This window comes from Schistocerca gregaria, chromosome 5, assembly GCF_023897955.1.
Source record: "Schistocerca gregaria isolate iqSchGreg1 chromosome 5, iqSchGreg1.2, whole genome shotgun sequence".
Lineage (NCBI taxonomy): Eukaryota > Metazoa > Arthropoda > Insecta > Orthoptera > Acrididae > Schistocerca > Schistocerca gregaria.
In genome coordinates this window covers 636,096,084-636,168,172 of record NC_064924.1, presented here as the reverse complement: position 1 = coordinate 636,168,172, position 72,089 = coordinate 636,096,084, and the positions used below count along the sequence as shown (strand labels likewise).

The 72,089-nt window shown below is 38.3% G+C and overlaps 1 protein-coding gene across 2 annotated transcripts; it reads left to right on the top strand.

The window, feature by feature from the left end:
* The first annotated feature begins 15,283 nt into the window (after positions 1-15,283).
* LOC126271979 (lamin Dm0-like) lies at positions 15,284-46,887 on the top strand. Of its 2 annotated transcripts, XM_049974445.1 has the most exons (11): positions 15,284-17,619; positions 17,704-18,316; positions 31,667-31,799; positions 31,879-32,016; positions 33,159-33,341; positions 33,635-33,775; positions 33,855-34,060; positions 34,195-34,426; positions 43,964-44,185; positions 44,267-44,389; positions 45,660-46,887. In XM_049974445.1, exons 2-11 carry the CDS (start codon positions 17,904-17,906, stop codon positions 45,696-45,698), a joined length of 1,830 nt encoding a protein of 609 aa, XP_049830402.1. In that variant the 5' UTR covers positions 15,284-17,619; positions 17,704-17,903; the 3' UTR covers positions 45,699-46,887. The 2 variants fall into 2 exon arrangements, with proteins under 2 accessions (XP_049830402.1, XP_049830401.1); XM_049974444.1 differs by having other exon boundaries at positions 15,542-18,316.
* Positions 46,888-72,089: the final 25,202 nt, after the last annotated feature.

Below are 72,089 nucleotides of genomic sequence, written 5' to 3'. Positions count from 1 at the left end.
AAATATCTACCAGTGAACCTCTCCCTTAAAACCCACATCCTTTCGTCTTTCCCTCTCCTTCCTGAAGAAGCAACCATCGGTTGCGAAAGCTAGTAATTCTGTGTGTGTGTTTGTGTGTTTTGTTCATTGTGCCTATCTGCCGGCGCTTTCCCGCTTGGTAAGTCTTTGAATCTTTGTTTTAACAGACAGAACATGAGTAACAGACAATAGTTGAATTACCTTACTAAGTAGAAATATCTACAAGTGAATAGACAGCTTATTACAAGTGATTAAAATATTGTGGTACATAGTTCACATAGCAGGATACATAGTTCTATATGAGATACAGACAGAATATAGATAAGATACAATAATTAAATTATCTTACTAAGTAGAAACATCTACAACTTTATTTAGCCAGTGCTCCGTAAAGCATAAAACAGAAATATCAATCATATCATTTAACAAGATTTGTATTTCATTCAGTTTATTGGAAAGAGACTGAACATTCTGATGGAACAATTTAAAGTATGAAGCAGAGACTATATTGTGTCTTGCTTGACCACTTACCTCTTTTTTTACATCTAGTATTGTTAGCTGTAAAAAATCCTCCTTAATTTGAGGTGCGGCTGGTGTCCTCTTGCTAGCTGGTACCCTGGATTTTGGGCCCTGCCTTTCGTGTGCTGTGGTGATTCTAATGATAATCCAATTGTCAAGTAGCATTTGCTTCATTTTAGGCACTTGTATTGCACTGGTTTTCACATTGTATTTATTTTGGTGAAGCACTGGTTTCTTCAGGTAGATCGATTCAGAGATACATGCATCTGGTTTGTACGATTGTTAATTTTAATTAACAAAGACAGTCTGTTGCATACTTGCTCCTTCCCCTGTCTGTTCAAGTGGAATCCATGATGTGTGAATTTATCACAAGACAGTCTTTCCATTTCAAAGTTTATAGATATTCTACTTTTGTTGCAAGACTTTGAAAAGTTCACTGTTTTGCACTAAATGATGATTAACTGTGTTAATTTTTTGGTTTATATATTTTTTGTCAAATCTTTTGGAGAACTGGATGCGAAATGATATTTGTCTTGTTGCTGAGTTGGAGAACACTTGGTGACACGTTGTCAATGCTTTCCACAATGTTGTTGTACGAGTATTCAGTATCGTTCGACCCAGCCATTAAGATAAGAGTTTCATTCGCGTTCAAGTCTTCTGCTAATTTGTGACTACTTCCTGAAAGGCTGTCAAGCACAGAGCAAAAGTGTACCTCATGTTCTGTGAGAGTAGGTAAAGAAAACAAAATCTCATCAAGGTATAAATAACGAAAAAGAGAATGCCTTAAAATTTTATCAGCAAAATGTTGCCAAATCTGCAAGAATTTCATAGGCTATAAGGCATGAAAAAGAACTCATACAACCCAAATAGAGTAATAACAGTTGTCTTTGGCATGTCTTCCTGAGCCATGGATTTCTGGAGATATGCCTTTTGGCAATCGACTGTACTGTAAACAGATCCCAATGCTAAAGCACGAAGAAAGTCCAGAAGTTTGTAATGGTGTGCCTGTCTGGTACCATTCATGCATTTAGTGAATGACAGTCCCCACACATTCTATGAGACCCATTCTTCTTTGAGACCAAATGTATTGGTAAAGCTCAGCACTGACTGATGGTCTCATAATCGCAGCATTGAGTAACTCATCTGTAATATGCATTGCTAAACATAGTTTTTCTGGTACCATATGCCAAGACTTATAATGGACTCATGTCATATCATAATGATAAAATGCACTGTCTCATCATTCACATTGTGTCTGGCCAACTGTATGCACTGCTGAGTAGTGTCACTCATCACTCACATAGAGATGGAATGTACATTTATAACAACATGTGCTGGACTAACCTTGGCCACCTATTCTGCATCTGATACCCATGTAAGCAGTGACATCTCATGGTATAGGCACCGTGTACACTGCTGCTGCAGATTAGATTAGGTTAATACTAGTTCCATGGATCATGAATACGATATTTCGTAATGATGTGGAATGAGTCAAATTTTCCACTACATGACATAATTAAGTTAATTTAACAACATACTTAAGTTAATATAACAACTTCTTTTATTTTTTGTGTTTTTTTTCTTTTTTTCTTAATTTATATCTAAAAATTTCTCTATGGAGTAGAAGGAGTAGAAGTGGTTGCTGTTGAGATGTTGCTGTTGTCGCTGACACTGTTGTGAGAGGGCAATGCTGTTGCAGGCATCGCTCAAGTCCTCTCATTATGAGAGTAGTTTCTTTTTCAGTTCTACATTTTCTGTACACAAATTCAGATGTTCCTAAATAGTATCCTTGAATTACTTTGCCCTGCTGCAGAGACCTTGTGGTAGAGTTCTGCTCCTGACAAAGAGGTAATGGAACCAGAGGTGTCCCAAAGCATCTGTAAACTCTCTCTCCACTTCACACCTGTTGGAGTAAACCTGCTGCCAAATCAGTTGCAAGATTGAAAAAACTTAGGAAATTGGCTCCCGCCTGGATGGCTGACTAGTGGGATATGGATATCATGTAGAACAAAGTGGGAATCATATCAAAACATTAGAAGTAGTCACAATTAAGCTGCAGTAGCCCATTACAAACAGTATTTTAAGGTGCTTAAAAATGCTATTAGGAAGGCAAGAGTATGTGGTACGCAAATAGAGTAGCTAATTCACAGGGTAGAATTAAAACCATACGGTCAGTTGTGAAGGAAGTGTCTGGTCAGCAGTACAAGGTCGACGATATAAAGTCAGTTTGTAGAAAAAATATTTCTGTTACTGATAAGTCAGATATATGTACAGTATTTAACAATCATTTTCTGAGCCTTGCTGGTGAATTAAATAAAACTTTACTTTCCACAGGGAATCATATAACTCTTATGTCTGAAATACTCCTCTGTGATACTGACAAGGGGGAGATTGAGTCAATAATTAAAACACTGAAGACTTCGGACTCTCATAGATATGATGGAGTACCTAGCAGAATATTAAGGTACTGTTCTGTACATGTTATCTTTTTACTTAGCCAAATTTGTAATTTTTCTTTTAAGAATGGTCAGTTTCGTGAAGAATTAAAGTACACAGTTGTAAAGCCACTTTATAAAAGGAGAAAGGGATAATGTAGACAACTTTAGACCTATTTCTATGCCATCAGTGTTTGCAAAAGTTATTGAAAAGGCTGTGTATGTAAGGATAATTGATCATTTTATACCATATAATTTGCTATCAAATGTACAGTCTTTTAACAGCTGAAAATGCTACATTCTCTCTGCTCAGTGAGGTACTGGATGGATTAAACAAAAGGGTTCAAATGCTAGGCATATTTTTTGATTCAACTGAGGCATTTGATTGTGTTGATCACAAAATATTGCTCCAGAAGTTGAACCATTACAGAATATGGGGAGTAACTCAAATTGGTTCACCTCTTACTTTAACAACAGACAGCAAGAGGTCATTAGTCACAGCGTTGAGAATAACTGTGATGTGGGGCCTGAGTGGGGTATGGTCAAGTGGGGGGGGGAGGGGGGGGGTGCCCCAGGGATCTGTGTTGGGGCCACTCTTGTTCCTTATTTATATAAATGATACGCGCTCTTGTATTTTGGGTAATTCTACATTTTTTCTGTTTCCTGGTGACATTTGGCTGATAGTAAAGGATGTTGTGTGCAACACTGGCCTGGTTTCAAATAATGCAGTTCATGACGTAAGTTCATGGCTTGTAGAAAATAAACTGATGCTAAATCACAGTAAGAGTTAGTTTTTACAGTTTTAACACATAATTCAACAAAACCTGACATTTTAATTGAACAGAACGGTCATATGATCAGTGAAACTGAATAGTTCAGATTTCTAGGTGTTCAGATAGATAGTAAACTGTCACAGAAATCCCAAGTTCAGGATTTTCTTCAAAGACTTCATGCAGCAATTTTTACTATTTGAACAGTACCTGAAGTAAGTGATTGTTCGACACAAAAATTAGTCCTCTTTGCTTATTTTCATTTGCTTATGTTTTATGGTATTATACTCTGGGGTAACACTTCCCCGGGCAGCTCGGGGAATAACTGGTGTACGTTTGTGAACCTCTATTCACTTGTCTGGGTATTTTGACATTGGGATCTCTTTATACATATTCTTTACTGTCGTTTCTTGTTAACAATATCAGCTTATTCCCAAGAACAAGCAGCTATCACTCAGTTAATATTCGGCAGAAATCCAACTTCCATTTGTATCACACATTCTTAAATCTTGTTCAGAAAGGTGTGCAGTACACTGCTGAATCCATTTGCAATAAGCTGCCATAAGGATTCAAAAATCTTAGCAGTAATCCACATGGTTTCAAATTGAAACTGAAGAGTTTCCTCATGGGCCACTCCTTCCATTCTGTTGAGGAGTACCTTGACAAATTAAGGTGATTGTTGTGTTACATTCTTGATTGCATTTACTGAAACTTATGTCTTGACTTTTATTGGTTCATAACATTTTATTACTTTAATGTTGTAATTTCATGCACTGACACATTCCATGACATTGGAGAATCGCTCCTCAATTTGGTCCTATGGTACTAGATGTGTCATCATCATCATCATCATTTAAGACTGATTATGCCTTTCAGCATTCAGTCTGGAGCATATTCCCCCTTATAAAATTCCTCCATGATCCCCTGTTCAGTGCTAACATTGATGCCTCTTCTGATGTTAAGTCTATTACTTCAAAATCATTCTTAACCGAATCCAGGTATCTTCTCCTTGGTCTAACCTGACTCCTCCTACCCTCTATTGCTGAACCCATGAGTCTCTTGGGTAACCTTGCTTCTCCCATCTAAGCCTGTTCATCCTGACTGCTACATCTATAGAGTACATTCCCAGTTTTTCTTTTATTTCCTCATTGTGGACACCCTCCTGTCATTGTTCCAATCTACTAGTACCTGCAATCATCCTGGCTACTTTCATATCCGTAACCTCAACCTTATTGATAAGGTAACCTAAATCCACCCAGCTTTCGCTCCCATACAACAAAGTTGGTCGAAAGATTGAACGGTGCACAGATAACTTCGTCTTGGTACTGACTTCCATCTTGCAGAAAAGAGTAGAATGTAGCTGAGCGCTCACTGCATTAGCTTTGCTACACCTCGCTTCCAATTCTTTCACTATGTTGCTATCCTGTGAGAATATGCATCCTAAGTACTTGAAACCGTTCACCTGTTCTAATTTGTTTCTCCTATTTGGCACTCGATCCGTTTATATCTCTTTCCCACTGCCATTACTTTCGTTTTGGAGACGTTAATCTTCCTACCATAGTCCTTACATTTCTGATCTAGCTCTTTAGCTTTCAATCGAATCTGCCATCACAACTAAGTCATCTGCATATGCGAGACTGCTTATTTTGTGTTCACATATCTTAATCTCACCCTGCCAGTTTATTGTTTTCAACATATGATCCATAAATAATATGAACAACAGTGGAGACAGGTTGCAGCCTTGTCTTACCCCTGAAACTACTTTGAACCATGAACTCAATTTACCATAAACTCTAACTGCTGCCTAACTACCTATGTAAAGACCTTTAATTACTTGCAAAAGTTTGCCTCCTGTTCCATAATCTCATAGAACAGACAATAACTTCCTTCTAGGAAACCAGTCATATGCCTTTTCTAGATCTATAAAGCATAGATACAATTCCCTGTTCCACTTGTAACACTTCTCTATTATTTGCCTTAAGTTAAAGATCTGGTCCTGAGAACCTCTAAGAGGCCTAAACCCACACTTTTTTCATCCAATTGGTCCTCAACTAATACTCGCACTTTCCTTTCAAGAATACCTGAGAAAATTTTACCCACAACGCTGATTAAAGAGATACCTCTGTAGTTGTTACAATCTTTTCTGTTTCCATGTTTAAAGATTGGCGTGATTACTGCTTTCGTTCAGTCTGGTGGAACCTGTCCTCACTCCCACGCCATTTCAATTATTCTGTGTAGCCATTTAAGACCTGACATTCCACTGTATTTGATGAGTTCCGATTTAATTTCATCCACCCCAGCCACTTTATTGCACTGCAATATATCGACCATTTTCTCCACTTCCTCAAATGTGATGCCCATTTCCATCGTCATTCCTATCCCGTTGTACATCGAAATCTGAAACATTACTCATTGTATTTTCACCTACATTGAGCAACTCTTCAAAATATTCCCTCCATCTGCCAAAGGCATCAACAGGATTCACCAGCAGCTTTCCTGACCTGTCCATAATACTTGTCATTTCCTTCTTACCTCCCTTTCGAAGACTGCTAATTACAGTCCAGAATGGTTTTCCAGCAGCTTGACCCAAAGTCTCCAACCTGTATCCAAAGTCTTCCCAAGATTTCTTCTTGGATGCTGCAATTATCTGTTTGGCTTTGTTTCTTTCTTCAACATACCTTTCTCTGTCTACCTGAGTTCTAGTATGTAGCCATTTTTGATACACCATCTTTTTCCTTTTACAGGCTGCCTTGACTCTGTCATTCCACCAGACTGTTTGCTTCATCCTACCTTTACACACTACTGTTCCAAGACATTCTTTTAGCCACTTCTAGTACTGTGTCCCTGTACCTTGTCCATTCCTTTTCCAATGACTGTAATTGCCTACATTCAACTAACTGGTACCTTTCTGAGATCACTGTTATGTACTTGTGCCTGATTTCCTTATCCTGAAGTTTCTCCACTCTTATCCTCCTACATATGGACCTGACCTGCTGCACTTTTGGCCTCACGGTACCAATTTCACTGCAGATTAAATAGTGATCAGTGTCATCAAAGAATCCCCTGAATAAACATGTGTCCCTCACAGCCTTCCTGAATTCCTGATCTGTTATTATATAGTCAATGACAGATCTGGTTCCCCTGCCTTCCCAAGTATACCGGTGAATGTTCTTATGTTTAAAAAATGAGTTTGCGATTACTAAGCCCATACTGACACAGAAATCCAAGGGTTGTTTCCCGTTCCACTTGGCCTCCATATCCTCTCCAAATTAACCCATAACCTTTTCATACCCTGCTGTTCGATTTCCAATCCTGGCAATAAAATCACCCATGAGCAGAACACTGTCCTTGTCCTTTACTCTAACAACTATACCACTGAGTGTGTCATAAAAACTATCCATCTTATCTTGATCTGTCCCTTCACAATGCGAATATACTGACACAATCCTAATTTTCTTGTTAGACACTGTCAGAGCTATCCACATCAGTCATTCGTTTACATATCTTACTGCAACTACGCTGGATTCCATTTCTTTCCTGATGTAAAGCCCTACACCCCATTGTGCTATTCCTGCTTTGACTCCTGACAGGTAGACCTTGTATTCTCCCACTTCCTCTTCTTTCTCACCCCTTACCCGAATGTCACTCACAGCTAAAACATCCAACCCCATCTTACTTGCAGCCTCTGCCAACTCTACCTTCTTCCCAGAGCAGCCCCCATTGATATTAATAGCTCTCAATCTCGTTACCATTCATTTGCCGAGTCGTATCTTAGGAGTCCCTGGTTTATCAGTTGGAGGTGGGGCTCCATCACCTCCAAAGGTCCGAGGCATTTTGCTCTAATTGTTGTCAGCATCATATTTAAAGCACCAGGGAAGCAGGTTGCTAGCCTTACTTGCCCTGGGTCCCATTGGGTTTTACCCCTAACGGTTGAGGGACTAACTGGTGGATTTGGTAGTCTTTCCCGTCTGAGCACAAAGGTGACCACGACTCAGAATATGTCTGAGATGCCCAGCCTTATTACAAAGTAACTGGTATCCTGACTGTCAGGACCACTTACTTGGCCACTCATACATTGCCCGTGGTTCATGAACTAGGACAGGACAACAGGAACCTACCCCAAAATCAGTTCACTCACTTCTGCAATAAAAAACTACCATGTGCCCTTTTCACTAAGCCTAATGTCTAAGCTTAGTTCTACAATTTCAATGTGCTGTACTATGAGGGGTCTGAAGTACCTCGTAAGATGCTCACTGTGGAGCTTGAGACAATACAACATGTGTCATGGTCAAGAACGCTCCTGAAAGCAGTGTTACACTTCCTTGGATGATAACCTGGCCAATTAGGCAAATTCTTGTTTGAGTGCAGCCTCGTACACCTATCCTCAGCCGTCCCAAAATTCTGAGTAATTATATGGAAATTATCAGTTCTGTGCCTTCTTTCCAAAGAGTGTGTGATATAAACACATTTGTGAGTGCACCGAAGCTATGGCATGTGAAGTGCTGATGTCAGGTGAGAGTGGGGGCAGATATAGGCTGAAGATAAGTGAACTGCCATTGTGTATTGACGGGAGTTCTCAGGACTACTTGGTTGGTGGTGTCTGTGCAGAGCTGTTGCAGCCTCTTCATGTCCATGAGCAACAAGTGCTGAGTATTATGAGAGGCAACTGCAGCTCCATGGCATTCCATGTAACCTGTCAGCCTAACATAACCTGTTCTCCATAGTATGACATTCTTTTACAATTAACACAGACTAAATGAGAAGTGAAAGTTTAAGAATCCAAGTACCCCACAGCACGTTGTATGACGTAATATGCAGCGGGATGGATTCTCATATCAGTCTCCAAAGTTGTGAGGTACCAATTCTTCCTTCAAATACATCTTGTCGAAGTTGTTTTGGTGTCTTTATCAGACATTGTAGGAGTGCTGTCTTCACTACTTCAAATTTTCCAGAGGTGCCTGTAGAATGTGACTGAGAATGTGAGCTTCGCTGGAGAGGTTGAACAGCAAGGTTACAAATTTCCTTGTATCATCCACAATACCATAATAATTCAAAGTTAATTCAACCATTAAAAACCACATCTCTGGGCAATCTGGTTGAAAAATAGTCAGCTTAATCATAGGATTCAGATGGAACATTTCTTCACCAAAACCCTGTCCAAGTGGTGCATGTAAAATCTGTCCAGAAATTGTGCTAGAAAACTCATTGCACCAGCATGGTGTGGAAGGAAGCCTATAGTACATGACACAAGGCTCAACCAGTTGAGCACAGCTTCATGATATGAGCTGGTTTATCTGGAATGACTCCAGTGCAGGAGAACTGAGTACTACACTTACACAGCTGTCATACGGATCAAAGTACAAGGTATGAGCAAAAAAAAGTGGTGAATGAATTTTTTAGCAGTAACTGCTGATGATACAACCATTTGATGTAATTTGTCTAACAACCTGATCCACTAAGACAGACAAGTGGTGGAACCCCAAAATATTATTCTGTATTTTGCAAGGGACTGAAAATAGCCAAAATATCTCATATAAAGATGTGAAACAATTACAGCCCCTCTATCTCTTTGTTAGTAACAGCCAAAATATGCCATTCTGCTCCCAAACATTTGCAATAATTCTAAGAGCAAAACAGGCTGAGTTAAGTTTCTGCACAAGTTTCATTACATGGTCATTAAATTTAAGATTTTCATCTACATGAATCCCCAACAATTTTGTTGATGCCACTCTGTCTATGGCCTTGTCATCCTACAACACATCAAGATTTACATGTTGGCATATTTTCCCAAACTGCATATAATTTGTTTTATTTGCATTTAATATCAACTGGTTTGCAATGAAACAAGTGTGGACATTCTTTATTACTTGATCAGTAGTTTTTGCAGTGTTTGCTTTGGAGCACCTATTATCACACTGGTGTCATCTGTGAATAGTGACCTTTGCTTAATCTGACGTCAGTGCTACAATCTGTGTTCTGTTTTGGAGGTGTGATTCAAACCACTTTTTCCCTGTCCCATGAACACCTAATGCTTCCAGTTTTTCTAAAAGAATGTCATGACTGACAGTGTCAAATGCTTGGAGAGATCTAAATTTATTGCTACTATACAATTGTCTTTTTCTTAGATTTTTGATTATTTGTTCAGTATAACACATACTGCTGTTTCTGTGTTTTTACCGACTTGGAAGCCATACTGATTTCTATTTAGTAACTCATGGTCATTTAGATATTTGTTGATTCCATGCATCATTAATTTTTCTATTATGCTGGAAAGTTCCAGAAGGAGGGATATTGGCCGATAGTTTTCTACCTTATGCTGGTTGCTGTTTTTGAATAATGGCTTCACTTTTGACATTTTTATCCTTTCTGGAAACAGTTCTTCCTAAATGAAAAGTTGGCTATGTATGCCAAGGGCCTTGCAATTTGTGCAGCTATCATTGTTAAGATACAAACAGGCATCTCATCTACTCCTATTGACGGTTTAGGTTTCAAGCTTTTTGTTACTTTAAACACTTCATATTCACTGTTGGATCTATCCTCATGCTATAAGCAGCTTTTGGAAAATCTGGGTTTTCTTGGGTTTTAAATTTTGCACTTAAAATATGCAACATATGTCAACCTAGTGATTTGTCTCTATACAAGATTTTCAATGATTCTAAGTGCAAATGTGGCTGAACTAAGTTGTATTAGGAATTCTAAAATGCATTTTTTCCAATTTAAATACTCATCAATATGGACCTGTAAGAAATTTGAAGTTTCCACCCTGTTTATTAATAACTTAAATTTGAAACTTCCTGGCTGATTAAAACTGTGTGCTGGACATAGACTTGAACTCGGGACCTTTGCCTTTTGTGGGCAAGTGCTCTACCATCTGAGATTCCCAAACACATCTCACACCCCATTCTCACAGCTTTACTTCTGTCAGTACTTCTTCTTCTACCTTCCAAACTTCATATCAGTGCACACTCCAGTGCAGAGTGAAAAGTTCACTCTAGGAACATCTCCCAGGCTGTGGCAAAACCATGTCTCCATAACATCCTTTCTTCCAGGAGTCCTAGTTTTGCAAGTATCACAGAATAGCTTCTGTCTAGTTTGGAAGGTAGGAGACAAGGTACTGGCAAAAATAAAGCTGTGAGGATGGGGCATAAGTTGTGTTTGGGTAACTCAGATGTTAAAGCACTTGACCACGAAAGGCAAAGGTCCTGATTTCGAGTCTCAGTCCAGCACACGGTTCTAATCTTCCAGGAAGTTTCATATCAGCACATACTCCACTGCAGAGTGCAATTTTCACTCTGGAAACTTAATATTTACTTGACTTACTATTTTTCATGCAGCTTTAAACGAACACTGCTACTCCCCATGTAGCTAACAGAAATTCCCCATTCTGATTCTAGGTATTTTGATAATTTGTAGAGTGACTAATGATGCATGTTTTAATTTTCTTTTGAATTGGTATGGATTCCCAATTTCGTACTTTATGATAGACATATGCTCATTGGCTGTCTTACCACCAGAGTATATAACCCCTTCTGAATCCTTGACAACAAAGTAAAGTCTACACGAAAAGTATTTTTATGACTTGTGATGTGAATGTGTATATCACAGTTCAGTTGAAACTGATTTTTACTGTCCACAATAAAATAAATGTATTGGGAAGCAAGTGTGAGATTTCCAAAATCTTTTTCACATAATATTATTACTGTTTGCTTCTGCTGAACAAATACGTTATTTACTTTAGGTGCAGATGGCAGGTAGTGAAAGCATATCAAATAAGCCAACACGCTTGTCTTTAGGCCAATGCAATGGGAACTGCTTCAAATGGCATTACGTGCTAAACTGAGCTTCTTGATCAATTTGCCCATATATTGACTCTATTTCACTTGTTATTTTGGAATTTTACACTATGCTTCATCCAGTTTATGACCATCCGTGTCTACTTCTGTTGCTAACATGTAATTACTGCTAATTTAAAACTGTATAACATGAATCTTTGTTAGATTAAGGTGTTAGCTATGAAGCTCTTGTAGGCCTGTTCAGCTATTATTGGAGCCATTTCTGCTATGGCCCTCGATTAATGAATTTGTTCTATCAGCAAATATTACAGTTTTAAAATGCCATTTAAGTTATTGGAAAATCATTTTTGGCATGTTATGTTCTCTCTTTGTGAGGTTATTTTCATATTCAGGCTATACACTTTTGTGTAAACACTAACTGAGCTTATAATTCTATGAGGAAGACTGCACACATGGGCAGAATATTCAATAATGGTGCAGTACAAACATTCCAGAATTATCTCCAACAAAAATCATGGGAGCTAGTGTATAGTACAGAAAATATTTCTGATAAGCTTCAGATATTCATTAATATATTTAAATTTTATTTTGATCTTGCTTTTCCATTGAAAGCCAAAATGATGAAAACCACTAAATGCAACAAGCAGATTACTAGTGGTATATTATTACTTTATTACTATATCTTTGTCATTTACCAGCCATGGCTGGACAGTCTGCGTCACAAATACAATGTTTATCAACTATTTCCAGAATTTGAAACACGAACAGCTGCTAGCATGAGTTTCTTAGAACTGGATACCTTAGGGGTTGCAAAGCAACTCAAATCGCTTGATACGGCCAAGTCTTCAGGTCCAGATTGTAAACCGATTAGGTTCCTTTCAGATTACGCTGATACAATAGCTCCCTACTTAGCAATCATATAGAACCGCTCACTCACTGATAGATCTGTACCTACAGATTGGAAAACTGCGCAGGTCACACCAGTGTTTAAGAAGGGTAGTAGGAGTAATCCATTGAACTACAGTACTATATCATTGACATAATCAGCATGGTTTCAGAAAACATTGTTCTTATGCAACGCAGCCAGCTCTTTATATATCTAAAAACAAAGCTGATGTGACTTACCAAACAAAAGTGCTGGCAGGTCGATAGATACACAAACATACACACAACATTCAAGCTTTTGCAACCAACGGTTGCGTCTTCAGGAAAGAAGGAAGGAGAGGGAAATACAAAAGGATTATTATTATTATTATTATTATTATTATTACTACTACTTTTTAGTACTTGTTTTGTATTGTGGACATTAAAAAATTGTACCAGCTACAAGACTCTTCAGTGTGTATATTATGAAGTCATACAATCTCACCTCTGGTATGGAATTATGTTCTAAGGAAATTCTGGAAGGACAGATAATCACAAATCATGTTGACCATTACTTATATAAATAAAGAATGACCACACCTTTGCCTTGTGTGTGTGTGTGTGTGTGTGTGTGTGTGTGTGTGTGTGTGTGTGTGTGTACACTTGAAAATATAATGTATTTAAAACAAAACTTAAACACAAAAAGACCACTCATCACTCAAAATCACACAATACAAGGCTATGATACAAGACAAAAACTGGATGTACAAGTTCAAAGCACTAACACAAAGTTATTTCAAAACAGTCATATACATCCTTCTATCAAACTGTACCTTGCATTACCAGATACTATTAAACACATACAGAACATTGGTCACTTCAAATCTAAATTGAGGTTGTACTTGGTTGCCCACTGCTTTTACACAGTAAATGAATATCTACAAAAATAATTATTTCTATGTTAACTCAATGTACTCTCATATAAAAATTTGCATATTATCTCTCTATAATTATAGCATAGCACCATTTAGTTCAGTATTCAACATTGATTGATATAGTAATGTGCTATTTTATGAACAGGAGTATAATTATATATAAAATTGTTAAAATTAACAAAAAAAATCAGCACATTGTGCAGCTGTAGATGAAATGGATCAATAAATAAAAACTAATTCTATACAGTGAATTACATGTTTTCATGTGTACTAAGATACTAAGGGATTGAATAAAAGCAGTTTTGCAGTAGATAGGACATCACAGATTTTGTAAGCAAGTGTAGTTCAGAAAGATATTTTATACATCTAAGTAATCTATTGTATGATTTTGTTTTTGCAAATATGCACCTTTTTGATGTAATATGTCATTGTAATGACTAAGGTGTACGTCACAGTTGGACTTGCATTGAATCACAGACAATATAGTTTTGAGTGTATTTTTTTAACATGCAAAACTATTTAAAATATATAAGTGCAATGAAGGATTAAGATTTTTAGACCTTTGAAGAATGTTTTGCATGGTTTCTGCTTGGTTGTTTCATTATTGTTATTACTGCCTTTTGTTTTCTGAAAACTATGTTTGTCTGTTGTATTTGTCCCCAGAACACGATTTTGTACCGCAGTAATGAATGTACATGAGCAGAGCATGCGGCCCTAACTGTTTCAATACTCTGCTGTTGCAAAGACTTTTACTACACAGACCATGTTTGTTAGTTTTTCGTTTAGGGATGTGGTGTGAGAACTCCATTTAAGATGTTCCTGAATATGCATGCCAACCAATGTTACTTTCAGTAAGAGCGCTGACTTTTTGGTAATGAACACACATTACTTGCTGTGCTGCATTTTTATTCTCATCTGTACGAAAATTCATGAATTCTGATTTCTGGGGGTTTACTTTACTATCATCCTGTTTCCGTTAAACCACTTAGACGCTTCTTTAGTAATTTATTTTGCAAATGTAATAATTTCAACTTTGTCATGTCCGTTGATCAATTGACTGGTGTCATTTACAAACAGTATTGACTCTGAATCCCCAACACGTACCCCAAAAATAGAAATGAATATAAAACTAAGCCTTGTGGAACACCTTGACTGATTACGCATAGCTCTAAAAGGTATACCTGAGCTTAATTTCCTTCGATGTAATTTGTTTCTGTAGCCTAAGAGCGACTTTCTAAATATGATTTAATCTATATCGTTCAAGCTTACCCAGGAACAAAGAATGATCAGTCTATTAAATTCTTTTCTTAGGTCTAAGAATAATTCGATTTTTTGTGTGATTGTCTACTGCATATAGGGCATAGTTAATCGGGTTGAAATTAGCTGTTTCAGTTGAATTTTGTGGATACACTGCTACCATGTTGGCATTCAAAGACAATTTTACTTTTGTCAAAGATCGCAGTCACTCTTGAATGGTACATTTTTCGATAATCATCGAAAATTCGAACTAAGTAAGGTTTCCACATGCATAAAAATATAACAGTCAATCTTGAATGGAACATTTTTCAATAATTATTGAAAATCATGACTATTTAGGGTTTCCACTGGTATTACATGATTATTCCCCCACCACCACTTGCACAGGTCCACTTACATCTGGAAACACCCTACTTGCGCATAATCATGCCAACTTACACATAAGTTACGAAAGATGAAAGGCACTGTACTTTTTTGAATGACTTCACCTCTTGCACCATTGCCCATAGAATTCAGCAATTTCCGATAGCTGGATCTGCATACATTCTACTCTGGATTGTGGATCGTTCGACGCCACAGAACTAGAATCGTTGGTTGATGCAGGTGCTAAGTTAATGTCGTGCCAGAGTAATCGGCTCAGTAGTCATCTACTTAAATAAATGCATACTAAAGTGGTCAAATGTTTTTAAACAGTGCAATAGGTATACCACTCTAACATTCAGCAACACAAGAAGATCACTTACTGCAGGCCTGGGAAAGTGTGGCTGATGTGATATCCCCCCCCCCTCTTCATCTGTGAGCTCTTCGCCCCTCAACTTTACTCGTGTGTTTTCGTCACGTTTGGTTTGCTTATAAGCAGGCAAGTGGGGCAGTGTCTCTTCGACTTTCTTTTCGAAATGTTCTCTGTGTCTTGACAATTTCTGCAATTCGATTGCAATCTGCCCTACAGAGAAACGATTTGATTCCGAGCGACTCGTTCTACACAGAATTACGTTGAGTAGGTTTAATGTACCAGTACTTCATTGAAGTAAATGTACTTTCGGGAACTTACGTTGACTAGAAGAAAGATGCTAAGAGCGAAGTCTGGAATTTTTGGATATCGAAATTGTGACACAATTAAAAAATTTCGGTGTATGTTTCTGTAACCTGCAAACTTCCTCTTGAATATATTTTTAACGTTTTCAAGAATAATTTTCGTTGGATTATAAAACAAAATTATGTCCAACTCTATACACTTATAGACTTTGAAAAGGCTGTGAAACTCATCAGACTTCGCCAATAATGGAAAACTGAATCGTTCAGCTCATCTTCAATTGCCTTATTATCCTATTTTACTTCTATAGTAAAAAATTTGAAACGTTATATTCTATGTGAAAAAAAAAAACGAATTAGCATTTTCCTCCACACAACCTCCGCGTTTCATAATGTAAAAGTAGTTCCCATATTCTACATCAACTTCTTCAAAATGTTGTTTAAATTTTCGATGTGATAGCTATTTCCTCAGTGTATTATATTCGCAATTTTCGTTAGATCTTTCATTCCAGACAACAACCTGATTTTTCCCACATGGTGCTTCCTGATGAATAACGCAAAAAAATTAAACTATTCAATCTTTTCTTAACTGGCCGACGAAACCGTTCTCACTACCAACCACATCATGTTTGTGTACCATCGGCAAAGATTGCAGGGCACTTTTTAACACCTTTAGTTTGAAAAAAAAAATAGTAGTTTACTAAGATCTGTTCGATCAGTTATCTCGCCCACACACAAAAAAATAACACCAGCGGTTGAAATTAAATTGTTATTTTTTTTATGCTATGTCGCATATGAACTCACAATGTTATATGGCAATGGCAAAGCAGCTGTTTTAAAATGTATAGGAGCATCATCGAAAATAATCGGTTTTTCCATTTTTATTGCAGATTGGTTCACAACTAGGCCATCGTTGAAGAGTTTCTCATTTTTTGTTAATTTTAAGCATGTGATGCAGCTTAACTCTTTCCTTTAAGATTTAATGGTCCAGAAAACTTTTGTACCTCTTTCTGTAAGTTATCGCCATGAGAGTAACGCCTGTGTATTGCTTCAAGGAGCGAAGAGAAATGGTAAGCAAGACTACTACCTTTGTTTTGACTCAAGCATTTTGTACATATTAAACACTGAGGTTTTGCATCGGAATTGTGTACAGAAAAGTACTTAATCTCCAACTCCTTCTGAAAAACAGCCTTTTCAGTTTCTTTCTTTTCACTTTTTAAGGAGCTGTAATAGAAAAATAGCCATAGAAATAACTACAGTCAAAACTAGAATGATAGCCACAGTAATAAACACAATGATAACTTGAACGCCCGAGAAAGTTGGAGAAAGAAGAGCTCACTGGTGTTAGGGGGCGGGTATATCACGTGAGCCACACTTTGCCAGAGGATGTCACCAGAGAACTAACCACAGTACAGCCGGCTATGAAACATTTGAAGTTCAAATGGACATTACTATTTTCGTAAATCTGTTGCTCTGGAAAGAACATTTTGGATGAAGGCAACGTACTCCTATAAAGCATAGCAGATTTCACATCCAATGGTCTGGATTGCGTCGAAGTTTTCTATACATTTGCTATGCGACAATATATTTTGAACTGGAAATGACTCAATTCCTTTTAATTATGCTTCGTAGCGTGGAACGTTATAACACATCTTTTGTCAGTGAAGAAAACTCGTTTTGTGACTGCGCCATTCCTTGATAAGGGAGATTAATCATTAGAGACAGTGATGAAAGCGCGTGAATTACGCACCTAGATAGCGAATCCTTCAGAACTTTAATTGATGTGACATTCCTGGCTGCTGTAAGATTCAGATATTTCCTATTCTTATTTATTATTTGGTTGTAGTCGGCGTTGTTTTCAGCCTTCACAGATTAAAAATAGTGAAAAATTGGAAAAGGTAATTTTCGACCTTCGTGGAGAGCATACATTTGTAAATTTCTCTTCAGATTTGAATTGGTACACGTATTCAATTGGATTACGACATACAATTGAAAGGTAACTGCTTGTTTGTATGAAAACAGGTAATTCATTTCTCCAACAACAAGTCTTTGATGTTGACGGTAAACATCTGTGGCATAGGTCTATCATCTTCGCCAACGCAAACGAAATTCAAACAGAGGAGAGCGTCTGTGACGTCACAGGTCACGTGTTCCGTACGGAGTGATAAGTTCGGTACCAGTGAGCTTGTACTCCTTTGCTTGGTGTGGCCATATTAGCGTGGCGTAGTTGGGCGTTGCTGTCGGTGTACTTTGTGTTTTTAGTTGTTGATCCGCTTAAACATGGCTACGAAGTCTGTAAAGCGGACCACTATAACTTCTACTGCATCTTCTTCGATCTCATCACCTCAACCTGGCACTTCTACTCCTACACCGGGGTCGGGCAGGCCGGGTAGTCCCTTAAGCCCGACCCGGTACAGCCGTTTGCAGGAAAAGGCAGATCTCCAAAATCTCAATGATCGGCTGGCAACTTACATTGATCGCGTGCGGCAGCTAGAGCAAGAAAATAGCCTACTAACACGAGAGATACAGAGTAGTCAGGAAACTGTCACAAGAGAAGTTAAGAACTTAAAATCAATCTATGAGCAAGAGTTGGCCGAAGCCAGGAAGATGCTGGATGAAACTGCAAGAGACAGGGCAAGACTCGAGATAGAAGTAAAACGGCTGAAGGATGACAACGATGGCTTGAAAACCCAGTAAGTACAATTATTTTTGTCCAAGTATTGTAAATGTTTGTACTTAACAATGCAACGTTTGTTGACAGGCTTGCAGCTAGTAAAGCTGCGTTTCAAAACTGTCATTAATTTTGGTGGGAATATGATCATCCTTCGAATCTGTGTTGACATATAGCAGTACGCGATTGTATGTGCTCAGATTTTTTTTCTATATTATAATTACTTGAATTTCGTACACTAATTGGAACGTAATTTATCTTTTCGTGCAGTAACAAGCAGCGGTGTGTGTGTGTGTGTGTGTGTGTGTGTGTGTGTGTGTGTGTGTGTGTTGGAATTACATGTTTCTGGTTTGAATAAAATAGGGTGCAAGAATTAGGTTAGCAGAGCATTACACAATAGGAACTGTACTTTTTGTCTTGGTATTTGATAAAATTTGCAAACTGAGAGTAGGTTGTGACGGAGCTAGTTTTCACGTAATAGTTGAACTTTATTCTAAGCAGATTTATCGAAGTGCTTTTATTTGCGTTTGTCACTATATTTATTGCATTGTGTGTTAAGTTTGTGCCACAGGAAAATTGTTGTGCTCTCTAAATTGTGGTTACGAAATTATAGCTTCTTGTCAGTAGCATCTTTCATCTTGGTGGAAAGAAATGTTCTGTGCTTTTTTACGGAAATCTGTTGAGTAATTTTTCTGTGCATAATTTGGTCAGTTGCTTCCGAGTTAGGTTTGCAGTGATTTGCGGACATTATGCAACAATTGATAATTTCCTTTAAAACGTACTTTTGTTTACTCTTGTAAGACCTATGTACCATTGTTTGGCTGTAGATCTACATTAATCTCGGAACAGATATGCATGTTTCTCGTTAGTGTCATTGAGAAGTGGGGTAAATGATTTTAGTTCTTAAATTGCTGTTACGTGTATTGCTAAGATTGACCTTGAGTTTCATTGCAGAAGTTGCACAGCTTAACAGATAAAACAACTAAAATGAAGTTGATAACGATATTAAAGCATAGTTCACTGTTCGATAATATTGCTAACGTAAACAAACGGTATGTTTATGTGCATAGTTCTTCCATCGGTTGTTTAGGTTATACTAAATTTAAATTGAGGGAAAACAATAAGTGGAAGAGCATGTATTTTACCACTAGGTAACGTGACTTTTATATAACCGTTTAAATTTAATTCCTTTCCTGGGCGTTTTTGCTTTCGCCCGTCGAACTTTGCAAATCATACGGATCAGTTTGACATTAATTTTGTCATTTTGATTTGCAAGGATTGGTAACGACTAGTGTTGGAAGACTGACAAGCCTTCAGTAATGCTTAAGGATATGTAAATAAAAACATAGCCAACAATTTGGAGTGCGTTCCAACAGCATATTACACATGTTTGTATAATTAGAACCAGCTAGAGTTTCGCTGCAGGTTTGCACTGGCATCTTGGTTCAAGAGAATTGGCACGTGCTAAGTGTGTGAATTCTTACTGTAACAGAATTTCCGAAACTTGGAAATACTAAGTTCGGTGACTGTGCAGGGAATTTGAAGAGAAACTCTACGGGGTGCTTAGAGCATTGTTTTTATTCATGGCTATATCAATTCTTGTATGTATAGTTAATGTGTATCTGAATGGCGGCCCATTGGAACTGTTCGGACACGAGAGAAAATTTGCGTATATGATATGATAGCTAAATGTAATTGGGAACATAAAAGCAACATAGCCACTGTGATGGGAGTACGTTAATGTCGGTGACGTATTGGACTGACCTTGGCCGACTTACGCCCTGTTATTTTTGGTGCCTTCAGTGATACTGTTTACTGACAGGTTTTTGTCGACGATAGTTTATTCGAAAAACCCAGTATGGGTTGCGCTGATATAAAATTTTCCCAGGAAATGTAGCTTTAAAATCTTGGGGCATGTTTTGCTACTTGTTATACCTTTTTTGTTCGTGGCAGTTTTCTTATGTTCATTTTAATTTTTTAAACGTTTGCAGAATCATTTTGTCAATCGTTGGGAGGCGGGGACTCGGGACTGCAAGTAGGGACACGGGCTGAGGAGTGTTGTTAATGTCTTGGAATAAATTTGCGGAAAATGAACAAGCGGATCATAAAGTGGCTTCGAAGTGGTACTGCATTTGTTTTGTCGCAGGGATATTCTATCCGCCAGAAAAATTTATTCGGTTGTTATAGTTGACAAGAGTTCACCAACCCTGTATTTGTGAATGTTTTACAGACACCTCCAACGAGCCCGCTCACTGTTAATTCTTTTTCCTTTTCTACTTTTACTGATTATAGATGAAGAGCTGATTGGTGTACACTGTGAGGAAGTAGCGACTTTGTTTTGTTTGAGGTATCGCCCAATTTCGGCCCAACCTCAAAACCCGCGACCTTATAGTCCCTGACCTACTTAATTGCACAACTCCACGATCGAGAGAAAGTGCACATCTGAAGCGACAGTACGGTTATCCTTTATCTAAGAGTTTGCCCTCCCGTTGAAGATGACCCAGAATCCTTTTATGCTTACCTTGAAGTTTACTTAACTGAGCAACGAATTGGTGTGCTCCTTCCCATTCCATTCGCGTACGAAGCGCGGGAGGAATGACTGTATAAATGACTTTTCGCGAGCCAGTGTTTACAATCTTGTCTTTGCAGTCATTGCGGAAGTAATGCAGAGAGGGCTAGAACTTGTATACATAGATTCCCAGTTTCAATACTTTTTCTTGTATCTGTGTAAGTAGACGTCTGGTCAATAGTCGTCGCTTTTTTTAAAGCATCCGCTGGCGTCGTTTAGCATTTAATATCATTGTCTATCGTGAGTCAAAATTTGAGATCATTCGTGCTGCCTTTTGCATTCTGTATCACATGTTAGTGCTAATTGGTATGGATCCTATACGCGTGAGCTATATCCCTTAGTTTCCCAAGTATCTACCAACTAACCTTACGGTAACCTGGGTTGCATGACCATTTAAAGCGGTTTTGTGGTTCGCATATCTATTGAATGCCTTAGTTCCAGGATCCTCTTATCACCAATGCCCACCCTTACTGTGTAGTAGGTACTAAAGATTCGAAGTACGTGGGTGCGACGCTCGTTCAAACCCAGTAACGTAGTTTGTTTATATCGAAACCAAAGTGTACGCATGAACACTGGCGGAATGGCAAGGATCCTGCGGGTCTTTGAGGGCGCGGTCTTTCTGTCCTGTCCAAGTGATGACGTTCCCCTCAACGACGCTACCCGCCCTTACACTAAAACCGGATAGCGTTTGCGCTGGCAGAGGTGAATGGCGTCAGGATGATGTCATCGCGTCGACGGAAGCGTTACGCGGCGCGGCGCGTGTCAGACTGGTTCTCCGAAAAATCTCACACGCTACGTATGCAGAACGTTGTTCATCGGCCAGGCATTCGAATAAATGAACAAAAAAGATTTTTCTTACAGCGGTCTTGTAAAAGTAAAGCATACTCTATAATTGGACAGGAACTCATCGTACGGCGGTAGTGTTTCTGTAACCATATATACCAAATAGTTGAAGAAATTGTAGTAGTAGCGAATGCAAATTGTTGTATTAGTATTCTTTTCGAGAACATTTCTCACGGCACAGTTGCCAGGTTGGTGATCGCTATTTCTTCAAAACCTGATATCTCTCTCTCTCTCTCTTTCTCTCTCTCTCTCTCTCTCTCTCTCTCTCCCCTGTGTGTGTGTGTGTGTGTGTGTGTGTGTGTGTGTGTGTGTGTGTGAGTTTTGCGGGACTAAAAAATAAGACGACGAAGTGGTTTGCATTAGCATTGCAGAGCTGATACCATGTATTCAGTACAGAAATTCGAAGCAGGTGCTCATACTAAAGGTGCCTGGTGGTGGGTATTGCGGTCAAGGATTTAACAGCGGCAAATGTAAATTGTGTAGAAGGTTGTAAACACTTCCAGCTTCTCAAATGTCCGCCATCTATTTCCATGTGCCTTCTTATATGGGGGACACTGAAAAAAGCGTCGTAGTCCTTAATAGCGCAAATGCTAAGGCACAGGTGCAGGTGGAATCTGTTGCTAATTTCCCATTATGATGTCTAGCTTCTAAATTTTACTTTAACTAAGGAGCCTCAGTTGTCATAGAAACTGGGACAGGCTACGTGAATTAAACTGAGAGGCTTAAATTGTGTGAGGAAAATATCGCTAATCAGGAAGTGGGTTTCCTGCCTGATAGCGCATTCAGCATTAAACGCCTTGTTTTGACAAAGCACACGTGCTTCTTACACGCACGTGCTACACTTATTTCAAATTTGCTAGCGTTCGCTATATAACTAGGCACACTTTCTTGAAGTCTCGCCTTTGAATTTAAATTTCTCATGTGACACCAGATTGATGAATTGCGGGTTCTTGTTTGGTATCTCATGACTTACATTAAGAAATATATCGCTGTTTCGTTCAGGTTCATTTGGCGAAAATATACCAAACGCACCATCACTTAACTTTTGGAAGTTATGTGGTTTGTTTTTAAAAACTGAGCACGTATCATTGGAAGATTGTGCTGGTATCTCGTAACAGTTGATTGCCGTGCACATTTCTGTTAATTGAGCACCAGCCCTTCGTTTAGGTGGTTAGACGAGAAAGTTTCCGTGGCAGAAACGAGAAATCACGTCATGATCAGGAGACGGATAAAATTAATTTCGCGGACTCTTCACATTCCTGAATATTTTTTACAATTGCTGACTAAAACGTCGAATGTGACCTGCGTATCGAGTCTAGTTGATTTGGGCTATTGATCCAGGCTGTAGCGCAATGTTCTGCCATTGGGTAAAACAATCCAATAGCAGAAGTTCATAAGGCCCAAACTGATGAACCCAATATTGTACCACAGTTTCTGCAAGATGTTTCCTGCTTCCCTATTGGTTTTGAGTAAGGGCTCTTAGCTGTGTTGTCAGGTGACCTCTAGACAAAGTGGAGTTCTGTTATGCCTCAGCTGTTTATCTTCAAAATGTACCTGTTTCTCCTTTGGCGAGCCTGTTGTTACGGTGGAAACTGGCTACTTCTGTCTTGGCGACACACTTATAATATCCATGTTTGGAAGTGGAAAAAAAATTGTCTTCGGTCAAGACAAGCACTAACGTCCAGGCCTTGGTGGCTCGCACCAAGAACCCTATTGTCAGAATATCTTTATATCCCTGCTGATTTACCCGTCCGGCCATCCTGATTTAGGTTTTCCGTGATTTCCCTAAATCACTACAGGCAAATGCTGGGCTGGTTCCTTTAGGGCACGGCCGACTTCCTTCCTTGCCCTTCCCTAATCCCGATGAGACCGATGAACTCGCAGTTTGGTCTCTTCTCCCAAACAAGCCAACCCTCCCTGCTGATTTAGGCGCGTGTGCTACTTACAGGGAAAGCATAAGACAAACTTGTGGAACATTACCCAGACTTTTGACACTGATGTCACTGTTGCTGGTGGACGGTTGCTGCATTGCAACTTGCGCACCATGTGATTCCATCCTTCATTTTTGGTAAATAAAGTCGTGTTATTTGAATCGTCGTAACCTGTTTTAAAAATTGGAAAAGAAATTTTATGAGATACTGAAATTAGCATATATAGTCAGTTTTACTAAACAATGATTAAATTGTATAAAAATGTAAACGCTGTTACGCACATAATTTGACAGCATGATATCCTTTTGAAACATTCAGGTATACAAAGAGATAGAGCAATTGGGACACCACCAGGACGTTTCTTTTCAGCCCGTTGTTCCGTTTTGGTCCTTTGGCAGGAGGAGGTATGGATGCAACAGAGCAGCAACATAAAGGGCTGTTTATTGAGGTACAGATAGGTATCATAATGCAGTTACTCTTCCCTTTGCTGTATACATCGGTAGTGAAGGGAACGCAGTGACAGCTACGAAGTTTACACACTACCTGAGCAAGATACGAGCGCCGTCCCCCTCACTGTCGTTGCGCTAGCCCTACTCAGGTTTAGCGTCATTACAGGATGGTTCTTAATAAGTAACAGCACTGGCGCCGGACACGTCTAGTGACCTGCCATGTCACATCATACACAAATTTGTCAGCCTCTTGAAATAGGACAGGTAAAAACCTGTGCCAATCTTAGAGTAGAACCACATCCGATGCCCCTCAATTATTTTTCGTTCGTTATTCCTCCCTCCGCCAGTTTTTGTACTCTGAATTGCCCGGTACCGTCTGGTGTGAGTTTCCACCTATTCCTTTTCTCACTGATCTTATGTAGAATCTGATTTGTTAACCCACTTTTTCCAGCATTTTATAAGACATTGCTACAGTCCGAGAAGCACTTGTAAGTACTCTTTTCCTTCCATGCGATACTACCAAAATGCCACTTTTTTTGAGTGTTCGCATTCGGGGAAGCCCAAGAAGTTGCTGCGAACCTGTTACAGCTGTTTTCTGGCTGAACCTCTTTAATCTAAGACTCCCAACATATGTATACGGGAAGCCTCAACTCAAAATTATTTTCGAGGAAACAAGTTTGAAAATTTTACATGGAGATAAATTGTATAAATGGTCACTAGTGTTGAAGGAAACCACAACCGAGCGAGTGCGTGCTTAGTTCCATAAGAGCGAGGTCTCGGGCTCGAATCCCGGTGTCGGCGCTTTTTCCATTTCACGTAATTGATTTTTCTGGCTGCGCAAATTGCCTAATGAAGTTATTTTCGTAATGTTTAGCCTGGAAAATCAAATTTTTCCGTAAAATTTTGGTGTAGTTTCTCATTACAACCGTACGTTCCAACTCATCATGGGCCCAGTTTTCCCGGTATCTGCGCAGGTACGTTTCCACCCATCGCATGCACACTTTCCCGGTATTCATGCAGATAGTTTTGACCCACCAGTAACAACTGCATATGCACAAATGACTTCAGGTTGGTGAAAGGAGAAAGAGCAGCTTTCAGAAACCTGCAGAAAACTTCATTCTTATTCCCCGTGGTATTCACCTACGCTCCAGGATGTCAGATTTTTACGAGTATGTGTAGTGCTATGCCTGGTACGAAGCATCAGGAGAATGTGAACCCGAAACGATTTACAATGTAGTTTCAAATGTGCTATGAAAACTGCACCTGCGTGTAGTGAACAACTTTCTCCAGAACACACATTGCGTCGATTCCTTATGTAGTAATGACAGAATAATACATGGAAATTGTAGAACAAATATTTCAGAACATTTTGAAATGTTAGCGGAGAAACGACTCGTAGTACAAAACGAAATATTTCCCACCGAGAAATCGAAGGTGATCTGTTACTAGGCACCAAGTAGAAGCGTCCCGAAAAAATTGGACAGCAATTGTGTTCCACTGGATTACATGATACGGTCGTCATTCTAGATAGAGCATCGAGGATGGAATTCGGTCACTCTCCACAATAAATGAATCATAAAGAATTGATAATCCGTACAGTCATAACAAATGGAAATGGGAGTGAAAAATAAAACTACCGGCAGCTAGATTCTACCCAAAGACCTCTCACGTTTGAGATTAAGCGCTTACTCGCATGACATGTTTACGCATATTGTAATCAGTATTGCCATGAGTCAAATCGGTGAGAGGAAGTTCGTACGTTCTCCTTATTAGCATGCGTATTTTGACGGAAATTTCTTGCAACTATAAAATCCATTTAAATACGAAAGTGAAGCCAACTGAGAAAGTGCGGCTTGCGTATCTAAAACTTTATGGGGTAGTAAGAGCTGTCGTCCTAGGCTTAGAATATATTAATTCCCACAGTTTTGTTCCCATTAGCGCGACATTTCTGTGATCGTTTTTGTCCTCGCTTCGTTCTGAGCCACGATCAGACATTCGGGAGTGTTATAAAATTGCTGGGGCCACACAAACTTAGTTAAGTAGCCGTTATTTTTTACATGACTAGATCGTATCTTATTGAAGAAGATATCAGCATTATATCTTTATGTAGAAATGCCATTTGTGGCAGCGGTTAAAGCTTTATAAGTGAAAGTGTAAACCATACTGCTAAATTCTTGTAAGAGATACGTTCGAAACTAGCCATTATTTTTATTTGGAAAATGAAAATTTAAAATACTAAATTCAACGAGCTACTCGAACTCCATTTCCAGGTAGAGTAATTCGCATTTTGCGTGTTCACGGGATATGGGCCCAGGCTATTGATCCCTTAACCTGCCTCTGCCGCTGTTCGTGCTGGGCGTTGCCCCACTTTCCCGTTACCAGCATTTATTCGGTGTTCCAAACTGTTAGTTGCTACTACTAAAGCTCAGCTCTCCCACTGTGAATCCACCGCGGCTTGCTTCTTCACGTAGGAGGGGGTGGAAGTGTTTGCGAATAGCGAGAGAGATATATATATATCTCTTTCCGGGGGATATACGGTGTGCTTACAGCTGCACGCGCAGAGAACGGCGTCGCCGCGTCCCCATGTTGCCACACCGACCCATTTCCCTATCCCTTCCACGTTACCATTCGTGCTATAGGGAACTTAATATAGCAATACAAGTAATGAAGTCACAACAAAATGATAGCATGGTGTCATAGCTGAAGGTGGTGTTGACACACAAAATCAACAATGATCACCGTGAGATGTGATGTGAGCTGGCAGAACTATGAACTCATGCATACGTACTGTTAGACTAATTGTGCTCCTACGCGATAGCGGAAGGAATTTGCATGTCGGGCGCGAACGAGTTGCCAGGCAACCGTTGAAACTACGGTGACGTCACGGATTACCTAAGAGAAAGCGCCGCCGGTGGCGGCGTTCTTTACTTAGCGATGATGTCACGACCCGCATTGGTTTGGTGACGTGAGCGTCGCTTTACTTTGTGGCTCGCTTCACCTTCACCTCCCCTTACATTCCTCTTGGAAATAGTATGACACAAATATTTTTAGACATAGGGTAATACTCTTTTAACTCTATCAAATTACAAAAACACCGTAACTGACCTTTAAACTAACATTAGAAATTCATCGAATCAGTTAAGCATCAGGAAATAGGAATGAGATTTAACAGCATCAGAAAAGGAGATAAGGCCATGTTTACAGTGAAGTAATCATTTGGCATGTGGACCACAGTGACATTTGCAGCAGGGTTAGGATTAGGGTTTATCTAGTGTGTCTGTGGTTGCAAACTTCGGACAGCTGTATCTAGATTAGGAAAATATTGCAGCACCCCAGAAAGGCCCAGGAATGGCGGTTGCTAATTGAAAGTTCTTTTGACATGAAATTATTTCATGTAAGTAAACTGTGGGTGGGGGTGGCAGAGATACCATGCAGGTATTCATTTGAATGAATTTGTTGTGATAAAATTAAGGGATTGGCATGTCATGGTTTTTGAGGCAGTATTAAGCTATAAGCAATTTTCCATGTGGGTTTCAGTGACACTGATTGAAAACAGTAGTTGATGACCCTGCTGGAGAAGTCATCTGGTTCACCTCATAAGTTGAACAATGTTGTTGAAAGTTTATACTGGAAGGTGATTCCTCAACTGCTATTAAGGAATTGATCAGGGAAATAATTAAGACACTATTGTCATGAAGCTGTTTGCAAAACTATCCAGTCCATTGAAGAATTTTCCAACTGTTAGTGATAATGTTTGTGGAGAGCAATAGAGGAAAGGAATTTGGTGAATTTTTAGTGTCAAAATGTCATTTGACAAAGTTAATATATATTGTAATTTTTATCTAACACTGGTCTGTTGATGTGACACAGCAGTGAGTATTTAAATACTTGAGCTGCGGGGCCCTGCCTGCACAAAATACAAAGTTCATAATGCTTGAAAATCAGTACTTTGATGTGTGAGGGTCTAAATAAATTAAAGTTGTTAGCTGTGACAGTGATGTTGAAATTCAATAATCCAAACCAGTTAGTTACCAGACTGATTGGTTTTTACATGGAGCTTAAGTAGTGTTAAAAAGATGTTATAGTTACTGCTTTGATTGTTTCAATGAAGTATAATTAATTTTTTTCCTTCGGTGTGACGCTCAGGACTTCGAAGTGTTCACAACAGGGAAATAGCGAAGAATGGGATACGACCTGTCAGTTTTGATCAATGTCACAGGTTACCACAGATTATGCATTGCAGATTTAAAAGCATAGATGAATGTTGAGAAACAAAGAAATAGTAATACAGAGAAAACAGATTGTGGACATACATAACATACATCCAGTTTTCAAATGTATGTTACGTATATTGCTTTTTGCAGTCCCAGTGCCGTATTAAGTTAACCTATATAGGTTGTTGTTGTTGTCTTCAGTCCAGAGACTGGTTTGATGCAGCTCTCCATGCTACTCTATCCTGTGCAAGCTTCATCTCCCAGTACCTACTGCAACCTACATCCTTCTAAATCTGCTTGGTGTATTCATCTCTTCGTCTCCCTCTATGATTTTTACCTTCCACGCTGCCCTCCAATGCTAAATTTGTGATCCCTTGATGCCTCAAAACATGTCCTACCAACCGGTCCCTTCTTTTTGTCAAGTTGTCACAAACTTCTCTTCTCCCCAATTCTATTCAATATCGCCTCATTAGTTATGTGATCTACCCATCTAATATTCAGAATTCTTCTGTAGCACCACATTTCGAAAGCTTCAATTCTCTTCTTGTCCAAACTATTTATCATCCATATTTCACTTCCATACATGGCTACACTCCATACAAATACTTTCAGAAACGACTTCCTGACACTTAAATCTATACTCGATGTTAACAAATTTCTCTTCTTCAGAAATGATTTCCTTGCCATTGCCAGTCTACATTTTATATCCTCTCTACTTCGACTATCATCAGTTATTTTACTCCCTAAATAGCAAAACTCCTTTACTACTTTAAGTGTCTCATTTCCTAATCTAATTCCCTCAGCATCACCCGACTTAATTCTACTACATTCCATTATCCTCGTTTTGCTTATGTTGTTCATCTTATATACTCCTCAAGACACTATACATTCCATTCAACTGCTCTTCCAAGTCCTTTGCTGTCTCTGACAGAATTGCAATGTCATCAGCGAACCTCAGTTTTTATTTCTTCTCCATGAATTTTAATACCTACTCCAAATTTTTGTTTTGTTTCCTTTACTGCTTGCTCAATATACAGATTGAATAACATCGGGGAGAGGCTACAACCCTGTCTCACTCCTTTCCCAACTACTGCTTCCCTTTCATGCCCCACGACTCTTATGACTGCCATCTGGTTTCTGTACAAATTGTAAATAGCCTTTCGCTCCCTGGATTTTACCCCTGCCACCTTTAGAATTTGAAAGAGAGTATTCCAGTCAACATTGTCAAAAGCTTTCTCTATGTCTACAAATGCTAGAAACGTAGGTTTGCCTTTTCTTAATCTTTCTTCTAAGATAAGTCTTAGGGCCAGTATTGTCTCACGTGTTCCAGTATTTCTATGGAATCCAAACGGATCTTCCCTGAGGTTGGCTTCTACTAGTTTTTCCATTCGTCTGTAAAGAATTCGTGTTAGTATTTTGCAGATGTGGCTTATTAAACTGATTGTTCGGTAATTTTCACATCTGTCAACACCTATTTCTTTGGGACTGGAATTATTATATTCTTCTTGAAGTCTGTGGGTATTTTGCCTTTCTCATATATCTTGCTCACCAGATGGTAGAGTTTTGTCAGGAGTGGCTCTCCCAAGGCCGTCAGTAGTGCTAATGGAATGTTGTCTACGCCCTGGGTCTTGTTTCGACTTAGGTCTTTCAGTGCTCTGTCAAACTCTTCACGCAGTATTGTATCTCCCATTTCAGCTTCATCTACATTCTCTTCCATTTCCATAATATTGTCCTCAAGTATGTCGCCCTTGTATAGACCCTCTATATACTCCTTCCACCTTTCTGATTTCCCTTCTTTGCTTAGAACTGGATTTCCATCTGAGCTCTTGATATTCATACAAGTGGTTCTCTTTTCTCCAAAGGTCTCTTAATTTTCCTGTAGGCAGTATCCTTCTTACCCCTAGTGAGATAAGCCTCTACATCCTTACATTTGTCCTCTAGCCATGCCTGCTTAGCCATTTTGCACTTCCTGTCGATCTCATTTTTGCCTGCTTCATTTACTGTGTTTTTATATTTTCTCCTTTCATCAATTAAATTCTGTATTTCTTCTGTTTCCCAAGGATTTCTACTAGCCCAGGTCTTTTTACTTACTTCATCCTCTGCTCCCTTCACTACTCCATTCCCCAGAGCTACCCATTCTTCTTCTACTTTATTTCTTTCCCCCATTTGTGACAATTGTTCCCTTATGCTTTCCCTGAAACTCTGTACAACCTCTGGTTTAATCAGTTTGTCCAGATCCCATCTCCTTAAATTCCCAACTTTTTGCAGTTTCATCAGTTTTAATCTACAGGTCATAACCAATAGATTGTGGTCAGAGTCCACATTTGCCCCTGTAAATGTCTTACAATTTTAAACCTGGTTCCTAAATCTGTCTTACCATTATATAATCTATCTGATACCTTTTAGTATCTACAGGGTTCTTTCATATATACAACCTTCTTACTTGATTCTTAAACCAAGTGTTAGCTATGATTAAGTTGTGCTCTGTGCAAAATTCTACCAAGCGGCTTCCTCTTTCATTTCTTAGCCCCAATCCATATCCACCTACTAAGTTTCCTTCTCTCCCTTTTCCTACACTAAGATTCCAGTCATGCATGACTATTAAATTTTCATCTCCCTTCACTATCTGAATAATTTCTTTTATTTCATCATACATTTCCTCAATTTCTTCATCTGCAGAGCTAGTTGGCATATAAACTTGTACTACTGTAGTAGGTGTGGGCTTCGTATCTATCTTGGCCACAATAATGTGTACCTATATAGGTAAGCTGAAGAATAAGATACTAGTTGTAGTGAAATCAAGAAAGGGACATACTTAACATTGCCATGGAGAACCTCAGTTGACCGGTATATGTTGCATCCCGCACTTGAGTTGATGACAAACACAATCAGCCATAATCCCACCCAGCTGTAAGAAACGAATCATAGAAGACATATCTACACAAAGGGCCTCATTAGTCATCCATGTACATTGGAATATATAAATCCATACCTAGAAAGGAACAGCAAAAGGTAAAAATTATCCTGAATCAAAAAATTCCTCAAATCTCAAACCCCTAAGAATGAAAATAAGTACCTAATACATTGGAACACGAATGATTTAAATTACAGCAAGTGACAAAATGTGTGCATCATACCTAGCCCTGTCTTTTAACAACATATTTATTTCAATATTTACTTGATTTATTATCATTTGCTTAAAATAGAGTATTAACTGACTAAATTATGGCGATAGTGATTAAAGCTGATGGGTATACGCCACAACAGTGCTGTTATTCAGTTGGCTAACAGAGTTGAACTGTAGAAATAAATATCTTTTAGACTTGCTAATGGATATTATGGTGATATTAATCTGTTTGTACCTAGGTTAGATCGCAAGTCGAAAGCATTGGCGGCTGCTGAGAAGAATCTACAACTCAATGATATGAGACTTAATGACTTGTCCAACAAGTACAAGCAGGCCGAAAATGAACGGCTGAAAGCTGTTGAAGAACTGAGGGTTTGTATCACAGTATTTGTAATTTCCTATTTTGTGTGGTGCTGATGATCACTAATTAAAAGATTTTTCCTTTGTGCAGGAACTACAGAAAGAATGTGAAGCTCTCCGTAAGCAAATTGAAGAACACCGCAAACATCTGGCGGATGAAACATTACTAAGAGTTGATGCCGAGAATGCATTGCAAACATTGAAGGAACAACTTCAGTTCAAGGAGCAGGTTAGTTTGCTCCTACCATTTGCCATGTTCAATAAAATAATTTTGCACAAATGAAATTTAAATTAAGCAGATGGAGAAAATTGTAATCTGTATCATGGTTTCTATTTGTTTTATAGTAAAACTTTGGGAATACACTTCTCATGGGTTTGTGTGTTCAGTGGGAAAATATTCTAAATTTAGACATAACTTCAGACCTCACTATGTCATCCTTTTGCAATATAGACTATAAAACATAGGGCATTATAGAATTTACAATAACTAACATTTAGCTAACTCTAGCATTAAATACAAACTGTTTGGGATATGGAACTTGCATGTTTCAGCAGAAACTTGGCAAGTCTGGTGCTTTGTTCCAAAGTGGTGTTGAAGTAGATTTCAGTACTATTGACAGTAGTTGTCAGTGAGATGACACCACAAAAGTGTAATTGCGATGTGTAATGTTTTTAAGGAATGGATAAAAAAATTACGCTTCAGTTGTATTTCATGGCAAGCACAGTTATGTTTATCCAAACCAACCATTTCGTTTTTTTGTGTACTGACTGAAGCACAGCCTTGGCATTTTTTGTTGTTTGATTATCTTTCTTTTACCCACGTGGAAAACTGAAGTTGTTCATCTGGCTAGCAATTATTTTAAGTCTTAATGTTTGCTGGGCCAACTGACATTTTTATTGCGCAAGACTTACTGCAAGACTATGCCAGATGTTCCAAATGTAGGTGTTGAATGTCATTTTGTACTGTGCTATCAGATTTTTAACACAGTCTTTGTTTTAATACCTGCGAAGTAAGATTACATACTGTTTTTATGTTAGAGTAAAAATTATTTTCTTATAGTCACATTTGTATTCCATATTTTAAGTCTTGATTAATTGATGTGGCTTCAGCACTAAACCTTCTGGATCAATACTTACGTTAAGCTTGGACATTTTATTGAGATTAAGCTTAAATTGCTCATACATTTATTAGATTGGTTTCAAAGATTGTGGAGGTGCAGCCTTCTACACAAAGATGTCCTCACAAGGGTTCGCTTTGTCTTCACTAGAAAGGAATTACTACCATTTCACCAAATGAAATCAATTTTTTGCATGTAGTATGTACACAAATAGAAATTAAGTATAGAGAGTTTATAAAAAAATACTGTTTAGGTATTCGATCAAGAATTATCGGAAGTGAGAACACGGCGTCAGATTGAAATAAGTGAAATTGATGGAAGACTCACACAGCAATATGAAGCTAAGCTTCAACAGTCTTTACAAGAACTAAGAGACCAGTATGAGCAACAGATGAAGCAGAATCGTGACGAGATTGAAAGTCTGTATGAGAGCAAGGTATGTGGTACTTTGTGTTAACATTTTAGTCTGTAATATGCATTGTTTATCACACATTGTTTTACTAATCATGGTAATTCTCACTTCATTGCAAGCACTTAATTACTATTATTTTAATAATATGAAAATTTTATACAACAGTGGGATGGGACAATAATAATTACTCATTTGCAGTCAGTCTGGTGCTGTTGAGTTGTACCAACAAAGCAAAAACACTCATTTACTACAGCTTTTTCTGTAAAATTACTGTATGTGGTTTGTAATTTTCTGATAGTGTATTAAATGACTTGTAGGTTAAGAGTCTACAGAATCAACTGCAACGCAACAGTGATGCTTCGTTGATGGCCGTAGATGAGCTCAGGCAGTCGCGCACAAGAATTGAGGGCCTCAATGGCAGGATTGCTGAACTGGAGTCGGCTAATGCATCTCTTCTGGTGAGTCTTATCAACTGAAATGTATGGTGTACCTCAAGATAGTTCCTGGATGTATACTAAAGACTTTTCACTCCTACAGAGACGTTTGCATGAGCTTGAGAAACTGTTGGATGACGAGAGACTTAAGTTTCAACTTGACCGTGATGCATTGGAAAAGGAACTACAAGCCTTGCGTGATGAAATGGCAAATCAGTTGCAAGAATATCAAGACCTCATGGACATCAGAGTTGCTTTAGATCTGGAGATAGCTGCATACAGGAAATTATTGGAATCGGAAGAACAGAGGTGCCAGTTGTTTCCATATAAATTACCAAAACATGTATTTATCAGAAGTGCTTTATTTCAGATGTAATTTGCTTGCAAATTTCAAATTAAAGTGGTGACCTTACGTTAATCCAATATTTTTGATACTGTTCTAGATTGAACATAAGCCCAGGGCAGTCTCCTGCTTCTCCAGGGCGCGTGTCGAGAAGCACCCCACTGCGCAGAACTCCTGTGAGGGCACAAAAGCGCAAGCGCACTATGCTGGAAGAATCTGAGGAAGCCAGTCTTTCAGACTATAAAGTTAAGAGCAGTGCAAAAGGTGAAGTGCACATCACTGAAGTCTGCCCAGATGGCAGATTTGTCAGACTTCAGAATAAAAGTGGAAAGGTAGGTATTGACAGGAGGGAAGCAGTTGGCTCCTTGAGCTGATGGGGGGTAAAAAATTTATTCACTAACCTTAATTGTATTATTTTTGACAGTTGTACTCTCTTAGCTGAGCAGTGAATTATATGTTAAGACTGTTAAATGTGCAGTTGAATAATGCTAGCAGGAAATACTGGAAACACTGTGTGATAAAGGTGTTCTTTGTAGTTTTCTGGTTACAACAGCTAAAATATTGTTGGATTTGATTTTTGATTCAGTAGCGATTTGATATTATGCTAGTTCTTTTTATTTGACCATTGCATTTGATGCCGCAGTAAGACAAACCTCGATTGTCCAATTCTCACTGGAAGTAAGTGTAATAGTGGGTTATTTCATGTCAAAGGGACCAATATTAAAGTGTCTCCACTTTACCAACTCAAAAGCTAATGAAATTTGGTGTGAAGGTTCTATATTGTCTTTTTATGGTTATATACCAAATTTCAGTTTAAGTATCTTCAGTAGTTAAATGTTTGGGGCCTTAAGGTGCAAATGTGCAAAGTTTGCTAGATGTTTTAAAAGTTATAGCAAACATTTGGCCATGTTCATTAATGAACATAAACATGGTTATGTTCATTAATAAACACAAACATACAAGCCTCTGAAGTCGCTGGAAGATTTGTTGTAAAATTTGTAACGCCAAGGTTTTACTGGCCACAGCTAGTTTCTGTATGAACCAATGACACACAAACTCCACAAGTTATTCTCACCTGTGATTTACATAGGGGTTAAATGTATTTAACTTTGGATGCCTAAATGAAGAGATACACATCTGCAAAATTGGCCAAAATTTCTATGTGCAAATTTTAGGGTTTTTTTGGGGGGTAATATCTTAACTTTCCTTGCCCACTTTAAGCTTTCAAGGGTATGTTGTTTAATTTCTGGATTTTACCTTTCGGTGAATAAGAATACCTTTCAAAAGTAGGGAAAATAGATTATCGACAAATGTAGAAAATTTGAAGTTGTTAATAGATATGTATAACTTGCAGTGTCTCTTAATGAGATTTTCCTGTGGCTCAGGGTAGGTAACTATGCCAACAATAAGTACTTTTACATAAGTTTTCTGTATAACATTCCCTTGAAGAGAATGGTCTGACACCCAATCAACACGTATGTAGAAAACATCATTGTTATGGAACACAATTAGATCTTAACTCTCTTGAAGTGTTGAGTGCTGTTGAAAGGGTATTTCAAATTGATCCCGTATTTCTAGATTTCCAGAAGGCTTTTGACACTGTAAAACTCCAAGGGCTTGTAATGAAGTTGTGTGCGTGTGGAATATTGTCTTATCATTGACTGGATTCGTCATTTCCTGTCACAGTTCATCGTAGTTGACAGAGTAAAACAGAAGTGATTTTTGGTTTTCCACGAAGTAGTGTTAGTCTTTTGCTGTTCCTTATTTACATAGATGTTTTAGGAGACCACCTGAGCAGCTGTCTCAGGTTGTTTGCTGATTTGCCTAATAAGGCCATCAGAAGATAAAAACAAATTGCATAAGATTTAGAAAAGGTATGTATATGGCGCAAAAATTGGAATATGTTGTGTAACGTGGTAAGGGACTCTAAATAATGTAAGGTGTGAAGTCATCTAAGAGTGCTAGGAAAAAATCTATTTAATATTGAGTTAGACGATAAGTCACGTCAAAGGGCCATAAATTTAACTAAATACCTAGGAATTAAGATTACAAACAACTGAAATTGGAAGGAACACACAGAAAACGTTGTGTGGAATGCTAACCCGACTCTTTTATTGCAGAACACTTAGAAAATATAACGGATCTAGTAGAAAGGCTGCATACACTATGCTTGTCCATCCTTTTTAGAATACTGCTGTGTGGTTTGGGGTCCTTACCAGATAGGACTGACAGAGTACATTGAGAAAGTTCAAAGAAGGGCAGCATGTTCTGCATTATCACAAAATAGGGGAGAGTGTCACTGAAATATACAGGTTTTGAGGTGGAATCATTAAAACATGCAGTTTTTCACTGCAGAGCAATCTTAACAAAATTTCAGTTATCAATCTTCTCCTCTGAATGTGGAAATACTTTATTGATGCCAGTCTACATACAGAGTAAAGATCATAATAACAAAATAAGGGGAATCAGAGCTCACATGGAAGGGTATAGGTGTTAGTTTTTTCTGTGCACTGTGATTGGAATAGCAGAATTATTGTGAAGGTTGTTCAGTGAACCCTCTGTCAGGTGCTTCAATGTGATTTGCAGATAAACATGTAGATGGATATGAATGTTAGAAAACCTCATAAAATGCTCTTACCATTATGGCAGTATTGTGAAAGTATAATTCCTACTCACCATATCGCAGAGATGCTGAGTCAGAGCCTCAACGGACTATCAGAAAGTGAGCTTTTGACGAACAAGGCAAACATCGAAAATAGCAGTGTGTGTGTGTGTGTGTGTGTGTGTGTGTGTGTGTGTGTGTGTGTGTGTCAGAGGCCTTGTTGACAGGAAGCTCACTTTCTGACAGTATTTTTGTTGTGCCTATCTGCAACTCGGCATCTCTGCTATATGGTAAGTAGAAACTATCCTTTCCCTAATATTCTTAAAATTATAAAATCTAGAAGATTGAATGGAATGCTATGTTGCCTTAGAATCTTTTAACACAAGAAAGCGTGGTGGTGCGTATATCCATTGTCACTTTTCCATTAGCCTTATAAAGCAGCAATATTTTACAGCTTTATCCTCACAATGATACATTACTGAATCGTGCCACTTTCATTGTTGGCAATTTTCAAATGAGCATTTACCTGTGTGGTTTCATTTTCCTTGACAGTGTAAAATTGTAGTGCTGAATGTTTGAATCAGTAATCATTGTTGTAGCTGGAAATGTTGTAATACACAAATTAAGTTATTTCATATACAAACAAGACAATCTGTTAAAAGTAAATTAAAAAAATTTCTAAATTTTAAGTGAATGATTTGTATGAATCAATGTAACATCATTTAAGTTATGCTTCAGAACTTGCATGGGAAATTTAAAATTGCTTATTATCAGTTAATAAATTATTGTATAAAATGAATAAAGGCCCCCTTGCTCCCAAACTCCACTTTGATGGATCTGGTGGAACTGATTGTCATGCCATCACCATTCTGTTATGGCCAAAGTCAAAAACGACTAGTTAAGGAAATGTCACCAATGGACAAGGAGCTTCCATGATTTAGATCTGTGCTTGATTTTACTGAAGATGCTCAAATTTGTTCATACTATAATGCCTTGTTGATGAGAAAATTGCAGTTCCTGCAGAAGACTTACTGCAATGCAATTTGCTGAAGAAAAATGCTAAACCAAGAAGGCTCTAACACCAGTAACCACTGCAGTGTCTATAGGTTGAAGTTACTGACTAACCAATTTTTTAAAATTGGTCAGAAAATTTAAGTGGCTCAAAAAGACTCATCCATCAGGTTAAGCAAGACATGGATGTTGGTGAAGCTTGGTTTACTGCTAATACTTCATTATCATCACTTAGTTATTATTAAAACTTAAGATCAGCAGAAGGGTTTCAACATTGTTTATAGTGCAAAGTTCTTAAAGCCCAAAGCAGTGTTACTAATGTAATTTACACAGTTGCTATTGTGAGCCAGATACAAATGGAACAGTCTGTTAAAGTAAAGACATCTTCACTGAAAAACTAAAGATTAAGCTTTAAATTTCAAGCAATTGCAGTAAACTTAGTTTTGACCCTCACCCCAAATAGCTGCACTACTGAAAAAAGGCTAAATAGATTGCGGTTTCAACTAAAATGGTGAAGAAGGCTAGGAAACTAAAGGTTGGTGTGAATTTTGGCAACACCTGCAAACCAAAAAGAGAAAAAGCTCAGTGACAAAGAAAAACAAAATCTCCTCACGTTTTGAGAAAATATATATGAGTGAAAGAGAGACTGGAGAAGTTTAGGGAAAGGGGTAGGAAAATCACTCAGAACCCCAGTCATTGGAGACTTACTGGCTGGGATGAGGAAGAGAGACTGATTGCTGGGGTCAATACGGGATGAGATTTGAAAACCTGAGAGCTTAAAGGTGGGAGACAGGGTAATGTAAAAGAGATTACTGCTAAAACATTGTGCATGAATTAATAAGTGATCAGCTAAATGCATTGTATGTAAAAGAGGTGGAAGGGGGACAGTGAAAAATACACTCAGAAAATGAAAGATGTAGGAAATGAAAATGAAGTGAAGAAAGGAGCAGTTGCTGTGAAGAAATGCTAAGATAGAAGAAATTGACATACATTAAGGCCAGGTGGGTGGCATGGAGTTCTGAGAAACTGGTGTGTGGGGGAAGAATCTAGACACGTGTGGTAAAACAGCTGCTGAGGTCGTGACTGTCATGAGCATACTCTGCCAGTTTCAGAGCTTTTATAGATGGTAAGAGGGTGCACAAGGCAGGTTTTGCAGAGATAATTGTCACAAGGTTAGAAGCCATAAGTATTGGAGATGGATGCAGCAGCAGCACCACAGGGTCTGACTAAGATATTGCAGTGATTGGGATGGTGTGTGGTCGGCAAAACCTCAGACAGAATGGATCTCATTTCAGGGCATGATTTTAGGAAGTCGTGGCCTATTTGAAGTAGCTGATAAATACATTAAAGACCAGTGTAATACTTAGTGACAAATGGTGTGATATCTTTGCGATATGGACTCACTGTGAGGTAGAGCTGTTAAAATTCTTGGAATCTGTAAATACCTTCTCCCAATTAAATTTCACAAGGTTCCTGTTTGGAGTCCCATGCTACTTGTTGATCTCATCCTCAGTGAAGGCAAGCTACACACTTTGGTTCGCATTAAACTTACTTATATACAACAGTACTTAAATTTTGACTGCCAACTTTTCCACGCCAAACATTCCCTCTCACAAGGTCTTGTCATTTGAGGCGCACGCATGTGTTCGGATGGAAACTCTTTATAACAATACACCACCACTCTCACCTCACTTTAGCTTTCACTGGATGTAGTTACCCCATCAGCTTAGTTCAGTTTCCCAGGCCATAAAATACATCCCAGTACACCCCCCCTGTCATTAGACTTTGTGCCAATGTATTAAAATTCCAAACACTCTCCAGTGTTTTTGAAGTGAGAGTATGTGACACTGTTGACAGTGACTAGTCTGTTGGATGAGGTCACTAAGCTCAGCAGCTCCCTTAGTGCTTTAACAGAGGGTCAGGCTATGAGCCCTCTCTATTCCCTTCACCATTAGCAATACAAAACAGTGGAGAGTACAAGCACTCACCAGTAGTGGAGAGTACAAGCACTCACCAGTATCCACACCACATACTTGACACTTCATAACAGATTGGAGGTGGTCAGTGGCAAACCACCTTCCTTAGGACCTTGCTGAGAAGGTGATGCAAAATTCCTGCATCTGCTCCCCTACACTCATTTCCTAAGTGTAGTATGGGACTAATTACAGTGAAAATTAGTGTTTGTTCTATCTGTACTGCTGTCAAGTATGGGTTGCACAACCCATGACAGGCTCTGCAATATACTAACCAGGGCTTTTATGCATTGGATTTGAAATCAGTGTCCTGCAGATTTTGTAATTATTAAACTCTGTGGGGAAAATAATCTTGAAGCACCCTAGATCAGATATCTCGGTTCATGGATGAGAAAATACTGCTGCTTCTCAATGGAAACAATTACTAACTGAAATGTGTGGAGTCACAGATTAGTCTATTTTGGGAGGAAAATGAAGTTTTTGCAGACAAATATTCCACTGAAAAATCTATCAAGAATAAAATATCTCCAATAACTTATTTGTATTTAATCATTTTATGTGAACAGTTTAGTTTTAGGCATCTAGTACAGCCAACTTTTAAGTGTGTGTGTGTGTGTGTGTGTGTGTGTGTGTGTGTGTGTGTGTGTGTGTGTGTGTGTAAAATCATTTACAAAAATGCTAATTTTGCTCAACTTGGATGCTACATTTTTAGGTCTGTGAAAAATCTTGAAAATCAGCTGAACAAACATCTGCTTCTGCTGAACATGGTATTTGGACCATTTTGAATGTATGTACTGTACCCTCAGTGACACTGTTGCTAATGCAAACAGTTGCCCCGCTGGTAGTACTCGCCACTTTTCAGTTTTATACAGGGAAATGTTGTTGGCTTTGGTCCATTTCTCTCATGCATTTGAGAGAATAGGGCAAATAAATTCATTTCTTATTTTGCCTGACTGCTAAATGTAGCATTTAAAGATGTTTCAATACAATTAGTGAAAACTGAACGATCTCACTCTGGAACTATTTGTCTTTTATAGTGTCACAAAATTCTTTTTACCTGAGCTGCTTGTAGTTTCAGGGCTCATTTTTTCTCATGGGTTGTTTCAGCTCCATTGACCTTGGATTTGTGAAAATGCAAACAATAGCAAAAGTCATTGATGTTAGTGAGTTCTCAAACTAACTTAATCAGTGTTAAGACAACTCTGAGGAAGTTTAGCCCTGTGCGCTCTCTCTCTCTCTCTCTCTCTCTCTCTCTCTCTCTCTCTCTCTCTCTCTCTCTCTCTCTCTCTCTCTCGTTGCAATTCCTTCTGCACACATTAAAGATATATCAGATGTTCTGCTATTGTACATGTTGTGTTAACTATACACAGTGTGAAAATTAAACATTTGGTACTTCCCGTGTTTTACTCCAGACCACTAATAGTTTCCCAGCTTCTGAAGAAAGATATGTGGAAAATGTTAGCCCACCACTGAAGTGTTTTTGTGTCTAATAATGTAGGATCTTACCTAAAATAATTAGCTTCTTGGGACCAAAACAGTTGTTTACTAAAACACTTATTTTTTGCGCAGCTAATTTCTCCAACCAATGTGCCCTCCTGTTGCCTCAGATCTTGTTGCACATAGAATTGGTTGTCCTTACATCTTAATGGGAAAATGTAGTGGTAAATACTTGGAAGAATAGTCACTTGAACTGGGCAATGCATACTAACTTAGTTACGTCCGTACTTTAACTAGCTCCAGTGCTGCAGTGATTTTACTGTATTTGCCATGTTTGTCCTGAAGGCAAATACCTATCAGGTCTTATGAGTTAGTTCTCAGTTGGCTACTTTCCAGTTACCATATCAAACACAGTTGGTCTCTTCTTGTGTAAATTGTGCTAACTTAAGTTGTCTTGGTGTCATTAATTGGAGGAACAGTATTAAAGACACTTTTCCTTGCTGTACATATTCTATAGATTTATTACTACTTGGTGCCCATAGATGTGGAACAAGTCAAAACATTTAAATCATATGTTCATGTCATTAAGTCACATAGAGGTTAGAAATGCAAACTTCATGTATTATCTAAACTGAGTTTGGTTTTTAAGTGCAAAGAGCATTTTCATGGCCTTTATAAGGCAATGATTTATAAAATGTAATTACAGCAGCAAAAGACATTAAAATGGAAAAAGCTATGAAAATAGTTTCTCTCTTAAAGAATTCATCTAGAGTAAAACAACTCATTTAGCTTAGTTTTAAAGAATGATTACCTTGTAATATGTAATATTACTTGGAAATAAGTTAAATGCTTGTGTGCTGATGTATTTTATGCCTTTTTGCACCAGGGATGAAGTCCTCAGTTTGGTCATTTTTCCTTCTTGTGCTGTTGTTGTATGACTCATTTGTTACATATTGAAGATTGTGAAGCACGAATGTTATGACAGAAGAGAATGTGAGTTGTTAAAGAGATTAAGGCATGAGATTTGTGGAGGCTATTTACTCTGACAGGCTTTCTGAATGGTTTAGACATCATTGAATTGCCCAACTAATTCTATAATCTTAATGCATCAGTGAATGGAAGTAGCCAAAATGGGCAATCTTGAGTTGATGAGGTGACAAGAGTTACATTATCTGTATGGCAAATGTTGGTGAGCCAAGCCTTTCAAAGTTTAGAGGACATGGTGTTGCCTGTTACCTATATGGATACTTAAGTATTTTGAACAATATACCCTTTGTATCTGCTGGCTCTCTTGTGGGCTGTTGTAATCAGAATGAAACTTAATGTAACTAGCTTCATTCAGGTTTATTACTAGAGAATTCTGAGCCAGTTCAGAATATCTGCAAGTAACTGTTCATTACACAAGTAAGAAATACCAGGGGAACAAGGGCCGAGATTTCGGGACACCATAATGTACCATTGTCCAGTCATTGTTTATCCATCCTACCTGTATTTTTACATTTAAGTTTTCTTTTGTCTGTCCTGTAAAAAAGATTTTAGTCAGATACCCAATTATTCTTCTGTTCTGTAGTTGTACAGTTTGATAAATGTCCCATGATGCCCTGAGAAAACCCATAAACAAATACTGTAACAAAATATACCAACGGCAAACATCTTGCCAAGTCATTCCAAAATGTTACATATAAATGAAAATGTATGGTTGTAGATATATCAGTTCTGAATCCAAATTGGTTTTTATTTTTCGAGATTGGCCCTTATTTTAAAGTTGTCAACAGTTTGACAGTTTCACAATTCTGATGTACATTAATTATCCAAGGACTTTAAAAAATGCAGTCTGAAAGGAGATAGGACAGGAATTTAAACAACTTGACTTTTTTTTAGGGGCTTCATAGTAACACATTGCATCCTGTTTGGGAAGGTAGCTTGATTTAGAAAGGTGTTGAATATGTGAACCAGAACTTAACAGCCTTTAGCAGTTTGCTTGAAATACTGCCAAAATCAGTGTGAAGTTTTTATGTTTTAAAGAAGTGCTTTTCTTACTCCCTGTGCTGTTACAGAGGCTATACCTGTGTGATCTGAGGTATTAGGGACTCACTTTCAGTATTGTAATAGTTATTTCTAAAGAATCACCATGTCCTGTATTCTTAGCAAATCTTAAATTTCTCATTAGATATTTTTACCAGTATCTTTTGATTGCATATTTATCTTCCATGTTCAGAACAATATTTTGTCTTGTTGAAGCAATCTTCACCAGTCTCACCTTATGGCTTCCAATGTTTTGATTTTGTTACCAGAATTATTAATTTTTTGAGCTTAAATACAAACTTTCAGACTTTACTCAGTATTTTAACTGGATGGGGTAGTCTGATGTTCTGATTAAATGGCAGGTCTTGCCTTATGTTGAATGCAGTCTTTGTATCAGTGGTGACCCGTGACATTTTGGAGTATTTTGCTAGGGCCTTATGACCTTTCCTTGAAGGCACTTTAAAATATCAATGTCAATACATTACTGACAAGTTGTACTTCAAATTAGCATTATTGAAATTATGAAAATCGCTCCAATTTGTCTTGGATACATGAATTTGTCTGAATAGCTAAATATGAATTGTCCTAAATTCTCTACAGTGCAGCCTTTTTAATTCTCATAAATAATAGGACCGTTAATAGTGAGCCTTTGCGCACCATAGTCGGACAATTCTGTGCTTGACTTAATTTAACAATGTTCATATGTTCTTGCATAACACACTCTTATAAACCTATGGATATAATTTGATAATTGTATTTGGACTGACAGTCAATATTTTTCCACTGTAAAGAGGAGACTGTATATTTCTGTCTTTTCACAGGAAGTGAATTTGAGTGGCTGGCAACTGATAAGACGTGCAGGTGATAATGAAACAGTTTTCAAATTTCACCGTAGTGTTAAAATTGAGGGTGGTGCTACCATCACTGTGTGGTCATCAGATGTAGGGCAGACACATGAGCCACCGAATAATATTGTGATGAAAGGACAGAAGTGGTTTGTTGGGGAAAGTATGACTACTACACTTTTGAACAACCAAGGAGAGGTACTGAATCTTGGTTACTAGTACAATATTAAATAGTTGGCTAATGTGTATTATGTAAAATAAAACTTCTGCTTTTTCCAGGAAATGGCAGTCAGTGAGCGCAAACGCCAAATATTGACCAGTTCATCATCCCATCACAGAGAAATCTCTTCTGGTTATGGTCACCATAGAACTTTTGATAGTGAAGAACTATATCACCAGCAGGTATTAAATATTTTATATTTTGTAGTTTATAAATGTCAATTGTGGTACTGCATACCTACTTTCAAGTAAGATGTCAACCTGTACAGTTCTGAATTAGGTACTGGATTGGTGGGAGGGGGGGGGGGGGGTTAGGTCCAAAATCTGAAGCATTCTTTTTCTGTAACTGTACACTATGTAGTGAGTAGCAGTCTCTCTTGTTATTGAGTTTAAGTAGAAAACATTTGAAAATGCAGGAAAATAGCCACTTGGGATAAAGTTTAATTTATATTTTAGTGTCCCAAACATACAAGCTACTAAAGTTTTGTAAAGACATTGATGAGCTTCCCAGAGTGTCACATCTGGTTTTCATTAGTCAGCAGAATCCACATTCCCTAAAAGGTAATTGTGATTTTAGATAAAGTAAATCTGAGGAATGATCTGATATTTTATTTGTCTGTAAACAAAGATTGGCTGATCAGTTGGAAGATTACTGCTCAACAATATGGTACTTGAGCATGTCAGCTGATGAACACAGCATGGAAGTTGGGGATCTGTAACATGTTCAGTTAGATACTCAGGACAGATTGTAGTGTATTTGTGGAGTAGAAATGATTGGTTCTTAAGTTCATTTTGTGTGTCCTTTAGTATTATCACCTTTCTTCGTTAATTAAGTCTGATGGAAAGTTGAGAGGGACTTAATATTTAGCCACTATAAATTAAATGTAACCTTGTATTATTAAAACTGTTAGAACACACAGCAATGGACTCAGTATCCCACTGTACCAACAAATAAGTTAGCACAATCCTCCCCTGACCATCCGAAATAACTTTTTCTGTGGTTTCCACAAATAAAGGCAAATTTCAGGATAGTTCCTCAAACTAAAGCACAGTGTTTCCTTCCCTGTGCTTATCTTATCATAGCTTCCCCTAAGAATCATGATTTTAACATTAAATTTAATCACACTTTCAAAATGTAAGTTTTTAAATATTCTAGCAATGGTGTATTTGGGTACTTTATATTTTCACAATCACTTGTCCTCAGGCAGCCATAAAATATTTAACAGGAAAACTACTCTTCTACAATCTGCATCTCCTCTTGATGCAAGTGTACTCACATCAGTATTTAGACTGACAGCAACTTGTGGTTCCTATTACGGTTTGTTCAGTGTGAACAAGGGTTAGAAAATGATTTTCAACTAGATCCTTCCCTTGCAATGTTTCCTCTGTACCCATTGCAAGTAACTTCTAAGTTATGTTCAAATATTCCAGCAAGATTTCTTCTTTCTTTCAGGGTGATCCGCAAGGAGAAGATAGATGCCGGATAATGTGAAGATGGGAGCTGTGAATGTCTAAATTTAGATAGATCCCATGAGAGATGGAAAATACCCTGCAAGAAGGGTGCATTAGGTCTCTAATTTTATTTGGGAAAAAGGAAATGTTTATAAAATGTATGAATTAATGGTTGGTGCTCTAGGGATGTTTGGACTGACCTGGATAAGCTTTTTTGTTGTGTGGGCTCTTGTGGTAAAGTATATGGGAGTGTGCTGGTGCCCATGATAGTCTGTGACTCCTTTATGCCGGGTGTTCACACAAGTACAAAATACTGTGCATCATCATTCATTTTCATGATAGTGCTGTCAATACGTTTTTGATGTTTTTTGTGTGTGTAGCATAGATTTTGTATTGAAATTGGAACATATTTATAAGCATTTGACTCATAAGTATCTTCATTCCCCATGGGATAATTTATTATTCACCACAGAAACTGTGCTGATTACTTATACTTCTGTAATTTATTTGCATTGTTCCTTGCCCAGTAATTTAATGATAGGGAACTTATTTTTGTACTGACTTAAATACTGTAGGCCTCCCTTAGGCTCTGTGAATTGACAGTGGCTCAAGCTCAGTATGATGATTTGAGCCGCCCTGCAGGCAGTCCATATCATCCCCCCATATTTCCTTCAAAGTGTATAACATCACCTAAACTTTCCAGTTACATTTCATTTTAATATTTTATTGTACTCATTCTCATTTCATATAACTTTGTTGTTAATATTTGTAGAACTTTTCTGAAAGTTTATACTTTTAAGAGTGAAGATCAAAGTGCAAGTGAAGTTTTCATCTTTCAGCATATTTTAGTCACTTTGATAATAGACTACTTTTAATGGTTTTTGAATGTGCAGAAAACATTGAATTGATGGTCAATACTTTACAAAAAGACGCTTCAGTTGTGCTGTACTATTTGTATACATCCATAACTTTTGTGTTTGGATAATATTGTTTTGGAAAAGATTTTATCTCTAAATATCAAACATTCCCTTGCACTTATTATAATAAGAATATTATAGTATAATGACACTTCTATCTGCCTGAAATGCTTCATGGGGATGGAATTGTGATAAGAGATAATTATTTGCAAACTTGAAATGTTAACAAAGCCACAATATTCTTTATACTAACAATATTTAACAGATGCACGTTAAGGTGGATTTATAATAAAAATAAAACTATCACACCAATGTGCCTTCAGTATTATTCAGTTTCCTAATTTTTATTTTTGCAGTATAGGAGAGCCCCTTTTTAGGGTATTTCTTCAGGACTGATGTCTTAATTGTAAACATGATTTGTCATCATTATTGAAGGTAGGTTTCTCTTGGCTAAAGTCACAAAACTAATTTTGTGACCAGTGAAAAGCAAATCAGAAATTCAAAGTAAAAGAACAAATTTTGAATAAGCTAACACATTGTTTTTGTTTGTAGCACAGTGTTGAATTTGTATGATATGTTTAATTACTGTACCATGTTCAGTGTTTGAAATGTTGCCACTGTAATTAAATATAAGGAATGAATGCAGTTGGAAAATTTATTCATGTTGATCAAGTAATATGGTAATAAGACAAGACAGCAGTTGTGTATTGCAACAACTGATCTGTTTTAATGATTTGTCACTTAAGTTGTGCCATATGTACATTATTGGTTGAGTGAATGCATGCCAGGAAAATATTTTCAGGTGGATGTACCAAAAAATGTGTTGCATCACTAATTTAAGTTTTTATGTGGTGGATGTATTCCCAATTTTGTTATTGCTTAAGAAGTGAAGAAATGTGGATTAGTTGCAAAGGCAGTGCTGAAGACAAGTAGCAGTTGTCAAACCCCTACAAGGTGCCAGTTTATTGAGGTTGAAGTGTTTAGCAGAGAATGGAATTGGTAAACTTAATTACTGCTAATACTGAGAAGCAGCTGCTTCTGTGTATTACCTTGGAGTTTTCAAACTGTGCAGAGATAAAATCCTTTATTTTGTAAAGTGTTTCCTGTACTTGGTTGTCTGTAAATACAGAAACTTGAGTACTGCTGAAATCAGATTGTACGATATGCGTAATAGCATGGTATTAAATTATTTTTAAAGTGAAGTTTTGCAGAAGGCCAAATTCTGGGAAAATTAGCAAGTGCTTACAGTCATACTGATACCTTGTATCAGCTTCCCCCCAAATTTTTTGCAAATGAATTAAAGGGAAACTTCATACTAAGTTCACTCTTCTTCGTAAGTCATTTCTTGTGACAGCATCAACTCTTAACCCAGTATACTCTGTATTACCTGCAAGTTCTGTTGGCCTGTTGATGAAAGATATGTCACAGGCAAAGACAAATAAAAAAAAAATTATTAGTATCTACTGAAGTCACTTTCTCTGTACTTTGGTGTTAGTTCAAATTTGTTTTCCCTTTGTTAACACATTTATTACACACTTTCTTTGCAGTGTGTCCCCACCTAAAGCCAAATGGTATAGTAGGTGCCACAGAAGCAAACTCACAATATTTGCAGCAGTATTTGAACTTGATTTTGCCACACCCACATCCTTTGGCCAGCTGCTGTCATGAAGTCTGGTCCTTATTTGGTCAGCTTTTGCAAGTGGCCCTGCACTATTGTGAATTTGGTACTTAGTCTCCATACCTGTTTTTTTTTTAATGTTGATGTATTTTGCATACCTTATTCACTGCATATTTGATGTCAGTGCTTGGTTTGGTTGAGGCTGCCTCAGAACTATGCTTCCTCTTAGTAGCTGTGTGTTGGGGGGCAAACTACGTGACATTCAGGCATGCACCTGGTGTGGTTTGTCAGGGCAGTATGTGGCTAATTGACTACACTCCTGTCTCACTGCTGCTGTTGTTGATGCCTGTGACACCCTTTAAAGGCTTTGTGGTCTCAATTTCCTTTATTCTTAACTGTCTAAAGACTATTAAGCAGTATAATAGTATCTGTTGAATGAGGGTTTTGTTATCTACCTCCTTTGTGACACTTCCTTAGGATTGTTTGTTAATTTGGGTGGCATCTGATTTTTTTTAAAAATGACACTGTTCTGACAGTTAATCCTGCATATCAGTACTGCCTGTTGGTCTTCCTATGGTGTAATATATACTATTTTGTGCTTCCTTAGTACATACTAGATATTTTTTGTCAATGGGTCTTTCATTTTGTTATTTTTTCCATTCCTTTGTGTGACCTTTGGGACTGTTAACAAGTTTCACTTGTGCTGCTTGTCTCCATGCCCATTGCATTTAGGAATTGTTTTCTAACATCACATGTCTTGCAGCATTTTCATTAAAGTGCCTTCACCTTCTACAACTTTCCAATGTTTCAAACATGTTCCCTTCTGCAACTGTTACTTATTTTGATGCTTATTAGTTCATTAGCATTCAGATGCCTTATTCCTGGTATTTTGAAGGACTACTTCCTACTTCATCTTCCATATATTTGCATTAATGTCTATCCTGTATCACCAATGAATTGATTTTCTACTATTTTACTACTTCCATGTTCATTTACCTCCAGTTAATCATTCTGTAATTAGTTTTTATTTTGTGGTACTGTGTGAAAATTACACCTTTACCATTAGAAAATACTTGATCTTGTTTAATTTGGGATAATTAATTTGTTATTGATTCTCATACTTTACATGGCTCACAGTATGTCTTGTATGCTTGCTCTGTTAAGTTTAGATTTCTATTCATTCTGTCATTCTGCAGAAATGATTATGGTTAAATTTTCACCACATGTTTGTTCTACTTCTAATTTGGGTATTTTCAGTTGTAATGCAGTCTTTCATAGATGCCCAGCTAATTTCCTCTGCTGTCACGTTTCTTCTTATGAAATTCTCACCCCTATACTATTTGCTCTACCTTTTTGTTACTATCTTTGGGCTTGTTTACTGTACATCAAACTGGTGCCATCAATTGTTTGCCTTTAATCTTCAGGTCGCATCACAACTCTTTGAGCACCTGTGTGTATTAGGATAATTTTTCTGACAATTTACTGATTAAATTTTTGTGATTTCTTTCTGATCTTGTACAAATTTTACTATCGTTTGTTTCTCTTCGTTTTGCTTTTTGTCTGCATCTTACTGACCTTTAGTAATTTAGACATTTACTGCTCTTGCCACATAATTGTATCCACCCCCACGCCCTCCAAGAAAACCTGTTTTCCTGGTGCTGCAAGTAAAGTTGGTGTATCTAGAAAGGTTACTGAGCCATGAGAGCTCAAAAATTTTAAACAGTTTTTGACTTCTGGAACAGTATTGATATATGCACAATTTGTATTCTAATTAAGCTAGTATAACTAAGAAATTGAGTCCATTTGTAAGCTCTTTGAAAAAGGGCTTTTGTATAATATAAAACATAATTAGTTGAAAACATGTATTCATTTTTTATAAACTTGCTCTACTTTTTCATTTCTGGAAACCAGGTCACAATCTCTCAGCCCAGTGTAGGACCACATGTAAGGCTTCTTTCTTGTCCAGGGATAAATCATTGGGGTTGCACCTATAAGTGCAGTTCAGCCACGTGAGCAGATTCTCCATATCCTGCACAGTGCTAGTCACACTTATTCATGGTTCCAAGGCCCCCACCTTATATTTGTCTAAACTGGGGCCACTGATGTCTCTATTTGGTTAAGTGTCCTTCATTTCTTGCTGTTTGTGCTGAATCAGCTGGGCACTTCCTGTAGGTGGGTAATCAGCTCGTGGTTCTTAAATTATCATGGCTAAGAACATTTTACGGGATTTCAATCCCTCTGGGTTTACGCTCACTACCAAAAAGGGAGGCTGTAGTCAATAGTTTGTCTGAGCCTCTGTGAATTCATGCGTTGTTCTCAGAATTGGGATTTGCAAACCTGACAGCTCTGAACAGTTTTGGTAGGGAAGTTAGTTTCATGCATCCTGTTGTAAATCTACATGTTTCATTAAGACTTGACCACCTTTGCATGGGTTAATCTGGACATGCATACTCGGCTGTAGAGAAGAATAAGGCTTGTGTGATGGTTCTTAACAGGGAAGGTTTAGCACCCCATTTTCTATAAACTATTTTCTGCAGAATATTATTTCTGGCAGTTACCTTTTGTCGCATCTTTTCGCAATTGTACCTGCATGTCTGAACTATTAAGCACCACACACAGGTAAGTTGGTTTTTTGGTATGCTCCAGTGTGGTATTATCCCAAGAGATGTTAAGTTTACGGTTAGCTTGCCAGGATCAAAGGTGCTGACTTGAAGTTTTGGGTGGGTTGGCTTCAGAAAGTTGCTTTTGTAATACTCTGACATTTCTCTAAGAGCTTTCTCCAGCTTTTGTTCTACATCCTCAAAGGTCCTCCCCTGTGCTGTAATAGCCAGTTCATCTGCATAAAGAAAACGTCTTGTATGCTTAGACATCGGTTGGTCGTTGGTGTACAGATCAAATAGGGAGGCTGCCAAAATGCTTTCTTGGGCCAGACCATTTTTCTGGTTTCCCCATCTGCTCCTTCTCCCATTGAGAACATCAAATTGTCTGTTTTGTAGTAGACTCGATAATCTCAATAAATTGATAGTTTTAGTTCATTATAGATCTTCTGGAGCAGCAGCCTGTGGTTAATTGTATCATATGCAGAGCTAAGGTCGACCAAAGCTAGCCCTCTTACATTTTTATTTTCATATCCTTCCCTCATGTGTTCTGTTAAGCACAGAATTTGGCTTGTACACGATTTTCCAGGTCCAAAATTAGCTTGTTGAGGAATAAGTTCAATCTCAGTATTGTGACATATGATTTAAAATAAGTATCTCATACAATTTGTAAAGATGACACAGGAGAGAGATTGGGTGGTCGTTCTTTGGTGAGTCGGGTGCCTTCTTGGTTTCAAGAGTTCCTTTACGTTTCAGGGCTCTTACATGTTTCGCAACATTGATAGAAAAGTCGCAGGATCCAGTTCTTTGTGCCCGGTCCAAAGCGTTTGATCTGCTCCTAACACTTATTATCCACCCCAGCTGCTTTGGCACGTTTAATATTGCTGAGACCCTTGTTGAATTCATTGTCAAGGGTGTTAAAAACCTATTAGTTTCTGATTCTAAAATCCGGTTAATTTTTACTTTGTCTTGTATTAGTCTTACCATTCTGGAGCAGTTGATGAGCCATTTGATTAGGTGTTTCCATGGTAGACTGTTAGGGACTGTTTGGGTCACTGTCCATTTTTTTAATAAGATTCCAGGCTATTTTGCTGTGTGTCATCCATCATCTCCAGTGTGTCCATACATCTATTTGGTGGGCTTCACTTAGCATTTCCGTTAAAGCTGTACCACATGCTATTTCTTGATTACAGGGGTCCTTTTGGTATAATTCCTTGGCTAGGAGATGCTTTGTCGTGTGAGAGCCCTGGGATGTACTGCTGTCGGCAGCCTTGTGGTATGTTGTCTGGAGATTCTCTCAGGCATTTGCACAAATGCCTGATAGTTCTTTTGGGTTGGGACAAGCTTTACTGTGGCTTTGTTAGTTTCCTCTAGTGGTCTTGACTGCTGTAAACACCTGTATCCCTGCTGGTCTGTGCTGTGTTCATTGATACACTACTTTAGGACAGCAGTCTTCTACGTTTGAGCTGGTAATGCAGTCGTCTGGGTTATATCCACATATCCATATTTTACTTGTGAAGGAGAGGGAAGTTTTGGATCATGTAGGATACTGAGATCTCTTGTTTCTATCCATTCCTCCAACAGGTATGTTTCACTATATACTCAAGTGGTGCTGTGGCAGTTAAATCTCATACAATGAATTTGGTGTTTTGGTTTGTGAAGTTCTTCGGCAGGGTGAAAACCACCTTTTTCCTGCTGGTTCATACAAGGACGTTAAGGTATAATTTCCAATTTCAGCTATTAGTATTTCAGTATCATTGACTGTCGATTTTCCTACACAAGTAACTGTCATCTCAGCTCTGACTGGCACTGCAGTGTTTAGGATGTGGTGCTTCCACAGCTAGTCGTATTCCTTGTATTTCAGGTGTTTTTGCTTGTGCGCCTGTGGTTTTTTGGATGCATAACATGTGGAATTAGTCTGGCAAGAGTTTCGATAAGATGTCTTGTTTGTTTGTAATTCCCTTGTTTATCCGTACAATCGTCAAGATTGGCTGTGAGAAGTGCCTATTTGTTACCTTCTTCCAAGGTTTCTGGTGGTGGAAGGATTGGCTGTTACCATTACTGATAACATTTCCAGGTGACACCAGCATGCTATAATCTGATGTTACTTTAGAATGCTCTCGTGGAGGCTCCTTCCTTGTCCCCCGTTTTTATAAACTTTTTTAAAAAAACATAGGTCTTAACTGAATTTCGTTAAAATTGTCAAAAAAATTTGAAAACTAGTTTTCCTTTACATATTTCAAATGTTTCATCTTAGCAGGAACATGGGATTATCATCAAAAGTAATTTTATGTTTAAACCGATGCTGTAAAACACCTTGGAAAATTAATTTATTTTAAATATTAGTCATACTTCTCATCAGCTGTGTACTACTGTATACGTAAAATTAGACTTGAAAATAAAGTAACGTAGAATAGTCAGAAAAAATCATCAATGTTGAACTAATACCAGAGATAGTCAGAAACCAGTTTGATATTAATCCTTCATGCTCCTAGCTAGTCACTTTGTTGCACATCGCCATTAGTGCATGAGATAGTGTATAGAGCATGGTCAACATCAATTCAGGCGGGTTAGAAAAAAATTTAACTTCGTAGTCTCGGATGTTATTGAATTTAGCATATCTTAAAATGAAGGACTAAGTAAAAAACATATATTTTGTTTTCTCCAAAAAAAATTCTGCTCTGAAATACAGCCCTCCAAAGATGACACTGCACTTACCGTTTTGAATATTAGAAGTTTAGAAAAAAAATTTAAATTCTGTATCTCTGAAACAGTTAAGATATTTTGTTGTTTTTTATTTGAAAGATATTGATTAATGATTACAAAGGAATCCTCCATTTGGTCTTATGTCAAAGCTCTTACTCTAGTGTTCTGAAGTTACTATAGTTTATGGAAAACCTTTTTTCCAAAAATGACAGTCCATAATTTTTTATTAGTACCATATAGTTCTACATATCCTGAAAAGGAGAGCTTCCACCTTTAGGTAAAACAGGTTTTATAAACAGTTGAATTTTTTGCCATACATAAAATCTGTTATCACATAACAGGCCGAAAAAAATCAAAACCTAGCCTTATTTAACAAAAATTTAGTTTTGAAAGATGAGTAAGACACTCATTTTTCAAGCATTTTAAATAGTTCAAAATGTATGTGAAAGGCTCAAAGAGTTAAAAGGTTTCAATTTATACAACTTCTGTGCACTCTGTTTTGTACTGAAATTATTAGTTCAGTGAACTAAACATGTGTTCCATTGCTTCAGTCTCTGCCTTTGTTGTAGAGTGATGCATTCCTGTTGAACAAATAGGAACCAGAGCACTTAAATCTTCAAAACATGGTGAACAGGAAGTGAGCACTGGTGGCATTAGCTGTTCTTCAGCTGGAAACTTACATCTAGCAGCTGGTGCATGCGGTAGCATAAAGTTCACTACAATTTCACTTAACTTGTAACTGGTGCCTATAATCTCTACAAACCACCATACACACACACACACACACACACACACACACACACCACAAACATCCCCAAACCCTGGTTGTAAATCTTAATGTTATCTTGCTGTTTCTGATGTGTTGGCTGAATGGATGAAATTTCTTCTTGCTCTTTAAAGTGCATGCAATATGAGTTTGTCCATCACTGAGTCTAAAAATGGTGTCTCCTGAATTCCTTTAACAGGAGTAGTTTGTTTGGACCATTCTTCTTTTTCCTGCTCACAGAATTCTTAGATTTCCTCTTTGGAAGAAAAATGAGGACTGCTCTGTTTGGTCGGCAAGATTGTTCTGCAACATGGTGCTTCAGCAGGCATTCCTACACCATCACAAGGCCCTTTCCCGTGACAAGTAGCACTGTATACCCAGTCAGTTGGCACAACAATTCAAACAGCTGGTAACAGTTTTTAAAATGAATTGGGGCACCATCAGAAATGATCTTCTCTGCCCATTTGCAGTTGAATATAGTGCATTGCTAGCAAATCATGTGCAGAGTCATGTCTTGTCATAACTTATAACTGCAACACTTGCAACTCTTGTTTTGAAAATGTCACTCCTATAAAAATAGAAACATGGTCATTACTTTGATGCCCTTGTAGTTCTTGTGGAAGAATTAGACAAGTTCTCAGCAAAATCACAGTGAAGCACTAAAAATAGTTAATCAGCCTGTACACCCTTTTTCACGTCTGCAATGTGCTGCCATTACAATTTCTTCAGATTCTGGTGTGTTACTGCTTTTACTGACCAATTACCAAGTTCATCAATGAAACTGAAAAGCAAGTTTTCTTAATTAATATATTTTCCTCCCATGTCATGTGTAATTTTTTGCAGGCAGTTATCAGTTAAGTCTTCCAGACCAAGTGTCTGTAAGACAGTCCTCCCTTTCCAGGGCAGTCATCACATTGTTGAATCAAACATGTCACTTCACAGCACAGACTAATGACTTCCCACGCCCAACCAACGTGTGATGTCACGTGCTCCAGTAAGTTCTTAAGTTACCACACAAAGTTGAAAATTCGCACAGTACGCACACGCACACCTACATCTTTAGGTGGGTTTGGAACTACCCACTTAGATCGTAGTGCATAAAATGTTGATCTTCCAGTATGTGAAGTTGTATAGTTGCTCTTATAAATTGCAAAAGTTTCTTTAATACTGCATGTCATGTACCTCTTCAGTTTTACAATTTTTTTTTCCTCCAGTTACAGTTAGTGTGTCTTTTATTGGCTCTCTGGTGAGAACAGTCCCATTTTTCTTCCAGATAAAATAACTGCATTATTTGAATGACCGTAATAGGGATCTGGTCGTCCCAAAGACTCCTTTTACAGACCTGAACATTCCTTGATTTGTCTACCATGTACTTTGATACTGATGGAACATGGTTCAAAATTATTTCCTTTGAAAATGTCTCTGAAATAATGGTTAAAAGTTGCACATTTTCACTGTAGGCTGCACAATATTCAACAGCTGAATTGGTATTTGTGAATTCCTGGCAAGAGTGCTTTGGTTCATTTTCTTCTGAAGATGGAATTTCTATTTTGAAGAGTGTGGTCATTTTTGCTGTACTGTGTTCATCCATAGCTTTAGTAATTTCTCTGCACTTTCTTGATGCATAGAGCTTATGACTCGATTTCACTGACCAGAGTTTCTTAACAGGACTAACACTACCTCTGTAGTTCACTGATTCAGGGTATTTAATTCTTCCTCTATTGATGCAAAACTTGCATCTTCAGCACCATGGGAGGTTTCACCTTGTTCAGATACTGTTATTGTGACAAATCATTTAGAACAGTCATAACTGGAAGCATCTTTACATTGAAACAGGCTTCAAATGAGAACACTTATTCCCAATGTGGACAACGTCTGTTTTTTTCCCCCTAAGGTAAGTCCCGGGATTGGAATGACTCATTACCCTTTCCCTTAAAATCCACATCCTTTCGTCTTTCCTTTTCCTTCCCTCTTTCCTGACGAAGCAGCCGCCGGTTGGGAAAGCTCGAAATTGTGTGTCTCTCTGTGTGTGTGTGTGTGTGTGTGTGTGTGTGTGTGTGTGTGTGTGTGTGTGTTTTATTCATTGTGCCTATCTACCGGCGCTTTCCCGCTTGGTAAGTCTTGGAATCTTTGTTTTTAATATATTTTTCCCATGTGGAAGTTTCTTTCTATTTTATATATATATCTCTTTTATGGATATGCAGATAGTCAGCACACTGCAATTGTCAACTGGCAAATTCCTCATGAAAATGCAGGACTCACTGGATGGTCTCAGATGTCTTTGAAGACTCTTCAGTAAACAAATTTGCACTGAACTATACAGAAACCTGCAGTGAACAATCACAACAAAGTGTAAGAAGTAACTGCAAGAAGGAAAGTGATAAGAAATAACTGCAACAAAGACAATAGAAATAAACATTGTAAGAAAGAAATTAGTAAGAAACTACTTCAGTGAAGACATAAATTACCCTTGAAAGTTAAAATGATTTTTAAAAACCAAAGCTATCAAACTTAAAAGTGGAAGCTCTCCTTTACAGAGAATATAGTGCTGTATGGTACTAGTCAACAGGAAAAAATCTAACTTTTCTGGATTGGCATTTCCGGGAAAAAAATGTTCTGTAAATTATTAAAAAAATTCAAGCCAACAGTAAATGAACTTTAACAGATGTGTCCAAATGGAGGATACCATTATCATAAAGCAATTATGCTTCAAATTTAAAAAAAATGAAATGTCTAGAACTGTCAAAAGCCTGACAGATAGCCAACTAACATTTAAAAATAAATTAAAAGAATTTCTAGATGACAACTCCTTCTACTCATTGGCTGAATTTTTAGATATAAAGTAAGTAAAAAAAAAAAAACCTTAATCATTAGTGTCATGCAATATTTTGTGTAATGTAATTTCTTGTACAGACATCTTTTATTAACCTGACACGTTCCACATCATTACGAAGTGTCGTATTCATGATCTATGGAACAAGTATTAATCTAATCTAATCTAATCTAATCTGTTAGAGATAGAAGATTTTTAAAAATTTCTGGAATTCGCATCTTTTAACTGGTGTTAGCATTGTCAGCTTTGGAGGCCTGTATCTCAGGGGAGGAGTTATTTTGCAGGAAACAAAAAATGTTTCTTACTCCTGAATTTTAACATATGCGAAATTTAATATTTGAGACTATGGAAGTAACCCTCCTGCCTGAAGTGATATGGTTTATGCAGCCTGGTCTTTTGCATGGCCCAATCTTCCTCCAAACTTGTTTGATTCGGGATATATTCTCTTCTAAGACATGTCTCTTTCTCCACCACCACATGTGACATCAGAATGTACCACTATTTGGCTCTCCAGAGAGATTATCATCTACTTTTATTTTGAGTAATGCTTTTTCAGCAATGTGATGAGCCATTTTCAGCTAAATGCAACACACAGAACTAGACTCCACAAGCATGCAGTGAATAACTGACAGCATAAGCCCTGTCAACAACTGCAGCAACAAATACAGATTGTAAAAAAAAATTGCATTAATGTAACATAAAACCCCAACAGAGTGGGTTCAAATGACCCCCCCCCCCCCTCCTCCTGAGGTATTCAGTGGTGATTTTATACCAAACTAACTATATTCAAGAAGTAATGCATGATGAAACTATTACTTATTCCGAAAAAAAAACTTCCCCCGAAACCACAACCTCGGGCTACGCTACAGATCGCCATCTTGATGACTCAGCACTTTCGATTAAGCGACGAAAGTTAAAGTTCTTATACATTGAGTTCCGTATGGGACTTAGTCTCTAAAATCTTCAAAGTGTTATATCATCAAAAATAACGGGTGTATGAAAAAGATACATACATATTCGTAATCAGCATGAAAAACACTATAAGATAGGATAGTTTGTCTATTGAATTTCAGACTTTTCATCCGGAGCGTTTTGCCGTAGTGCCACGCGTACGGCAGCAGGGGCAGAGCGGCAACCCGCCTTACGCGCAAGGAGATACATTCGTCGTAAGCGGTCTACAGTGTATAAAACCATCGAAAATATTGAGTTCGCTACAACAGCTGGTGATAAGAAGAACCGCATTCCAGTTAAATCTCTTGCCGCTACAGCTCTTGTGGATGGACCTTGTGTGTTTGTTGGATGTAGAATTAATTTTAGCGTTGATATTAACGACACGTTCGATCATGGTAATGGTTGGCTTACAGTAGCTATGGTACGAGGTGGGTCTGGTACTCCATCTGTACCAGGACTAGAAAGTTTTGTCGACAGAGACATAATTGCCTATCGTACGTATCATATGGCTGAACTTGCTAATAAAGATTTTGGTAAATCCGCATATATGTCGCCCTCTGCACTTCTTGTATACTCGTAATAAGAGGAAAGTGTCTGTAAATGAATCTGTTTTATTTGGATTAAGGGTAAAGGTGTATGTGAGTATGTTAAATTTGTTGGTGACTGTACTTTGTATTTTCATAAATAAATTGATCTACAAGACAAATTGATCTGTAGCGTAGCCGGCGGTTGTGGTTTCGGGGAAGTTTTTTTTTTTCATAAAAATGTAGAACAGGGCTTCTTATAGGGGAATTACGCTATGGGGTCCCTAGAGACTGTACAGTAGTAGGGTTAACATCTGTTAGCATAAAAACTGAGTATAGAATTTTATAGGACAGTAAATGTCACTTCTGCTGATGAGGAGTAAAAGGTGCATTAATGACACATGATACTATCCTCCATAACCAAAACAGAAAGTGATGTTTTGACATGTGCCAGACAAGTAAGATGTAGTCTGTACCAGTGGCTGACGTACATCAGGTACTAGGTGCGTTTTCGCTGTGCTGTGATGTTAGGCACAGCTTGTACATCATTTGACTAATTTCAGAGTATCTGTAAAGATATCGAATTTACAAAGCTCCAAAACCCAAATTTAATATACAATGTAAAGAGAACAATCAATGGAATGTTCCTACTCTTAATGTGGGGAAACATTGATAATTTGAGACCCATAGTTTAAATATGTTGAACATTACATAATTAGCCTGAAACATAAAGCATATATATTCAATATACCTTTGAAAAAAGTTGTATAAAATTTGCAGAAATGAAATATAAAGATTCCTCAAGATGAAATATAAAGATTCCTCAAGATGAAATATAAAGATTCCTCAAGATGAAATATAAAGATTCCTCAAGATGAAATATAAAGATTCCTCAAGATGAAATATAAGATTTTTGGCTCGTCAGGTCTGAACACTAACCATTCTACAGATGAAACATTTCTAATGTAGAAAATTCCAGGCCATAAGTAATACATCAAATATCAGTTCATTTTTAAGTTGTAAGCCTCACAGCTGCACTAGTTGAAATTACTCACAGGTAACACTTTACAGCTAAATTGTTGCTGATAAAATTACCTACTCTAATCATACGTAGATTCTACTGCATTCTTTGAAAGGAGAAATAGTTAATACTATCAGTTGCACACAATTATATGCACTTAAAACTCTTGCAGGTTTAGGTAGCTATTTGCTTTGAAAACACGTGTGTTCATGTAAATATGAAATTACCATTGAGAGAGGATGGGGCTTTTTAACTTGAGGAAGTAGTAGCTTTCATTGTATTGACTAGTTGCTTTCTTGTTTAACTTCAGCTAATGTAAGTATAGACTAAGAATTACAGTAAGTTTAATACACATACAGCTTAAGTCACTGGTTTTGTTAATGTACATGTTGATTCGTCCCACTGTTTTCCTTGATGGGATATGTAGAACATTATTAATGAATTGAGTTAATTTGTGACCTAAATGTACAGTGAAAATAGAGCATGAAGGAAAGATACTTTTTTAGGTAACAAAGTACTGTACAGTGAATCGGTTAACAAATTAATGAACACTGTATGGGTAGTAGACTGTTACAAATATTTTTTTGCCAACTATACTTACATAAATGTGCATTTATCCTTAGTTTACACTACAGGAACTTGCATGTCATTGCCTAGTGTAAAGGTAAAGTATAAACTTGTAGCTGCAATCAGGTTTTAACCCACATATACATTGAATAATATGACTATTTGTACCTCAAGATAATGTTAATGGTTGCTGGGATACGAAAAGTTACATAAACCTTGAAATTTTCAGTCTTGCATAAGGAACAGCTTCCCAATGTGTCAGCACATCATTGTACACTTATTGCAGAATTTATATAGCTAAACATTTTAATGTCAAATAAGTGTTTAACAACAAAACTATGCCTTCACTGTCATGATTATTTTGAACATTCATAGTTGAATAAAGTTGTTGCTAGTACTTTCAGCAGAATAATACAGGTGAAAAAAATAAAATGTCTGAAGAATGAAACTTAATTTTATTAGTAATCAAGTATATATGGGTGTGTACAGAGTGCTGTGCAGTCAGTAAATAAGTATACTATATGAAAGTAATTTAATAAAACAGTTGGTATTCCTATTGATTGTAATATCTTTACTTCAGACGTGTAAAGATATTATTTGAAGTTTCTGTATGTGAGCCCATAATCTGGCTGCATGCTAAAAGTAATTAAAGGATTACAGTTGGTTGTGTAGGGCCAGTACTTAAGCATTTGAAGACAACATTGCTCGTGGACTATGGTTACATGTTCTGGAGATGGTAGAAAGACAAAGCACACTAATTCTCAAGGAGTCAGGATATTGTTTCCATACAGGACAGCCATATATATATCTCTCTCTCTCTCTCTCTCTCTCTCTCTCTCTCTCTCTCTCTCTCTCTCTCTCTCTCTCTCTCTCTCTCTCTCTCTCTCTCTCTCTCTCTCTCTCATGAAAAATTTGTGAGGTTGTCCTGTCATTATGGTTGTACATGACACTGAGATAGGAGCAGTGGCATTTTGTTTTATGACTGCAGACTTCGTATAGATTCTTATGCAATAAGTGGACACTGTCATGGATGACTGCTGGGTACACAATGGGGCTGCAGGTAGTAGGTACTGTAAAGTGGCAGGCATCCAGACTGTGGAGTGCATTTGCAGTACAGTGCTTGGGTGTGAAATATGTAATAATGATAGTCTAAGACAAATTTTGTTGATAGAGAATATCAAGTTAATCACCTTTCAGCTGTCAAATTACCAACCATATTTAATTTGCAGGGTGTATACGACCTGGGAGATACGGGAAAAACCCAGGAATTTTTAGAATTCTGGGAATTTTTCATTGTTCTTGTTTTCAGCTAAATTTTTGTAATTTTGACTGGTAAGAACCGATACCCTACCAAAGGATATTACTGTATCCCGCTACTACAGATAATACTGCAGCAATAAAACATGAACGAGAAAAAAAACGAAAATAAAACTAAAATTGCAAAGGAAATTCGTCATGTGCAGCGACAAAACAGTGCTCATATAAGCGTCTGCCAACAGCAAAATGAGCCAAGGCTGTAGGAAGACTGCGATGCTTCGCAACAAATTGCCTCCGATGAGCGTGACGTCGCAACTGTTTACATTATATTCGTTTCAGCAGTTCGACCGGGATCAAGCGCATGCGCAGTTGAGTAGTACTTTATCCCGCTTTTGGCTACAGAAATGTGGTTGTTGACTGTGCAAGCAGTCGCAGCTAGATGCTACCGAGAAAAATTTTCCTGGAGAGCCCTAGTCGCCAGTAGGAGGGGGAGGGGGCAAATTCACATTCTTGAGGGGAAAAAAAACCGTGTTTCACAAAGCGACTAGCATCCAGCGCACGGAAGTCTATCGATTATTCGTATGACTTTGAAACGCATCCCTGTCTGTTTTTGAACACATTCTACGTTGATTTCTGAATGAATCGTAAGTTGATTTGTGAATGCGTGCATAGTGTACAGGTCTGTCAGGGGGATCCTCGTCGCATGTAGAAAAAACTTTCCTACAGACAAAAGCGGCTATACGAGCTGACAGGAGTAAAGCCGACTGCCAATAGCTGTTTGATTGGGTTTACGAATGATGGGCGTTGTAATAATTATTGGCGAAATCCATAGATTTAGACCACAGGAGTGGGAAGAAACGAATAACAGGTAAGAAAGATCACATATTACCTTCTCAGTGTACCAAAGAAAATGACATTTTGACGCTATACTACTAAGGGCCAGTTGCACAGTCCCGAGCTAGCAGCCGCCTTAAGTTCTACTCTGGAAGAAGCGCGGAAAACCCGTTGTACGACCATGTAACAACGCCTAATCGGAGAATAATCGCGGGATAACTAAACCGGTGATTCTAGCAGAGTTTGTGACGTTAACGTGTTAATAAGCTTTGACATTGGCAGGAATAGTCACAGAATTAATGATAACAAGACTGTTTGTTAGAACGAGGAAGGACAAGAAATCGGGACATCACACAAATTATGGAACAATATGACGAATCAAAGTTTGTATAAAAAATTTCATACTACTACTTTTCGATCTAATGCTTGAGAAACTGGAGCGTATGAACGAAGTGAAAAACTATTGCCTAACGTAAAGCTTTTTGCTTGTAGTAGGCCTAATAGGCATTTGATATTTCAATCGTTGCAGTATTACAAAGGCTTAGTTCGTTTTATCTAGCAGACAGTAACAAAATAGAAATCAGATCGGGAAACCACAGCAGTCTTGGGGCCTATTTGAATTAACAGTCTTTGCAGTATTAGACAGCGACATTTCGATTTTTCATGTAGCAAAACGTTTGACGAACTTTCGCACAAAGGAAAGTAAGTCATGTAAAGCTGTAGCAAGATTAGAAAGAGAAAAACTCTAGGACCTAAGAATTGAATAAAAGTGTGTTGTCTTGCTTCTCATGTCCTTACTGGGTCTATGTATTCCATATTTATTTTTTTTTTAAAAAAAAAGAGGGGTGGGATATCAAATCGGCTGACTTGTAGGCAGGAGAGACACCACAGGACATTTCAATTTTCACTGTCATGAATATAGTTTGATGGCATCCATTACAAAATATACACCTTCAATTCCACAGAGCGAAGTGCAGAGACGTGCGATAGAAGAATGCTGTGAGAGGAGGCGATGCACTGCACTTACGCACACTGACGACCAAATAACACGTGTTACATGTCCTCGAACTCGCATGTTCTATGCATCAGACTCTTCATAAAACTGTGCGCTACAAAATTAATATATTTTTGAAAATTAGTTTTTTTAATTTTTGACGTCCTATCTCAAAGGCTCGAGGGATTGGCGGGGTATTGCCCCGGTTCGGAAATATCGTAGACCCGGAGCTGATGCGCAGAGCAGTCTGAGTTATAGTGGGGAAGTGGGTAGTCTCCACGTGACCCGTGTTTACATTTAGTGATTTTGCTGTTTCCTCTTCATCTACTGCTCTCACGTCAAATGACAACAAAACAGATTTCTATAGCCGGGAGCTATCAAGTGAATTAACATACGATCACATAATTATGGAAGGCTAAAGTTTGTTAGTTGCAGATTTTATTTCCACCTTCCTGATAGTCAAGCATTAATTGCCTTGCAGGACAATGAAGTTATTTTTGTCGTTTTGTTAAAGAAATTTTCTTTTATTAATTTTTTCCCCTGAGGCAGACATATTTGAAACGAAGCGTTTAATTCCACACACTGTTCGCTGCATTTAAAGTGCGCGTTTTCAATTTCTAGCACGTATGGTATTATGACATAATAATAAACAACCAAACATGAGATAACACAGTATTGGTACTCCAAGAAAATTTACATCCCCAAAAACCACATTGATAAGCTTAATATCAGGTCGTGGCCTACTTCACTGAGAATCTGGACATACTAATATGCACTTTAAATGTACACATTTTAGTATGGGCCACAAAATTCCGATGCTCTTGGAGTATTCTCTGTCTTGTTTCTTTTATGACATAATGTAAGATATTTTTGTTTTACACGTACGAACGTAAGGGCTCCCTAAGGCATCGTAGTTGCGCAAGCGCGGTGACGCCTGTCATCTGGCACTCTCTGGCAACTGCAGAAACGAACCTATTTCTAACAGGTCGCAGGAAAATATTCCGAATGGTGGTTTGAAAAGCGTTACCATCAAAGAAAATGTCCTTTTACGCAAGTTGAACAATGTGCGGGAATATACAATGAAGTTCTTAAATCACAGAGCGTTTGACTCTGATTTAAAAATCAACTCTTTGATGACGAGCCATTTAGATGAATTTCGAGCCCAGATCAGACATTTATGTCGTCATTAAAAATTTTACTGGCACATTTGTGTGATACATAGTAAATTATAATATGCGCATAAAAGACCAACATTACATGTAAAAGCTTAGCTTCTCTTGCAGCTTATTAATCTTACAGACCAATATTATATGTGAAAGCTTTGCGTTTCGTGTAGCAACACTATGTATATTAATTGTAAACCGTTACCTTTTTATGTCTGTGGGTGCGCGCTACTTACCAGTGATGTTGCTATTGGCTGACTACATCACGTGTCCTAAGCTCTGAGTCATGGAGGTAAGAATGCCCTGAATATCCGCCCTCATCGGCTGGCGATATCACGTGACATGAGCTATGACTGGCTGTCTGGCTTACAAAAGCGCATCGCGATATCTATTTCAATGCTCGGAAAGTAACATGCGGTGTTTGGTGGAATTCGAATTTATACATTCGTAATAGATGTTGCTGCACATCAAAGATCTTTCCGAAACGCGTTTTTTTCCGCCGTGTTTAGTTTTCTAAAGCGCCGTAAATTCTATGCCCGTGTATAAAACCATAATCATTCAGCGGCGTTCGCGGCGCACGAGACGGAGGGTCAATGTGGAGGCTGGCCGTGTGGCATCGCCCGCTCTGCCTGTGAGTGGACATGTGGCCGTTGGCGGAGTTGGTGAAGGCGGAAAGCCTCGCTCGCGGGGTGGAATCAGAGCTAACTATTTGTAGTATCGTTCCCAGAACCGATCGCGGTCCTCTGGTTTGGAACCGAGTGGAAGGCTTAAACCAGAGGCTCAGACGATTCTGCGGAGAGCTGGGGTGCAAATTTCTCGACCTCCGCTATCGGGTGGAGAAATGTAGGGTCCCCCTGAATAGGTCAGGCGTGCACTACACGCCGGAAGCGGCTACGAGGGTAGCGGAGTACGTGTGGAGTGCACATGGGTTTTTTTTAGGTTAGAGAATTCCCTCCCTAGGCCCGACAAGACGCCTCCTGAGACGCGGCAAGGCAGGAGTAGGCAAAATGCAACAAGGAATAACAATATTAATGTGCTAATAGTAAACTGCAGGAGTGTCTATAGAAAGGTCCCAGAACTGCTCTCATTAATAAACGGTCACAACGTCCATATAGTACTAGGAACAGAAAGTTGGCTGAAACCAGACGTAAACAGTAATGAAATCCTAAACTCTGATTGGAATGTATACCGCAGAGATAGGCTGGACAGTGAAGGGGGAGGCGTGTTTATAGCGATAAGAAGTACAATAGTATCGAAGGAAATTGAAGGAGATTGGAATTGTGAAATGATTTGGGTGAAGGTCACGGTTAAAGCAGGCTCAGGCATGGTAATTGGATGTCTCTATAGGCCCCCGGGCTCAGCAGCTGTTGTGGCTCAGCACCTGAAGAATAATTTGGAAAATATTTCGAGTAGATTTCCCCACCATGTTATAGTTCTGGGTGGAGATTTTAATTTGCCGGATATAGACTGGGAGACTCAAACGTTCATAACGGGTGGCAGGGACAAAGAATCCAGTGAAATATTTTTAAGTGCTTTATCTGAAAACTACCGTGAGCAGTCAAACAGAAAACTGACTCGTGGCGATAACATATTAGACCTTCTGGTGACAAACAGACCCGAACTATTTGAATCAGTTAATGCAGAACAGGGAATCAGCGATCATAAAGCGGTTACTGCATCGATGATTTCAGCCATAAATAGAAATATTAAAAAAGGTAGGAAGATTTTTCTGTTTAGCAAAAGTGACAAAAAGCAGATTACAGAGTACCTGACGGCTCAACACAAAAGTTTTGTCTCAAGTGCAGATAGTGTTGAGGATCAGTGGACAAAGTTCAAAACCGTGGTACAATATGTGTTAGATGACTATGTGCCAAACAAGATCGTAAGAGATGGGAAAGAGCCACCGTGGTACAACAACCGAGTTAGAAAACTGCTGCAGAAGCAATGGGAACTTCACAGCAAACATAAACATAGCCAAAGCCTTGCAGACAAACAAAAATTACGCGAAGCGAAATGTAGTGTGGGGAGGGCTATGCGAGAGGCTTTCAATGAATTCGAAAGTAAAGTTCTATGTACTGACTTGGCAGAAAATCCTAAGAAATTTTGGTCTATGTCAAAGCGGTAGGTGGATCAAAACAAAATGTCCAGACACTCTGTGATCAAAATGGTACTGAAACAGAGGATGACAGACTAAAGGCCGAAATACTAAATGTCTTCTTCCAAAGCTGTTTCACAGAGGAAGACTGCACTGTGCTTCCTTCTCTAGATTGTCGCACAGTTGACAAAATGGTAGATATCGAAGTAGACGACAGAGGGATAGAGAAACAATTAAAATCGCTCAAAAGAGGAAAGGCCGCTGGTCCTGATGGGATACCAGTTCGATTTTACACAGAGTACGCGAAGGAACTTGCCCCCCTTCTTGCAGCGGTGTACCGTAGGTCTCTAGAAGAGCGAAGCGTTCCAAAGGATTGGAAAAGGGCACAGGTCATCCCCGTTTTCAAGAAGGGACGTCGAACAGATGTGCAGAACTATAGACCTATATCTCTAACGTCGATCAGTTGTAGAATTTTGGAACACGTATTATGTTCGAGTATAATGTCTTTTCTGGAGACTAGAAATCTACTCTGTAGGAATCAGCATGGGTTTCGAAAAAGACGGTCGTGTGAAACCCAGCTCGCGCTATTCATCCACGAGACTCAGAGGGCCTTAGACACGGGTTCACAGGTAGATGCCGTGTTTCTTGACTTCCGCAAGGCGTTTGACACAGTTCCACACAGTCGTTTAATGAACAAAGTAAGAGCATACGGACTATCAGATCAATTGTGTGATTGGATTGAGGAGTTCCTAGATAACAGAACGCAGCATGTCATTCTCAATGGAGAGAAGTCTTCCGAAGTAAGAGTGAATTCAGGTGTGCCGCAGGGGAGTGTCACAGGACCGTTGCTATTCACAATATACATGAATGACCTGGTGGATGACATCCGAAGTTCACTGAGGCTTTTTGCAGATGATGCTGTGGTGTATCGAGAGGTTGCAACAATGGATAATTGTACTGAAATGCAGGAGGATCTGCAGCGAATTGACGCATGGTGTAGGGAATGGCAATTGAATCTCAATGTAGACAAGTGTAATGTGATGCGAATACATAGAAAGATAGGTCCCTTATCATTTAGCTATAAAATAGCAGGTCAGCAACTGGAAGCAGTTAATTCCATAAATTATCTGGGAGTACGCATTAGGAGTGATTTAAAATGGAATGATCATATAAAGTTGATCGTCGGTAAAGCAGATGCCAGACTGAGATTCATTGGAAGAATCCTAAGGAAATGCAGTCCGACAACAAAGGAAGTAGGTTACAGTACGCTTGTTCGCCCAATGCTTCAATGCTGCTCAGCAGTGTGGGATCCGCACCAGGTAGGGTTGATAGAAGAGATAGAGAAGATCCAACGGAGAGCAGCGCGCTTCGTTACAGGATCATTTAGTAATTGCGAAAGCGTTACGGAGATGATTGATAAACTCCAGTGGAAGATGGGCTAAAATTTACAGACGCGCGAAATTTGGCACGTACTTCGATGCGAGATGCCTTTAATAGGTTCCACAACGAAACATTGTCTCGAAATTTGGTAGAAAATCCTAAGAAATTCTGGTCGTATGTAAAGTACACAAGCGGCAAGACGCAGTCAATACCTTCGCTGCGCAGTGCCGATGGTACTGTTATCGACGACTGTGCCGCTAAAGCGGAGTTGTTGAACGCAGTTTTCCGAAATTCCTTCACCAGGGAAGACGAATGGAATATTCCAGAATTTGAAACACGAACATCTGGTAGCATGAGTTTCTTAGAAGTAGATACCTTAGGGGTTGCGAAGCAACTCAAATCGCTTAATACGGGCAAGTCTTCAGGTCCAGATTGTATACCGATTAGGTTCCTTTCAGATTACGCTGATACTATAGCTCCCTACTTAGCACTCATATACAACCACTCGCTCACCGATAGATCTGTACCTACAGATTGGAAAATTGCGCAGGTCGCACTAGTGTTCAAGAAGGGTAGTAGGAGTAATCCATTTAACTACAGACCTATATCATTGGCGTCGGTTTGCAGTAGGGTTTTGGAGCATATACTGTATTCAAACATTATGAACCACCTCGAAGGGAACGATCTATTGACACGTAATCAGCATGGCTTCAGAAAACATCGCTCTTGTGCAACGCAGCTAGCTCTTTATTCGCACGAAGTAATGGCCGCTATCGACAGGGGATCTCAAGTTGATTCCGTATTTCTAGATTTCCGGAAAGCTTTTGACACCGTTCCTCACAAGCGACTTCTAATCAAGATGCGGAGCTGTGGGGTATTGTCTCAGTTGTGCGACTGGATTCGTGATTTCCTGTCAGGAAGGTCGCAGTTCGTAGTAATAGACGGCAAATCATCGAGTAAAACTGAAGTGATATCAGGTGTTCCCCAGGGAAGCGTCCTGGGACCTCTACTGTTCCTGATCTATATAAATGACCTGGGTGACAATCTGAGCAGTTCTCTTATACTGTTCGCAGATGATGCTGTAATTTACCGTCTATTAAGGTCATCCGAAGACCAGTATCAGCTGCAAAGCGATTTAGAAAAGATTGCTATATGGTGTGTCAGGTGGCAGTTGACGCTAAATAACGAAAAGTGTGAGATGATCCACATGAGTTCCAAAAGAAATCCGTTGGAATTCGATTACTCGATAAATAGTACAATTCTCAAGGCTGTCAATTCAACTAAGTACCTGGGTGTTAAAATTACGAACAACTTCAGTTGGAAGGACCACATAGATAATATTGTCGGGAAGGCGAGCCAAAGGTTGCGTTTCATTGGCAGGACACTTAGAAGATGCAACAAGTCCACTAAAGAGACAGCTTACACTACACTCGTTCGTCCTCTGTTAGAATATTGCTGCGCGGTGTGGGATCCTTACCAGGTGGATTGACGGAGGACATCGAAAGGGTGCAAAAAAGGGCAGCTCGTTTTGTATTATGACGTTATAGGGGCGAGAGTGTGGCAGATATGATACACGAGATGGGATGGAAGTCATTACAGCATAGACGTTTTTCGTCGCGGCGAGACCTTTTTACGAAATTTCAGTCACCAACTTTCTCTTCCGAATGCGAAAATATTTTGTTGAGCCCAACCTACATAGGTAGGAATGATCATCAAAATGAAATAAGAGAAATCAGGGCTCGAACAGAAAGGTTTAGGTGTTCGTTTTTCCCGCTCGCTGTTAGGGAGTGGAATAGTAGAGAGATAGTATGATTGTGGTTCGATGAAACCTCTGCCAAGCACTTAAATGTGAATTGCAGAGTAGTCATGTAGATGTAGAGAGACGCTCAGTAGCTCGGTACGGGCTTTTATTAAAGTTTCGAGAACATACCTTCACCGAAGAGTCAAGCAGTATGTTGCTCCCTCCTACGTATATCTTGCGAAGAGACCATGAGGATAAAATCAGAGAGATTAGAGCCCACACAGAAGCATACCGACAATCCTTCTTTCCACGAACAATACGAGACTGGAATAGAAGGGAGAACCGATAGAGGTATTCAGGGTACCCTCCGCCACACACCGTCAGGTGGCTTGCGGAGTATGGATGTAGATGTGGATGTAGAATAAGTTAACAGTGAAAACGTATGTTTTCACCCGGGGGAAAGTGTATTTTTAACCGGGAAATCTGGGAATTTTTTTCCTTGTCCACTTATACACCCTGATTTGGCAATCAGTTCTGGTGTCTTACTGCGTCATCTTCAGGCCCCTCATATGTGGAGGAATAATCTATCTCGGTTGTGATCGAAACAGGTGCCAGCCATACTGGTGTTAGTAAATGGTTGCTACAGTGATCACTTCAACCACCACGTGCCGAGAATTTTGTTGGTGTTCACTCACTCTTAGTGCTTTAAAATCTAGTATCATTTACTCTGGCTTATTATTATTATGAGAGTGTAAAAAAAGGTGATGTAAACATGTTGGGTGCCATTTGACCTGTAGAAGTGTTTAAATTTCTTTGTCTAGAATTGCTACCTGTTGTTTAATCAGTAGTCAGAGGGAAGTCCTAGATGTTTAGACAATATGGATAATCAGGCAGTGCATTCACTTGCATCTACATGGAAGGTACTACTGAAGTATCTCTCTTTGCAATTATTTCAATGGGTCAAAAGGAAACATAGGTCTCTGGACCTTTGAGATTGTGCTCTTGTTCAGGAGTGGATGTACTGATAAATTCTTTTTTAGGCCCTGTCAGTATACAGTTTGCTAGATGAGGCTTTTGTTGCCGTCATTCCCCTTCAAAACTACTGCAAAGCAAGAACTGACAACTGAATAGATTGCTGACTGACAATATGGTGCTGCCGATGATTTAAGGTTTGGATTACTCCATCACCTGCTATGAGATAGTGCTTTTGCTCGTGGAATACTTGAAAGCACACATATTTAGGGTGCTTTGTTATGTATGTTTTAGGATTACTTATAATGACACATTGCCACAAAAACTACTCGGGTCTACTCAAGTGGAAGCACACAATTTCAGTTCTCATCTAGTGCTGGTTCTGGCAGTTAAAAATGCTGCAAGGGTAAAAAAATTTGAGATCAGTGTTGTGAAACTTCTTATCCAACTCCCTTCATCCATTTTGGCAGATTTGTGAAGGCTACAAAATTCAAGATAGCAATAATAGCTTATTGGTCTTATGCATCCTTTTAGTTTCTTCATCAAAATTTGAATTTCCCACCACTTATGCAGAGTTAAAATGATAAGAATTCTGAGTAATGTGCTTGTTCCAATTTAAAATGGTTGGAAAAACCTCCTGTCAATGCTCTTCCTCCTGCTGTCCTCATTGACTTACAACAGCAGTTCTTTTTTCCTTTCATAATTTTTACAAAAATCATATTTGTACTGTGTTTTCAATTCTGTAATCTCTCTTTCATACCTCATGCTACTGAGACCCAACTGTCTGTCACCTGTCATCTCCCTTTATAAGTCTCACTTTGTTTGTACAATAGTGTAGATTTCCACTCTGGACTATGTGGGCTGTACAGACAATGTCACAAAATACAGTATTGAAAAATAAGGTAGTATTTGTATTGCTAGAACACTGTCCTGGATTTGCTATTTACTGAATTCTCAATTCAGTTGCACATGCAACATTGAGACACTTCAAATGCCTTAAGGAAGAAACTTGTCGACAATGGCTGCCAGTTGGTTTCTTCACTATAAGAGTCTGGTATCAACAAGTTGAAAGTACTTCCTTTGTGGTTGTCTGCTCCTATTGCTATCTCCATTGTCTTTAACCCTTTGATGCAAGTCATCATTTTGTTCTTAATTCTCATTTCTATTACCATTCTCAAAATCAAAAAAACTGCATCATTTTCTTCAAGTAGCTAACCAGTTACATAATCTTAACTTGCATTACTTTCAAAGCCAGGAATACGGTTCATTATGGAATCACTGTATCTAACTGGACCTCATCAATTCCTATTCAGTGTATTACAAGAATTTGCTAAAGTTGTATCTACTTCTTCATAAGCTTGAGCCACTCTGTATGCAACATCTCTTTTAAATCCTTGTTATTGTGCATTTCCTCTATTAGGGATGAAAGGAGTTGCAGACAGTATTTTCTCATCAGTGTTTAAAGCATGTCTGTGCTCACTAGACTACAAATTCA

Excerpts from the sequence above, each read along its gene's own strand:
- LOC126271979 (XM_049974445.1), top strand. The coding sequence starts at position 17,904 with ATGGCTACGAAGTCTGTAAAGCGGACCACTATAACTTCTACTGCATCT. Across the intron at positions 33,342-33,634 it reads AAAGTCTGTATGAGAGCAAG|GTTAAGAGTCTACAGAATCA; the intron begins GTATGTGGTACT and ends AATGACTTGTAG. Across the intron at positions 44,186-44,266 it reads TTTTGAACAACCAAGGAGAG|GAAATGGCAGTCAGTGAGCG; the intron begins GTACTGAATCTT and ends TGCTTTTTCCAG.